This window comes from Amblyomma americanum, chromosome 6, assembly GCF_052857255.1.
Source record: "Amblyomma americanum isolate KBUSLIRL-KWMA chromosome 6, ASM5285725v1, whole genome shotgun sequence".
In the NCBI taxonomy this organism is placed as follows: domain Eukaryota; kingdom Metazoa; phylum Arthropoda; class Arachnida; order Ixodida; family Ixodidae; genus Amblyomma; species Amblyomma americanum.
Genome location: NC_135502.1, coordinates 28,018,359 through 28,081,795, shown reverse-complemented (window position 1 = coordinate 28,081,795; position 63,437 = coordinate 28,018,359). Strand labels below are relative to the sequence as shown.

The 63,437-nt window shown below is 44.7% G+C and overlaps 4 protein-coding genes across 4 annotated transcripts; 1 reads left to right on the top strand and 3 right to left on the bottom strand.

Annotated features, from left to right (window-relative positions):
- Positions 1-5,884: 5,884 nt before the first annotated feature.
- IntS10 (integrator complex subunit 10) lies at positions 5,885-36,942 on the bottom strand. Its single transcript, XM_077668856.1, has 20 exons — positions 36,780-36,942; positions 36,168-36,235; positions 35,655-35,758; positions 35,048-35,104; positions 33,307-33,389; positions 32,652-32,733; positions 32,363-32,510; positions 29,011-29,293; positions 27,895-27,973; positions 26,383-26,449; positions 23,301-23,334; positions 21,061-21,187; positions 19,178-19,260; positions 18,607-18,675; positions 17,390-17,443; positions 15,689-15,794; positions 11,214-11,293; positions 9,400-9,565; positions 8,846-8,942; positions 5,885-8,140 (listed from the first exon to the last, which is right to left on the bottom strand). Exons 1-20 carry the CDS (start codon positions 36,927-36,929, stop codon positions 7,987-7,989), a joined length of 2,091 nt encoding a protein of 696 aa, XP_077524982.1. The 5' UTR covers positions 36,930-36,942; the 3' UTR covers positions 5,885-7,986.
- A 147-nt stretch (positions 36,943-37,089) lies between these two features.
- On the top strand, positions 37,090-51,981 carry LOC144136486 (protein BTG1-like). The gene is made up of 4 exons (XM_077668853.1): positions 37,090-37,183; positions 37,571-38,072; positions 45,257-45,380; positions 49,525-51,981. Exons 2-4 carry the CDS (start codon positions 37,762-37,764, stop codon positions 49,756-49,758), a joined length of 669 nt encoding a protein of 222 aa, XP_077524979.1. The 5' UTR covers positions 37,090-37,183; positions 37,571-37,761; the 3' UTR covers positions 49,759-51,981.
- LOC144136487 (uncharacterized) lies at positions 40,331-41,037 on the bottom strand. Its single transcript, XM_077668854.1, has one exon. The coding sequence runs from the start codon at positions 40,902-40,904 to the stop codon at positions 40,359-40,361; it is 546 nt and encodes a 181-aa protein (XP_077524980.1). The 5' UTR covers positions 40,905-41,037; the 3' UTR covers positions 40,331-40,358.
- Positions 51,982-52,054: 73 nt separating the features above from the next.
- Pcd (pterin-4a-carbinolamine dehydratase) lies at positions 52,055-56,478 on the bottom strand. Its single transcript, XM_077668855.1, has 3 exons — positions 56,309-56,478; positions 53,822-53,953; positions 52,055-52,357 (listed from the first exon to the last, which is right to left on the bottom strand). The coding sequence occupies exons 1-3, from the start codon at positions 56,387-56,389 to the stop codon at positions 52,175-52,177; spliced, it is 396 nt and encodes a 131-aa protein (XP_077524981.1). The 5' UTR covers positions 56,390-56,478; the 3' UTR covers positions 52,055-52,174.
- Positions 56,479-63,437: the final 6,959 nt, after the last annotated feature.

Below are 63,437 nucleotides of genomic sequence, written 5' to 3'. Positions count from 1 at the left end.
CGGCTGTACCACAAAACGCAAGCAAAAAAAAAAAGAAGATAAACAGAGTAAGGTCGGAAGGTATGCTAGATGACGGACACTGTGTTCATGCAGCTCGCGTACAACGAAACTTGAAAAAAAACTTTCAACAAAGTTCCACGAGCACGTTGTGGACATACCATGCCTTTCGCCGGACTGTGATGCATCTTTTAGTGCTTAGGCGCAGGGACCGTATCATCGGCTTCTCCAAGATTTCATTCGATCGGCCAACCTCATTTCATTGATATAACCAACCACTCATTGTTTCATTCACATAACTCATTCCTTTTTTATGCCTTGAAGCAATAAAGAACGGTGAAGAAAAAAAAGCACCTGTCCGGTTTATTTTCATTATATAATGATATAATGAAAAATAAACCGAAGATAGGTGCTTTTTTTCTTGATATATGATGGGCAAATGGGTCGATACAAGAGAATGAAGCTTTCTTTTGCAAGGAACGCTGTAGTTTTCTTGAGAGAAAAATCGTATATCAAGAGGTAAAAAACGTCGCTTTTGAGATTTCGCAAGATCGCAAATTTAGATCTCTGCAGAAAGAAAACAAAAAATTGTGGAACCTGGAGATTTTTGTAGCAAATATATGCCAACTCTTTTAAGGGCGGCAGTGCAAAAATATTTTTGGCTCTTATAATTTGGCAGAATAGAAACCGCTAACATAGTTAAAAAATTATACGAGCTAAGAAGGGCACTTCTGAGGACAATAATGGGACAAGAAGTTATAATTGAGGACGAATTTTTTTTTTCTGTATTTGTCGGTGCTTCCTACAACTATCATAGGAATTTCGTGCTTCTAAACTGGTACTTTTTTAAAACGTTAGGTGTTGAAATATTCTGGAATTCAAAAATTTTGAAAAATTTCCAACTCTGACTCGAATTAAAAACAAACTTGGAGGCCTTCTTAACCACATCCTTAAAGAAGTATATTTCACAGCATTTAGGTTGCCTGTTAGATGTCTACCGGTTGGAACCGATTCCATTGACCTTCATGCATGAGCACCTTCTGGAATGTTCGAGTAGTAGTAAAAACATCTTTATTGACTAGAAATGAAGTCTTTCATTGGATTGTCGTATAGAATATGCTTATCCGACCCACTAATCCACCGTAATCCACTTTCTGGGGTAGGCCAGCGTGCCACCGTGGGCACGTTGTGGTGGCATATGGCGTCACACGGGCACGTGACCTCTCTCGACCAATGAATTTAATTCCCTCCTGCCACGGTGGGCGGATGCTCACAATCTCGTGGGCCCGTTGCCACTTGCCAGCTTGAGCAGGTTGCGAAAGCGTCACAAGGTCACGTGATCTCTCTCGACCAATCAGGAAATTTCGTGACAAAAGCGGGAATCCGTCTCGAAGAGGAAACTGCCGCTACCGCGTGCGTGGAATTCAGCACATTCGGTGTCCTGTCCAGGGCAGGGTGGTAACCGAGAATGTTTAAAAAGTGAATCTGAGTTAGTTACTTTAAAGCATATCATCTTTCGGAGCTCATCTACAGAGCATTCGACCACCCAGAGCAGCGGGCATCCAGGCATCCTAATGGTGACTTCCAATCGCAGAGTTGGAGCACTTCTGGAGCAACGTTTCCTGCTCTTTTCGGGGCAAATTCCAAACGCAGATCTGAGGCACGGATCGCGTCTTCCAATCGTTGACAGGGAGCGGTTGCCGCGCCGAGATTGCTCCGTGGAGCAGTCGGGACTGCTCCGCCGAAATCGGCGGATCCGGCCGGAAGTTTGTGTGACGTTCTTTTTCAGCGGCGCTAGCGGCGCCCTACATGCGCTGGCCAGAGCAAGTGTACTCCAATCGCAATTTCAGGTCGCGCGCTCTGCGCCGGATTCAGGCGCTCTGTCACAGAGCGTGCAGACCGCTCTGGGCCTGCGATTGGAATTCACCATAAGATGAAAGCCAAAAAGGGCACGTGCTTTCGCAAGGACTACTGGGAGTCTTTGGCCGACGGCGCAGCCAATAGTAATGCTGGGCGCAACGGCTCCGTCTGCTGCATTGCTTGCTGCGCAATCGCACCGAGACGGCGGCCAAGTGGAGTGGGGTGAGGGGGATCTTCATGTCTCGCTTCAACGTGACGTAATGGCCTCTCCTGAATTATATCCATCTTTCGTGTTCACGGAAAACATTACAAGAATCGCTGCCGGCGAGAGTCAGCGAGAACTGGCGCCTCGTGCATGAGCCTTTGCCGCCGATTTTCTCCAGCTGTAGGCGGCAGCGTGCCGTGAAGCGCGGAGGTGCAGTACAGTCCACGGGTCTCTAGCATTTCGCCTCCATCGAAATGCGACCGCCGCAGCCGGGATCGAATCCGCGTCTCTCGGGTCAGCAGCCGAACACCATAACCACTGAGCCACCGCGGCGGCCGTGCCTGAAGTCCCATATCAAAATACATGGTATGGTTTCACTGACAGCTGGCTTTTTTTTTCATATTTGTGCATGAAAGAAGCCTACTCTGATTTGTATCATGGTGTGCTGGCCATTCTATTCTCCTTTCCAACAGTGTAGTGATCTTTCCGGGTTTATTAATGCGAAAGCAGTATAGGCAATGTCGGCATCCGGAAGTGTCCGCGAAACGTGGCAGCAAGAGTGGTGTGGTATAGTCAGTGATTAAACAATATCCAGTCAGTCATAACACCAGTCATTAATAATGCCCCTAATTATCACAATTAATGATACTAATTAATACCCCTATTTAGAAACTATTTATTAAGTGTAACTAACGGAGATATTTAATAATTCTAATTAATAGGACTAATTAGTGAGACCACGTAACGTCATAGGTGTGACGGCATCCCATAGACGTCATGCCTATAACCAATTAGAGTAAAGCAAAAAACGGGAGCCCTGGATGTCGGTGTCTGAGGAGTAGGATGTATATGCAGGTTTTCAAATAGTTTTAGAACATTCCATATGACGTCATATGGAAAGAGCTACAAAGGCTGACTAGGAGCCACCAACGTTGCGGCAAACACTAATGCTTTCGCATTTCTCCCATGCAGTCTCCGCAGTGCACGCCAAGTTTTTTCTCTGCTCGGCAAATGGGGCCCCAGACTAGGGGCACCACCTAGGGGGACTCTACCTCCTGTCGACAGAAATGTTTTAACACGATAGCGTTAAAAGCCCCGTTGTCCAGAAAATCCGGTGTCGGCGTCGCCGCTGTGAGTGAAAAATCATGACCATGACTCTGGCAGGTGGGCCACCTATGCCACGTGACCTTGCTACGTCATCACAACCTGCCCACCGAATAGTGAGCAAACTGCCCACCGTGGCAGGTGGTAGGTAATGATTGGTCGCTCGATAAGAGCAACCTGCAGCCGCACAAGGCCCACCGCTGGGAGCACCTGCCATCGAAGGGCAGTGGTGCATTGCTTAATCGCTGCACCACTGTGCCAGGAGGGGGGTGAGGACTTCCAGGGATCTATTAATGTAGAGAATAACCTTCTGCACACCCCCTCCAGCTTTTTTACTACTACTCACCAAAACCATTGTTTAGGCACGCGTTGCACCATCCGCCATTCTCAGTCAATCGTTTCTCTCGCGCTGTGAATCTTTAAATCTGCTAATAATTAGCCAGAAAATTATTTCACATGCTTCTTGTAGGCGCAGCTGTACAAACGTGGCTGTGCAATAGAGTTAGGTTAAAAGCGTGTCTGGTAGGCAAATGTCCCAAAGCCACAAACATCTTTGCCCACCATCCAACTTACGGTGGCTTCACTCACGGTCCTCTCGGGAAAGCAGCATTCAGCCATCTAGTGGATATCAGTGGGGCTTGCCTTTCTCAAGCTCTCACAGGGCTCACACAAGAAGCAATTGTCGGTCATGTAACACAGATGATGAATAGGTTTGCGAAGGCATATTGGTCAATGTAAATCACTACGAGCACAAAACGACCTCTGCATATGTTCTCTCTATAATAGTTGTTTTTATTTAGCTGTATTGCGCATGGCACTAGTTTCCCTAAAGAAAAAAAAATATGGCTAGTGGTTTAGCATCGCTAAGCACGAAATATTGAGCGAAAGCACTGTTTTTTGCAGACGCACACCACCGCCACGTAGCTCACAGCGCGACTGATGTGTCCACTGACCCAGGGAGCCAGTTATGCGTCATTCCTCAGAATCAACGGAGTGTAAACCTTCCGCTAGAAGTGATTTTGCGCCAAAAGAAGCTATACGTGAACCACTTGCTTCACAGAATACCGTGTGGTTTAACGCCGACGCCGCTCGACTCACACAGAGGGCTTCAAAACGTGGTTTCGGAATTCTCGGCGTCAGTGCGCGGCTTACGAAACTGCACAATTACAGTGTTTACAGCAAGAGCAGCAAATTCGCCCTTTCTCATGCCATCACTTCAAGCTGCTCTAATGAGGCAACCTTAGCCGGCTGCACAGTAATTCAGCGTATCACCAATAAAGTGGTTGAGAAAAGCTGAAAGTGAAACTTTATCTAGTGCAGTTAATTCGATGAAAACTGCAAACAGACTTGCCTGTAGCAGTGAATAAGTGTCGCACACAGGGATTTGCACCTCTCCGAAAAGCTAGTAGTCAGTGTGCACTGGCCTCCCAACACGCCGGTCTCCCTGAAGAGGAATTGTGTCTTGCGAGCGATCTCGAGCAACTCATGCTGCGGTCTACGCACAGAGCTGCACAGGGCGACGATTTCGGCGTGGTTCTTCAATCCTGTTAAGCTGAAGGGTTTGGCCGGTACAAACCGCTTGCTTTCGACAAAGCAGCGCGACTTCACACTACAACGTATAGAAATCGAAGCACAGCACCAAGCGAAAATACCACCACGCCGTGGAGTCGGATAAAACGGCCATCTTGGTTATGTTGGTCAGTGTTACCAGACGTCATAACCAGACGTGTAAAATTTTCCTGAGTGCAAGACCCGTGTGCATCTTCAGAGGGCTTATCTTTTTCGAACTCCTTGAGCTGATAGTAATATCACATTCCTTAGCGTCTCCTATCTCTGCCATAACTAATAATTTTTCAAAATACCGAATGAAACCAGAACAAAACAGTGAAAAACAAAACCGAAACTAAGTTTGTGGCCACGCCACGGATGATCAGAATTAACGAGGGGAAAATTTCAGGGTGCCAATGTTTCAGCAAGCGCACTTGCCTTCGTCTGGGCAAAGTGTTCACCACTGGCGGGGCTTAAATAAAGCCTGCACTTCGAAGAGGAGGGCCTGGCACCACGAGGCTTTCCCCTACCTTGTTCACTTTGCGATTATCAAGAACCATCTGCCCATCCTGTCTCTACCATGGACGATGATGCCACAAACATTAGTAAAAAATATGCACGTACGCGCATTAATTGGCTGAAGTAGTGACTGAAAAAGATGGTTTATGGGGTTTTAACGTCCCACAGCGACTCAGGCTATGAGAGACGCCGTAGTGAAGGGCTCCGGAAATTTCGACCACCTGGGGTTCTTTAACGTGCACTGACATCGCACAGTATACGGGCCTCTACAATTTCGCCTTCATCGAAATTCGACTGCCGCGGCCGGGATCGAACCCGCGTCTTTCGGGCCAGCAGCCGAGCGCCATAACCACTCAGCCACCGCGGTGGCCTGACTGAAAAAGAGCCCTCCACAAAATGAGGGAGGCGACCTCGAAATACAATGCTTGAAAATTTGCTACTAAATTGTACATTGTACAATCCCCTTCCCTTCCGCATCTATTAAATAGACCTGTCACGCCTATGGGAATATGGCAACACCAAAAACAGCCAGAGCTACCCTTAATCGTTAACCAAACTGTCGACCCACTTGGCGGTACAGATGCAAGCACCAAGTTGCTGAGCACATTGTGCATAATTTCCTTCGGAAATAGCCGAGCAATTAACAGTATATCTCTTTGGAGAAGAACAACTTTATTTACACCATCAGACAGGAAACATGTCCAAACTGCATGCACTTTTACACTGCACGTCGAGTTCCGTCACATTACTGAGGGCTGCAGAATGTGTTCAGAAAGAGTTTCGCTCTCTTGAAGTCCCCTAATTACAATGGTGCTGGGTAGACTGTTTCACAGTCTAAAAACAAAGTTTTTAGTGTGTTCCTGACTCCAATGTTGTGTTCCGTTAATACCCCTCACTAATGACAGTTGCCTTCTCTCAACCAGAAAGTTGCATAATTTGGTTTCAGTAGACCTTAGGTCCAATGTTCCCCTTCTTCTGTGAAAAATTTCTGAGTAGTAAGCCCTTGCCCTAAACGATGCAGCCGCAAGCCATAATGCAAAAATGGCACATATGTCAAAATAAATGGTGATACTGCAGGAGGTGCAATGTACTGTTCATTATTTTATTTTTCTTCTCAGGTGTCCGCTATGATTACTGTGTAACACCTCGTAATTTCTGCTGGCCTGGGTGAAACATGTTGTGCATCAGCTGTACGATTCTCTTCATACTTATGGGGCCATTCCCACATGCGTTATCATGTTCTAGAATAATAATCTTTCATGACTAATTAATAATAAGTTTTTAAGTTGTAATGATAATAAATGCAAATAAATACGAAACAGTTGTGTAGCAGCAAGCTACAGTGAGTTGCTGCTGCTAGCATTATAATTTATAGTGGAGTACAAAATGAGCTAGCCAGCAAGATGATGACTGTGTGTCGGTTTTTGCTTTACTTTTCCATGCACCTGACACAAAGAAAGACCAGACGTCACACAATGAAATGTTCCCCATTTGAGCCTTCTGCTTCAAAAAAAAAAGTACTAGCCTATAAGAGCTCTAAACCAGTAGTAAAATTTCTTGAAAACTTAAGCCATCCATTATTTCACTCTTGAAAAGCCTGTGCACCAAGGCTTGGCATCTAGCTTTGCGCAGCCTGTTTTCACTACAAGCAAGGGAAAAGCATAAGGCATAGCACTGAAAACACTTCAAACTACTGTGCTTCCATACGGAAATGGTGGGGAGTACCAAAGCATGAAAGGAACATTCACTTGGACAGCCCAGCATAAACTGGAAAGCGGGAGTGTTCTTCCCTCATTTCCCAAATGGAATTGGCTTTTTTTTTTTTCACGGCACCATGCTCAAGCATGCTACAAATATCTGCACAATAATTACAAGAATGCAGCAGCACACTCAACACAGTAGTGCACTAATGACAAACTAGACAAATCTAGTGTGGAATGACGCTACGCTTCCTCCCTCCATAGCTTTCTAACTCTGGTTGTAAACATAAAATGACCCTATGCAGGTCCTACAATATGGTTATTACCTGGCATTTCTCCCTCACATATACCCCAGCCAATGGGGTGCATATATAAAGGGAAATCAGTGCAAAAATGTTTGCCCTCTTATGATTGTACAGGGGCAAACATATGTGGTCCAACTCTCATCTGCTGCCCTTTGCAGTCTAGCACACTCAACAGGGAGGGAGCAACAGTGGAGCCTTGCAGGCTGCAGTGTTGCTAGGTGAACAAGCCTTTTTAGCATCAGTTTCGCCTTCGTCAGATGGCATCTAAAAGCATTAATGCCTATTATAGTGCCTCATAAAGGCACAGCTGACAGCTACAACAACCAACAAGGCATGTTCAGAAGGAATCTGCAGCCTGAAATTGATAGTGACATTTGGAACACTTTCAAATCAGTGACTGTGATTTCCCACCATTCGCTTGTGTTGTTAGCTATCTTGATTTCTTTAATTTTCCTTCTTTGCAATCACAATGCATATTTGTGCCTGGCCAATACAAATACACTCGCACGTCAACACTACCATCTGCAGCCTTTGAGGGTGGTCTGGCCCATTGGAAAAGAGTTGTAAACATAGCACAAGTGCACAATAGAATAAAAGCTGAGAAAGGTGAAGTGTTGTTGCCTCTCTTGTCTTTCGTACATTGTGCACAGTAGCACTGTGATTACAATTTTCCAATAAACTACCCCCAAAGAACACTGCAAAACAGTTGGTTTGGCCAGACAATCGAAATATGCCAGGCCAAGGGCACTCAGAGTTGCTGCTCGAGCAGCTCCCTCTCCTGCTTGAAAAAGGTGACCAGCAGCTGCTCAAGGTCGTCGTCACATCGTGCCACCTGCTTCTCCATGGCCAGCCTAAGGTCCTCTTTGGCCCCCTTGTTCACGCCTCGCGTCACTGCCCGCTGCCTGCACCAAGCAGCGCCACACATCAGGTTCAGCCGAGCATGCCACATTTCGTGTCCATCTGCTACACACAATTCTCTTTCATAATTGCTCAGCGAAAGATGAGTTTCTTTTCCAGTAACCGGAGCCATCATTTACGTTACTCAGCGCCGCAATGTCCTCATCCTTTCTGTCAAATGAGTGCATTTTTTTTTTACTTTAGGCTAAAGTAAAGTGGCAGTGCTGCCCATAATTGACAGCCAGCCCTAAAGACGCATAATCAATTGTTCATGACGCCCATTACCAATTACATCTTAGAATAACAACCTGTACTGTAATAATATTACAAGCAGTTTTCTGCGGATATCATTCATTTGAACTAAACCTTCCTTTGGGTCCTCAGTGTACTGAAATGAAAAAAATAAAAAAAAAACCCTGTACACCCTCAGCCAGAAAAACACACAAAACCACACGTTCGCCATAACCATGTCTCCTTCCATGAGCAGACATCATTTTGGAGAGCCACCAGTGCAATGCCATAAGACACTTAGCTGCTGCATAATTAGCAAAAATTAGTTAATTAGTGAATTAGTTAGCAAAAAGCATGTACTCTGCAAATAACACGTGTGCTTCTGTTTTGCATTTAGAACGGTTTGAAAGCAAATTTTCCAATTTTCAAACCAATTTCCAATTCCCGATTTTCAAACTGTAAGCAGCAAACAACCTCACCTCCCAACCTGAGTGGTGGAGGTCGGCAACAGGTCCAGTGTGACTCCACCCCCATTGCTTGTGGTGATGTACATGAATTCCTCCAGCATGTCAGCATCTGCAAGTGCTCTGCTAAGGAAAATGCCTATCAAGACACCGATACAAACTACCTAGTCTTATTTTAGCCCCAGACAAAAACACGGCACTGTCTGACAGTATGCCCATAGAACATGTGCAATGATACAATTTCAAGGGTGCAGTTAGAACGGGTCCTGGCACCAGCATTTCCAACACCCTTCTCATGCTTTTATTGGTGTTTATATCACTGACTAAGTAGCATGACTACATCTAAAATAACTACATCTGACTTAACATACAGAACTAGTTTTGTTTTTGACTGCTGGCAGGATAAAGTATAGTGCTCAGTTTCAATAACAAACTAAAAGTGGTAGACCTCTATGGCAATCTGTCTCAAATGAAAACCCCCAGCCATACAAATATTGCTGCAATGTCTAAACCTCAAAGCAATCTGCTAAATTCAGCTTGGCTTTGGCTCGCAAAAAAAAAAAGGGTACTGATGAGGTAATTGAAGAAGAGTCCATAGCAGAAGCTGCCTTGCTTCTTGATGATGTCAAGCAGCTTGCGGAAGAGTGGCTCTTCTTCAGGCCAGTCGTACTGAGTCATCACAATCAAGTGACCCAGGGCAAGGTCGTCTCGGCTGAACTGCATCAGCACTTTGTCCTGCAAAAAGACAGCAGACGTTGCAAACCTAATGTTGCACTGGCAACCTGAACTGCACTGCAAACACTATAACAACTTGAGCACATTAGTTCAGTAACTGAGGAACCCAGGGAAGCAGGGGTAAAAATACTGTCACGTGGCAGTGACAGCTTCCAGGGACAAGACAAGCAGACTAACGTGGCATAGAAACATACTATTCACTGGGCTGACTTGTGCCCACAACCAACTAAACATCTCAGCAGCGGCAACAGCACAAGCCTGCTTGGCAGCTGTCAAAGAACAGAATCGCCACCACATTCTGCTGCGCTCAGTTTAAAGCTGACAAAGAAGTTTTAAGATAAAGCGTGTAAAGCACCTAAAATAATTAATCAGGGATAGCATTCAAACATTCCAGCAAACATTCCAGATATATCTTGTTGCATCTCGCATCATGAACAAAGTGATAAAGTCATGTGACGGTGGTTTTGAGCACAAACACACAAATATTACAAAGCATTGTGGCAATAATATACTACGACGACAAAAGGACTGATTATGGAATCACTTGCGGCAGTGAACTGGGCTTATTTTACAGATATACACAGAAAAATAATTGGAGAAATAATGTAGCAGTTTATTTTGCTAGCTCATTCATGCACTGTGCTACATTGCAACAATAGACATTTAAACATCTCCTTGGCCCCTGGAGAGACATAACTCAATTTATATACCTGGATTAAATAAAGAAACGTGGCTTCATTTGGTCTGTCATTCAGCCATTAAAAGCACAGTCTTCATTAAGGAGCAAGAACTTAAAAAATTGAGGAATGTCTTCAAGGACCTAAGCAGAACTGTGGACCCAATTTCAGCACCAGTGCGCCAGTTTTTATCAAGGAATAATTACTCAAAAGGCATCCATCTGAGCACACAGCCATATGGCTACATAATAAAGGTATGCAGCTTTCTTAGAATCTCAGAAGTTGACCAGAACTGCCCCAAACAAGGATGGATTTTTCTTCAAGTGTGCATATCAACATAGCAGATCAACATAAAGTTACATAGATTTCCTATGGTTAAGCTCAGGTCAATAAGTAATTGCTCTTCAGATTGCAATTTGTGCTATCTTGAGGCGTTCCCCTAAACACAATGTACTTTAATTGCTATGCATCAGTTTTATCAGCACACTGCGCCTGACATGCTCCATGACAGCTGCTGAACCTCACTTCCTCATGTTATAACAGAAACACAACAGCGAGATGTCTGGCTGGTTTGCCTCGCATGACATACAGAAGAAATGTATCCCAATACGAATAAACAATGCACATGAGAGACATACCACTCAAAGTGCAGAGTAAATCTACTGAAAATATGGGGTGAGCTAACTTTCAGTGAGAAATCAAACTAAAAAGGAAGTTAATGGAAAATGATGCAACCAGTCTCTTGGAATTTCAAGCTGCACTAAAAGCAAAAGTAAAGACCAGCAGCAAATACACGCTCACTTTAAGGAGCACTGTACCTTCGGGAGCACGCAGTTATTTTGTCTGCTTGGCTTGGAGCACTTTTTTATGCGCACTTAAGCAAATCGACAAGCTTCTCTTTGTTGATGCATCGACATTGTAACTGAATTAGAAATAAAACAAGGACGACAAACCTCACAGTGCATAGTTACCTTAAAACATGTGATCAGAGTCTTCATGCAGAAGCACAGCACCTCTGTCCTGTCGTAGCAGGCAAAGACAAGTTTCCGCTCTGAAATAAAATTGAAACGACAGCACCACTCAACAAGAACAAATGCAACTAGTAAAAGGCAGGACTCTGGACAGTGAGTTCACAGGCCTTGAGCCCTCCTGCAGACCAAAGGAGCGAGTGACAACTGTCACTTAAAGGAGGACGCACCTTTGAAATTGTGTAAGGTGGCAAAAAGATAGTTTTCTTTTTAATTATTGTATCTGCTCACATGCCTCATTTTCTATGTTCTCCCAAGTTTCATTGCTCAAATCCACCAGGAAGTACTCTAAAAAAAATGTTTAGTGCACTGTGGTGGTACTGCATATCAGGGAAATGCTTGAAAAATCGTCTTTTTCTCTGTTCCGGTTCTCTTATTAGGTGCGCACCTTGTGCGGCAGAATTGCACTCACAGAGCTCCGTTCTGTGCGATGACATTCTTGCTTTTCCGTTTTTATGAATTGTAGACTTTTGATGCAAGATCTAGTTTACAGTTTAGACATGTCTATGCCAGAAGAATGGTGAGTTGGGCGAGTTGGATGTAGTTCATTTTGGCGGTAAATTCAACGCGGAGGGACGAAGGACACTGGAAAGGGTTTTGTCCCCCTTCCAGTGTCCTTCGTCCCTCCGCACTGAATTTACCGCCAATATGTCTATGCCAACTGCTTTGTAAAAAATGAAAGGAAAAAATTTCTGCCATGAGCAAAAACAAATCCAAGAATGCTACCATGTGCAACATGCATCCAGAAATGCAGTGAAGTTGAACCAGTCTTTTATCGCATTTTGTCTAGTCTGTAGGCATTTCACAAGGTGCTGAAAAGAAAAAATTACTGTCAGAAAGTTCTCCAGATATAATTCTGAGGTTCTGTGCACTTAAGTGCGTTACTAACATGCAGAAAAAGCTTTGTCAAAATCCATCGCAAAATAAGAAAGTTGATGTTGAAAGCTACGTCCCCCCTTACCTGGTTAAATCACCCTACGCATTCATTCGATTCTAATGCAGTCTTTTTCTCATAAAAGTCAAGCCGCCAAAGATTACAACAGGATAAAAACCGAAAGCACGTTACAACCAGCTACAGTGTCATTGCTGAGCTACTTCATTAGGCCCACTACTTCGTTGTGGTGTTCGCTGTTTTTGCTCCCCATCATTAATCACTAGCCTATTGGATAGCCTTACTACTGCTCTAGAATGAAGACAGTTTTGGCATCTATGGAGGCCCATAGCTAAGACGGCACAGAACACAACATATTGTGGTGCACTGACAGCGAAGAACTGTCAAGTAGCAACAAGGAAGGAGATATGAATGCCAATTCGGGCTTCTGCGCAAATTATGTTTTTTCCATTTTTGTGAACATAAAATCGGGTGCACATTAGAATTGAGGGCCCATTATAATAGAGTAATTACAGTATATGAAGTTCAGTTATAAAGATTCACTTCAAATATCTAGAAAATTAAGTCTATTTGCTTCAATAATATTACGACGGTGTTCTGCACATGTGCACAAAAGCAGCTGTTGTATGATACTGTGATAGAGACTAAACCTCACTGGACTTGTCTTTGTTTCTGGAAAAGTGCTCTACCAGTTAAAGTTTAATAATCCCTACAGCCATGGTACAGTCAACTAGAATAGACAGTACAGAGGGCAGGGGTCACCGCATGTCCTCAGCGGTGCCGCCAGTTGTGGCCCGCTTCAAGAGGGCGATCGTAGCGCCGCTAGAAACGGGTGGATTACCAAGCGTTCGAATGGTCGCATTTTTTTGCCCAAAGCAGTGTCAAAATACTGGCTGTGCAGCCGAAAAGAAATATTTCGTTGTTTTATACACAAGGCATGTGATGAAATGCAAGTCACCAATTCTGCTTGCAGATGAACTCAGAATGTGATAGCAAGGCATTCAAGAGTGAGTGACAGCAGAGCAGTCGCTTTGTTTGCCACTGGTGGATACGAGCACCCCATGGGCAGTCTCTCCTGTGCCTTACACTATCTCTTCTAGTACACTGTAGCCATGGATAACTGTAGTCAGTGGACATCACCAAAGATGAAAACGGTGCCATATGATGCTTTCTGCATGGCATAGACTTTAAAACAAGCATTCAAAAATGCACAGATGAGCTTCAAGACAATGTGAATTCCTTCTCAGCATTATGTTTTGTGTGCTAGTAAAGGTTTCTCAGCTGCTTCCACACACTGTAGATGCCACTGCCAGTGCTAGGAGCCTGCATCAGTTGACAAGAAGTTGAGTTCACAAGACTGTTTGCACACACGATAACTGCATAAATGGGCAGGGCCCATGTGCTGGCCAATTACAATAACTAGAAAGTCACAAACGGCTCGTACACATTAAGAGCTATATGAATTTGGCTGCTGGTGCGCTGACAGTTTCAGTAAGACAGTGTGTCACCTTGTTGCAACAGTTCCCAGCCGAACGTGCTCATGGCCAGATTGCAGTCACATGTGTTAGTATGGTGGACTCTGTTAACTTTTTTGGATAAGCTTGTGAGTGATAGTGAAATTCTTCTTGAACATCATCAACAACAAAATGAGCAAGCAGCAGTTTTCACTGTGTTGCCGTACGGCTTGAAAGTTCTTCCAACAGGCGGTACAAACCCTATTTTCTTTCCTTCTTGGTACACTCCTACAGTCTTTCCAAGCCCTCCTGCATTCCAGTGTTACAGCTCTTTCTTTACAGCTTTACAGTATGACTAGAGCCCACTTAATACAAACAGACTGCGTCCTTTGGTGTGAGCTCCATACTTCATATAAAATATTTTACAGCAGCTTGTTTAAACACAAGTAGGAGCTGTGATGAACATGTCAGCAATTTCACCTCACCACAAATATCTGAAGGTCATTGCCTGAAGTTGAAATTTACAAGCTTCTTCTTCATGACAAATATGCATCTTCACTGGATCCTAGTTTGATGCCACATAAAAAATGTTGTTTTCAGAAGCTAAAAATAAAGGATAAAACATCCAAATTCGATTTCCATGCAAACAGAAGAGCTGAAATCGGCGGTGAAAATAAACTAGTGAAAAAAAAAAAAGCAACACTCAAATTTTTTGTGTTTAGGAAGTTATGACATTTGCTATCGCTGAATTACGTTAAAGGGGAATGACTACTGGCTTCCACAAACTTTCACTTCCATGACGTTGTGCATGTGACAGCACTCACAATATTGCATTTACTCATGTAACCAACACACTCACACAGCGAATGCACCAATTAATTAACAAAAGGGACAATTTTTGTCAATACTGTGCCTTGCATAATAAATGTACCCCCCTAAATTAAAAAATTTTTTGGGGAGAAAAAGAGAATTCACTATGCGAGTAAATATGAAATGTTAGACAAGAGTTCCATATGACGCAATACAACCAAATACAACTGTTTAATACAGCCAATACTGGATATATTGAACCTGGTTATATCAAATTACTGTTTATATAGACCAGTTAAAACATCTTGAAAATCTCATGCAAAAGTATAGCACTACTGTTTGCATCTATTGAGCACCTGTTCAGTGGAACACTGGACATATCAAACAACTGTGTGCTGTGCCCCTGCATGTAGCACTTCTCCTAATGACCTTCCCATGATCACTTTCCGCACACCGATTCGTGTCAGCAGCGCAGCCTCTGACATCTATAGGCAGCACTAGGCATGTGAATAGACTGTAAAACTGTGTGACGAGGTGAATGTGGGGTATGTTTCCGTTCTGACGTTCTGTGTACCGGCTGTCGTGCGGTGAAGCCAACCCAGTTGACAGAAGGCTTGCTGTGGCTCTCGCGAGGCTTGCTTTGCTGCTGAAGTCACTGCAGAAATCAACTCCACCTTAATATGAATGATGTTGATAGTGTGGCGCAAGGGCATCTGCGGCCAAAGAGCGCCAAGGCACAAGGTATGTTTCGTTCTTCTAAAGGTGGCATCAAAGGCCCATTTCCCAAGTATTTCACCCCTGATTAAGCTGAGCACCAGGCCAGGGGAAGCTTGTACCCGTTGTATCAACGGTGGGTGCCTGGCGGCACTGACAATCGAACTCCGCAATTTGAATGAGATATTGTTTGTGTTTATAATGTACTGGCAACAGTACAAGATGATAGGTGACAGCAGTTCCAAAGCACTGTCCATAACAGCTCTGATGCGCACGTTAGGCCTAGAAACATCAGCAAGTGGCATGCTTCCAGTCATAGCCAAAGGTTACATTCCAGTGTGCCAGCGATGATACATCATCGCAGGAATCACGCTGATAGCGTAGGTGCACTGTATTCATGCTTTTAGGACTTACACAAGGTTATCTACTGCCATGCTGCGATTACCTTCGAGTTCAATATATCCTGGGTTCCACTGCATGCGTAACACAAGTAAAGTGCACACAAATGTGCCTAACACAACTGAAGAAAACCAGCAAAATGTACTGACCAGGTTTCCGGTGAAGTGTCTCTGGCGTGTGGTATGGAGTAGCAGATGCAGGCACAGATGTTTCAGGTAATGAACACACCACATCCAGAAGCTTAGAGCAAGCCGCCTGTAGAACAGCGACAATAACCAAGGGCTGTAAGTTACAAGCTAACTTCATACACCACGAGGAATGGTGCATGACAAGGTTTTCATACAATATTTTATAGGAATGCCTCATTAAAGAACATTTGAACTGGCACTGACATTGCTTTGTTACAGTGAGTTTCACTGTTTCATTATACTCCCATAAATCTGCACACCATAAAATACCAACTGCCCCCCCCCCCCCCCCCCCCCACCCCAACCCTCCCAGCTATTTGTCTATATTTTGAATTTTCCTAAAAAACCGAGCAAGCGCTCATGCGATTACATCCCATATGTGGGAGAAGTTCAAAAACACATCAAAGGCACATCAAGAAACCATTGTTTGGTATCTCTGCAACACTTATCAGGGAAGGAGGGAGGGGGGGGGGGGGGGGGGAGGGAGCATTCGACGTTTTCAGTAACGAAGGTTAGCCATGCTTTAATCATCCGGTTTTTCTAGTCTTTTAATAAATTGCTCCAACATTTATTCTTTCTCTGGCATTATGCGAAACCAAGCACCCCACTCCTTTTCCGTAGCCACCACTCTGAATTTAATGATCCGTCATCGTACTAAGCAAGGGGCCACTCCACCATGTGCCCATTCTGGATTTTCATGCCTGGACCTAAAAGTGCCCATCCTCCAATATTTCGTGATTATCTTCAAATTTTAGCAGGGCAATTGCTTGGTATTTTACAGTAATGTCATGCTGCCTCTTCGGTATGCCAAATTTATAGACGGGTATCAAACCAGTGGTCTTGGACAGTTGAGCTATGAAGGACCAGAACCAGAGTTCATGTAGAAATCCTCAGGGCTGCTACTGCCAACAAGAACCAGTACACTTTTTCAATGCGCTTAGGTCACTGCACTCCGCTTGTTTCTCGCCCAGGATGCTCATCCTTATCAAGTTTGAGTTATGTATAAATGACGAATATACTCAATTATGCATGGCAGGATTTATGCAAGCAGCCTGCATGTATATAGATATATATATATACACCGGGTGTCCCAGCTAACTTAAGCCAAGGGTTAAAAAATAAATTATTAGAGGCAGGCGAGTGAAATCAGTTGCATAATGGTGACAGCCATCTTGCGCATCACAGGCAATTTTTTGTTTCGCAAATAATTAATACTTGAATAACTTTAATTATCTAAATTAATAAATATTGACTTCAGACCACAAATTGCATTTCAAGAGTTGTCGAGCACCTTCTGAAACCCCCATTCCATCATTTACGATAAGGAAATTCTCAAGTGCGTCTTTTTTTCCCCAGCGCCAAAAAAAGCCCGCAAAATACAAAATAAACTATGTGACTAACGCACTTGTGCACCACTATCGTGCTGCTCTCAAGCGTGGTTTGAGCAAACGAAATCGCCTGCAGCCTTGACTCGACGACCCCGCAGCAGCAGCAGGCCGATATGTTGGCGGTGGTTTCTCGGCCGCATCAGCCAGTGGCACACATGACGGTGCGAGTTGCCGCCGCCAACATATCGGCCCGCCGCTGCTCTGGGTCCCGTCGAGTCAAGGCTTAAGCTTGGTCATAAGATACTCATTCCAGATTATGCCTTGTGTTACTTACTGAAGGCTCTCCAAAGGAATGGAAACAGCTAGCCAGTTGAAGGTTGACCTTGTTCTAGGACAAAGGAAAAAAATAAAAGACTACAATTATCAACCATATCTACGATGCACAGCACAGTTAAAGTATGCCAATAACACTCCACAGTTCTACAATGATACAGTAGAATGTCGATGATACGAATTCCTCGGGAGCACACAGATTATTCGTATGATGCAAAACAAGCTAACTTGAATACGAAAATGAATAAAATACAATCTTATTTATTTGGCAAGATTATTTTTGGCTGAACAAGTTCATATGGTTTGTTTTGGCCACTTTCCCCCAATGCCACCAAGAAAATGCAACAAACTGCCCAAAACCATGCATTCCTCGGGACTATGTTCCGCTGCCCAAAAATAATGCAGAGCATCAAGAGCACTAGGACGAGCTCTTTCACTGAGTTTGCCTGCTTCCTCTTTGGGTCTTTGTCGACATTGTTCTGAATTTACAGCTTGTTCTTAAAATGAAGGGCCTTCCGAGACTTCAGTGAGATATAAAGACGCGAACCACAGTGTAAATGCTTGCAGCACGATCACCACTCACTTGTGTAGTGCAGCGAAGTCTGCCACCTGCAACCGAAGCAGGAACCGCTAAGCACTGAAGAGTTCGATACATTTGTTTTTTAGCGTGAAAGCGCTACTTCACTAGCAAAGCTGAAAAATCCAAGGTATGTGGTAAGCCTCAACCTGTGACAGAGCGCCAGTGGTGAAGGCAAGCTCAGATAAAAAAAGGAAGGCCCCGAGCAAGACTAGTAAACGTTCATTCAAGACAACAAACTGGAAAGAACAAAGGAATGCGGTATTTTTAGGTGAAGAATTAGCAGGCAAACTCTGCTTTACACCAAGTGCAATGAAAAGCCACCAAAGCCATTAAACTGCTGGCAGAATATTCATCTTCCTGTTCTGCACAAACTTATTCTTTGCACTGATTTATGTGCTTGATATTCAAATGACAGACAAAAGTCACAGGTCTCTTTAGCAAGAAATATTCTTCATAAGGCAGTCTTACACTGAAAAACCAGTCAGCAAAGTGGGCATGCTGAGTTTAAAAGAGCTATTTGAGAGCTTTGGCCAAATCAAAGAAGCAATAGCAAGGTAGGAATAGAGCATGCAAAGAAGCCAGCAAGCTGCAAGGCATGAAAAATCAGTTTGAAAGCTATCCCCAAGTGCATACTTTACCTTTGTTGCTGGATCGTTTGTAGCCTCAGCTATTTTGTACAGCTTTGCAACAGCTTCCTTAGGCTGGTCCTGATAAAAAAAAGAAGAATGAAATAGAGGTAACAAAACATGACATAGTGGTCTCTTCACTAATAAAATAATGTATGTATTAAGAAGAACTATCTACCTTCCCCAGTGACTTCTTGTTACGAGTAAGGAGTAACCAAAACAACATATATATACAACTAGATAAAGAACAGTGCCTGCACAAAATGCAGAAAATCATCCACAAAACTGTAAGCCACTGATTACGAAAATGTACAGCTTACATTTGACCCATATTCACATAGTGTCACGAAACATTCCAGCTCCTTTGTCAATTAACGTGATAGTTTAAGAAGATGCACCAGACACCAAACCTGAACCTGCACCACCTGATAGTATGAGCATGTTTTCCATCAAGACAGTGAGACATGCAAGCAAAAAAATTAACACAAGATGCTTGAAAATGTAAAGAAGCCAAACGATCTCATATCTGACACCATCTGCCAGATCCCATCACAGAACATGTCGGACAGCACATGACACCTACCTGATAAATCAGTGATTCTATAAGAAAGGACTGGAACCAGGGCCACTCCTCCATGTGAATGTGCTGTGACAGCCGGGCCAGTTCTGGAAAAGGCAGTTCTCTGTTTCAAAAGAAACTCTCGGACAGTAAAAATAATTACAAACATCACTGAAGAGCTCCCAGAAAAAAATTTGTTCTGATAAGCTACCATGCACTGAGGCTGCCATCATCATCTTCACGGTCACAGTTTACTTCATCTGCTGTCAAATGAGATTATGATGATGATAAATTGTTATGGCACAGGGGCAGATTTAGCAAAAGGGTGCCATGGCACAAGGTGTTTTCATCCAACAAAGTGGAGTGAAAGATCCATTTCTCGAGCATTTCACTCCAAAGAAGCCAAGCACTGGGTCAGGGGCAATTGTGCCTATTGGAAACTGGTGGGTACTCGGTGGCACTCGGGAACGAATCCTGCACCTCCTGTATGTGAGATGAATGCTCAAAACTACTAATGTGGCCGTTAACTATCTAGGGCAACCACAGCCAAAGTCTAAGCATGAACGCGGTGTCATCATCTTTTGTGACCCCAGTGTTAATTAAGAGGCAACAATTCAGAAACATGAGCAAAACAATTAAGCGCAGAAAAATCTTCTCACGTGGTAACAATGCTATGATGATGGCTTTTGGGCATTGCTGCTTTATGTTATGCGCCACCTAATCCTGCGCCCGCTCTTCCTTTTTTCACTCCCCTACTCCTCACAGCTCTTTCATTGGCTTCCCTTTTCCAAAGGCTGCCTTCTTTCTGCATTCACAGCCACTCTCGCTTCAGCTCGTGCATGCTATACGCTTTGCCCCTAATGCCTAAGATTGCCGAAAAGCTGACTTCTCACAGCTCAAGAGCCTAGTGACAGCTATTTCAAAGAGCAGCGAAAAATAAAATCGCATTACATTTGTATATTTACAACAATTCATAGGTTTGTTGCAAGCATGATGGTTACTGTGGTCATGCCCCGGAATATTTCTCAGCACTGACCTAACTCCCGCCAACCTCCTCCCAAGTCCATAAGGCCAGCCACAGTTAACAGCGATACATGATCAAACACAAGTAGAAAAAGAGATGTGATGAACTGCCATTAAAAAAATAAACAGCAACTAATTCAATGACAGGTGACTAATTCAATGACAGGTACACTCAACAGCTGACTGATCAAAATTCTTTCAAGTCAGACTGGACTACATAATTAAAGCAGATACTCCAGCTTCTCACAGCACCAAGGCAGGGCGAAAGGTAAAGTGACCTGGCAATACCTGAAGGAAACAGGCATACTTAAAGTCTGCCATGATGCACTAGGCTGCAGTGTACTAGACAGAACTGAAAGAAAAAAATTTGGAGGATTGGACAGTGTGTTGCAGCGTTGCCAAGAAGTGCATGGAACGCCATCCCCCATTCCTTGCATGGGGGCTGGACGTGACACGTGGCCATTGGACAATTTAAGGAAAGGACGCTGTCTCACATATCTCCATGGACACCAGAACCCAGCCATAAGGGAAGCAAAATGAAATGAAAATTGGTTTTAAGGAAAGGAAATGACGCCTACCTCACAATTCTTGCAGGACACCATACCACATAAGGGAAGGAAAATCCCTTCCCTTAGCAAGAAGCGGCTGTGAGGAAGCTTTGCGTCAACACCACTGCGGACTCTGCAGGGATACACTTGCTCACTGTCAAAGCAGGTGGCTCTGCCTCCTTCCCCTGGACAGGGCAACATGAGGCCTGATGCGCGGTTCAGGTGTCCACCGAGATGCGCCATTTTTCACTCATGGCCAACGCCGCCGCCGACACCGGCTTTTCTGGGACACGAGCTCCTTAACGCTATCGCGTTAAAAAGAACCGGACTGCTTACCTTTCTTTAGAAACTGCAGAATAGACCAGCAACGAATGGCTGTGAGGAAGCTTTGGGTCAACACCACTGCCGACTCTGCAGGGATACACTTGCTCACTGTCAAAGCAGGTGGCTCTGCCTCCTTCCCCTGGACAGGGCAACAAGAGGCCTGATTTCGAGGACAGATTTACATTGTTTCTCTTGAATGGCACATGGAACATTGGTGGCTTGACACCTTAGCATGGTGCATTGCGTACTTACAGCCCTCCATTTAATGTGCGAGAAACCGGCTTTACAAAAACAAAGCTTGCCGGTGCTAAAGGTGCCAACTGTAGTGCTAAAGGTGCCAACAGCATCATGTGTTTTCAGTTTATTGCTGGTGATTACTTCCTTTACTACTATTACTGCCCAAGGAGCAGCTGCACTTCAGAACAGTTCAAACAATTGCTTGAAGACAGCCCCAGAGCACAAATAAAGACAGGACAACATATTGTGAACCTGACCAATATATGGCATTCGTCCATTATAATCTGAAGTCCACAGCAGGTGGACTGAACCTAACATAGAGGTTTCACTAAGGGCGCATTTTTACGTGATATACATGAGCCACCATTCCTTTAGTAAAGTTCTGGCACTGGTCGGCATGTTTTCATGTCGCTGCCTGTTTTCGCCTCAGCTATATCAACGAGCAGCACGCACGTCGTAAGAGCTACAGGGCAACCAAAACCAGAATCCTGAGGTATGCAGGTCTTTTCAACCATCATTGAGAAACGCTTTGACAGCAGGCTACCATGCAATATACTGTATTTTCCTGACTATAATCCGCGGACTATACATGTTTAAAGCTGATATTTTGTGTGGTGCAGACTATACATTAAATTTTTAAGATAATTTGTCTTACACAAAGCCTAGCGTTGCTGTCGAAGTAAAAACAAAACAGGCCACGACTGCGGCTGTGACATTTTCCTGCACTAAATCACAGAGTGAAATCTGTCCCGATACGATATCAGCTTTGATGTGCAAGCAAATGCTGCTGGCAGTACTTAGAGTGGCTGCTTTTCAGTGCTTGGAATTGCAAGCACGTACGAAAAACTTTGATGAATAACGCCGGAGGCATCGCAGTCCTTCTTGAAGAACGGTGGCAATAGCAATGAAAAGACAAAAAGCCTTCCCGGCAGCAATCCACCATTCAAGGTCTATGTGTAAATAATACTTCATGCATAAATAATACCTTATGCCACCAGGCATGCTGCCGCAGTAAAAAAAGAAATTCGAGCTCAGTGAAGTGGAGTGTGCACAAGCAGTCAAGTCGAACCGAGCAGGAGAGAAAGAATTTGGCATCGATGAAAAAAAGTGTACGGACGTCGGCTGCTGCCCTACAGCACCTAAAGAAAATCTTGGTTGCTTCCCCTAAAACATCAGGCGGACAATTTAAAAAACTTATTTTCAGTTAAAATTTCTCCGCGCTGTCTATACGCGGGGCGCAGACTAAGCAAAACCTCTTTATTTTAGGCCAAAGTTTGTCCCTACAAACTACAGACAGGGTGTGGACTATAGTCCGGAAAATACAGTACCTAATGTGTGTCCAGAGATTTAAAGTTCTTTTTAATTTCAGTGCAAATGTCGACTTGTTGCAAAATTGTCATATGTAAATTATGCAGGGTATGTTGCTGGGCTAGTTGGTAGTTGTCGAACATCATGGAATCGCAGCGCTTGGCAGACAAGGGCACAGATAGGACACACACACACTTGAGCTGATGTGTGTGTGTGTCCTCTCTTGTGTCCTTGTCTGCCAGCGCTGCGATTCCATGATATGCAAATTAGACACTTTGGTGTCTGTGGCTTCTTTTTTAACGAAACAGCATCTTTGCTAAGTGGAACCCAGTGACAGAATTTGGCAAGGGCACACTAAAGCTATGTGTTAATTGCTGTGGCAGTGAGTTCTTGCATGCTAAGTAAATTCCACATCATCTAGAGTTAAGCATAACTAAGCATGAGCTAAACTTCGGGCATTATAGTAGGCCCTGGAAACATTTCTGACTCAGAGTGAAATTCATAACGAGTCAAAATTCACAACTTGCTGAAATGCAACACCATTTTTATACTGGTGAAAATTATGCCTGGTTTGGATGTCGTAGCTGCAACCTCTGCTGATTCAGTTTCAGTTTCAAGCTGCTTCAAATGGACACCTGTGATACCTAGAATAGCAAAACTGTCTGCTCTTAGCAATTTTAAATACTAAGTTTAAAAGATGCACTTGCCTCAGCCTCAACTTTCCTCTTCTTGTGCTTGGGCCTAAAAGGAGAAGAAAAAAATGAAAAGAAATAACAGGAAATGGAATTTGTGAGTACTCAATGCTTTTGGGCAAAGGCAGGTTGAAAATCCCCAGGTGGTCCAAATTATTCCGGAGACCTCCACTATGGCACCTTTCTTCCTTTCTCATCTCAGCCTCTCCTTTATCCCTTTCTTTTACCACACAGCCCAACCCCTGATACGATACCTGAGATAGATGATACCTGAGATAGACACTGCGGCATTTCCTTTCTGCAAAAACCAATTTTCCAATATGTGTACACAAGCTAAAAAGGTATTGGGAGTTACTCCTTCTCTAGTGAAGTTATTCATGTTACTCTCTATGAGATGAGACCGCAAGGATGTTTCAGAAAGGCGGGACAGGCCCATCTCATCATCATTAAGCCTGACTATGCCCACTGAAGGGCAAAAGGCCTCTCTCATGTCTCTCCAATTAACTCTGCCCTTTGCCAGCTGTGCTCACCATATCCCCACAAACTTCTTAATCTCATCCGCCCGCCTAACTTTCTGATGCCCCCTGCTACGCTTGAGTTCTCTTGGGATCAACTCCGTTAACCTTAAGGACCAGCGGTTGTCTTGCCTTCGCATTACATGCCCTGCCTAAGCCCATTTCTTCCTCTTGATTTTGAGGACTACTATGTCATTAACCCATGTTTGTTCCCTACCCACTGTGTCTGCTTCCGGTCTCTTAACATAACACATATCATTTTTCCTTCCATGGCTCACTGCGTTGTCCTTAAGCTGAACCCTTTTCGTTAGCCTTCACGTTTCTGAACCATAGGTGAGTGCCGGTAAGATACAGCTGTTGTTTACTTTCCCTTGAGGGATATTGGTAAACTGCCATTCATGACTTGTGACAACCTGCCATATATGCTCCACCCCATTCTTATTCGTTATTTTCCTCTCATGATCCGGATCAGTGGCCACTGCCTGCCCTAAGCAGACGTATTCCCTTACCACTTCCAGCACCTCGCTACCAAATGAGAACCCCTGTTCCCTTGCCAGACTGTTGAACACTACTTTTTGCCCTAAGTAGACGTATTCCCTTACCACTTCCAGCACCTCGTTGCCAATTGCGAACTACTGTTGCCTTGCTAGACTGTTGAACACTACTTTGGTTTTATGCATGTTAATTTTAAGACCTACAGTTCTGCTCTGCCTGTCTAACTCATTGACTATGCTTTGCAGTTCACCTCCTGAGTGACTCAGCAAGGCAATGTCAACAGCGAATCGCAAATTACTTAGGTATTTTCCATTAACTTTTATCTCCAACTTCTCCCCATCCCGTCCCAGGTCCCTCTATGCAGTCATAAAAGGTGCTGTCATTATTTTTTTCCGAAATGTCACCATCTCCCAGCTCTAAACAGCTCCCTATCCTTGAAGTTTAGGAAGTAAGGAAAAGATCCAGGAGGAAGCTAAACCATGCCTATTAAATCATAGCAGTACATGTGCATGCATTGCTCATCAAGCACTCAACAGGTACTAATTTAAACACCAGCAAATTCTCTAAAGAATCTCTGCTTAACACAGTTTAACTAAACTCTGTTAAACTTTATTCGTGCTTTCTTTTAGATCTGAGTACGCCCCATCTGAACATTGCACAGGGCTTGGTCAACATTATTTGCCTTGAACAGACTTTGCTACTGCAGTTCTTTAATAGGACTCGGCTCTTAGATAGCTGTCCTTCTATGACTCCATCATTTGTCACTTGGCTCTTTCAGCCGATAGGGATAATAGAAATAATAAAAAAATTGCTGGTGGTATAGCTCTGGTTAATCCTGGTCGAAAGCGAAAAGCTGCAGCTCCCTGGTTACGTTTGTGGTCAAGCGACTGGCGGTTTCCATAGATAGCCATACTGACACACACACAATAGTAGGCATTTTTTTTATTTGTTAAACATCTTGCTTTCTTGGAAACTACAATAAAGGCCCTCACACAAGACAGTATATATTTAATAAAGCTTCACTGATATTTACAATTGTATCACTGCTCATTGTATGGGGAGATATGGAACCAAATCCCACTCCAAACGACACCCAACCCTGCAGAAAATTTCAGAAAGCCAAATTGAAAAAGAAATTGGTTTTTAGGGGAAAGGAAATGGCACAATGTGAGACAGGCATCATTTCCTTTTCCTAAAAACAACTTTCATTTTCTTTGGCTTACTGTGTTCAGGTGGTTCAGGTGTCCACCCAGATATGTGAAACAGGCACAATTTCCTTTTCCTTTCCTTAAACAGCACCTGTGAGACAGGGGTCCTTTCCTTTCCTTAAAACCAACTTTATTTTACTGCTGGCCGATTTTTGCTTCAATAAAAAACATCTCGAAAATTTTCTTCTTAGCTTAAGTTAAAGCTGTGTACTCATTTACTGCATCACACACTGCATTTACACTCTGAAGTCTGTGCAGTTAAAAGGAGGGACAATCATGCACAGTTTGAATCAGACTTAGAGGGAAAACAGCAAGGTGTGGCTGCTGTGCTTCCCAAAGCCCCGCCGCCAAGATCTGGCAATGGTCAACACCAGGCATATGCACAGAGCAGCCGGCCCTACTTACTACGCATGCGCCTTTGCCACCCATTCACACCGGCTGTTGGCGGTGTAGTGAAGCACGCCAGTCATGTGTTGCCTTGCCGTGTTCCTTCTAAGTATGACGTACACTGTACATGGCTAACTTTTTACAAATCTTTGTTTTCTTAATTCTTCAGCAGACATTTTATACATGCTGGACATCCAGTTGATGCACGAGGATGCTGAACTGGGCGAGTTGGTGTGGATGCATGTTTGGAAATTCAGCGCGAAGACAAGAACGAAAGCAAGAGCAGAGTTGTGAAACAGCACTAGTGTGTGCGCGTGCGTGCATGTGTGCGTGCGCATGTATGTGCGTGTGTGTGTGCGCCCGTGCACGCGCGCTCTTGCATTTGTCCTTGTCTTCTCCGCGCTGCATCTCCAAACATGCATCATCCAGGTGGTGCCATACTTGAAGAAGACATTTATGATTCAAGTTTTAACAACGTGAAAGACCACTTACGGTTCCACTGCTGGGTTCGCCCACCTTGGCCCTTCTAAAAGAATGCACTGAATATCATTCGTAGCACCTAAGGAGGAGACGGGAAGGTAGATGAACATCAGAAAAAAAAAAGTTTACTTGCAGTGAATGCAGGACACTCATTACAGACTAAGGCTAGGACTTGTATCTTGATACACTCGTTATGTGACGAAAAAAAAAAGGAGAAAGAGTTACCCTGTCTTTTAAGAGTATCACATGAAACAACAAAATGTTTCACTCTTATTAGCTTAGTGTCACTCCCTGTCAAAAAAAAAAAAAAAATGCAGGTGGTATCCTAGCCAATTCAAACCAGTCACTATAATCCATTTTCGGTACAACCTTGACAGCTCCCTATAGTCAAGCAGATTTTTAGACGCGCTGCACAATTTACTCCGATTACAATAATGGCAGCTACAGCTGGTATAGGACAAGGTTAACTGGAGGAATGCAATTTGATTTGATTTGATGGGGTTTAACGCTCCAAAGCCACTCAGGCTATAAGGGACACCGCAGGGAAAGACTCCGAATAATTTCGACCACCTGGGATTCTTGAACTTTGCTTCCATCGAAATGTGACCACTGCAGCTGGGATTGAACCTCCGTTTTTTGGGTCAGCAGCCAAGCGCTATAACCACTGAGCCACCCCGACAGCTTTGGAAAGATATGGAAGTGGCCTTTGTGCTGCAGTGAATGTAGTTAGGCTGATGGTGATGATGACAATAACGCAACTCCTTGGATCGTGCTCAATGCTCCCTCCAAGCCTCACATGCTTGACACTCATTCAAGAATCAGGCTAGTGCTCTTATCCCAATGCAGAATCATCCTAAGAAGAGGCAAACAACCACAGCAAACGGAGGCCATGAAAAAACGTACACTTTTTGCCATTCCGCTGGAGGAAGAAGTGGCAATGATACCAGTACCATGAACCCTACGAGAGTGCGCACCCTAAATTCCACTTGAATCACATTGTTCACATGACCGTATTTGACACATTCATGTGGCTCAGGCCCACTTCAGTACAATCAATGAGTAGCAGGTGAATGTGGTATAATTTATGGTTAGAGCATACTATAACAGTAATAGTGATGCAATTCACCTTGCACAATGTTCCATATTCAACTAATGCTTGAAAAGAAAATTTCACGACCACATTAGTTTAATTTCTGTACTCACAGAACGCCCAGTTTTGCTATGTAATTATACACTAAAGATTTTAGGATTGCCCAGTAAACGCCTAAAAGACAATGCACAAATTCACACAAGCAGCTAAAGACAAGACAAAAAGTGCTCCAACATCACTGTTCACATTCCTGGCAGGACAAGTGAAAAATAATGGCATTCACAAGACCCTTTTCTCCAAAAGTAATTTCATCTGTTTATTTTGTTTTCTCACACAACCAACAAGCATTCATGAGGTGCTTTGAAATGCAACGGCAATATTATCCACGGATGCACCCGTGTGAAAGTAAGCTAATGAGCAAAGATGATCAGTACCTGGGAACCATGAAGGGTTGATGTGTTTCCCATAGTTGTACAGAGCGTGCAGGAATATCACGATAGTGCAGTAAAAAACCTGAGAGAGAGAGAGAAAAGAAAAGACCACAGTGAGTTCTAACACATTACTAAACAAAATGACGCCCTCGTTTCGTTATGGTTCTGTGCTGCAAAAGAGAGAAGCAAACACAAATGAGAACAGAGATGTGCTCAGGATCTCCATTCTCTGTAATTTGGTCAGAAGGCTTCACATACAGATGTAGTTTACACATCCAAACCAGCTTTGCTCTTTCTCAAATCAGGGGCACTGAATTCCAAAGGCACACCTAACTCCCACATTTGCAAGAAGTAATACCATATGCCTCGTGTTTAACTGCTGTGAGAAGCATTCACATACATCACCCAACTTTTGTGTGTGTGTCTGATGAAAGCAAAGCACACACTACATTTAAAGGGACATTAAAGAAAAACACTAATGGAAGCAAGTGGTTTTACTAAGCTTGTCGATTACTATTAGAAAACTCTACGAGTATTTTATCTGTGCAAAAGGTGATGCGGGTGCTGAAAAAATTGCAAATTAAATCTCCCGATTTCTTCCCATTTAAGCCCACATGGAACGTGGGGAAAGCCACCCAAATTTAATTATGTAGGATACGATGAATTTTCGGTGAACCAGAGAATATGGAGCAAAACAAAACTGCTTGATCGGTCGATCAGATCATTTTTTGTTACATATATCAACAGATGGTGCCAATACATTGCACACCACCCTTTATGCTCTGCCCCATCCTCTCAAGACATTGCGTCTTCACAGTTTGGATAAAGCAGGAAGGAACCCAAGACCTCACGCTTCTAAAGAAGCTGCACACAAGTGCTTCACGCAGATCGGGTTGGCAAAGTGAAGGCAGCTACACCATTAACCCACCTTATTGAATCTGTCGGGCTCTTGCATGCTTGCCGCTGATAAAAGTAATATTATGCAGCGATCTTCAAACTTGCTTTTGGATGTCAAATTCTCTCTTATTTTAGCCTTTTATCCCCCTTACCAGAAAAGGGCAAATGGCCAGAAGCTGCTCTGAGTAACCCATTTGAGCAGGGAATCTTCTTGCACCTGACCTGCTTGTGCTGTGCTGCCAGGAGTTCTTCGGGGTCGACAGCTGCACCTGCTGAGAGGTCAGTCGGTGCTGGGGGAGCTGGCCGAGCCAGCAGCAGGGCGCGAATGCGCTGCCAGTGGGCCTCCTGGAGCAATGACAGCGGCTCCTGGAGCAGCTCCGACAGCTCCCAGCGCAGGCGCCGCCCAGCACACGCGACAAACGAGCACAGCTGTCGCCATAGTCCCGCCTCTGAAGCACCACCTGCGCCACCATCAGTGCTGCTGCCTGCTCCGCCACCTTCGAGACTGCATTCAATGGCAAGGCAACACAAAGAACAGTAATGTATAAATGGAACAGCTCACATGCAGCTGCCTTGAGACTTTTCAGTCGGTACATGTTCTGCATACGCGAGGCTTTGCTCGTCATGACATGGCTAGCAAGCTGGAAACCAACACATACTACTGCCTCCCAGTGAAAAGTAATACAGACATCATTTCCTTTCCTTTTTTTTTTTTAACAGTGTACTCACAAGTGTCCTCTCCTGCTGTACAAAACAGCTAGCCAGTTGTGGTGAATTTATTTTCATTGACATAACAAAAGCCAGCCTCGCACAACAAGAGTAAGTGCATGCTGGCGGATTGAAATGCCAGAAAAGGCTGAAAGTAATGTTTTTTACCGCGCCTTTCAAGGACCTTGTGAGCACCCCCATGCAACTAACGTTTCTCATATGCGTGCATAGGGTATACGCTAAAGAAAGCACCTAATTATCACAGAAGAAATATAACTAGAAAGGAATGAAAAGTGAATAGTAGCCTGGTTGAGAAGCCAGCACCTGTGAGCTGTGCTTGAGAGGCCAACCACTTGTCAATTGCGGTGAAGAAAAAGGAGAGTGCGAAGAGGATGAAAGAGACCAGTGGCATAAAGTTTACTGCTAGAGGTGGTTATGGGGAAGCGAAAAGCAGCCTTATAGAGGCTGTGGAGAGCGGTGGTGAGAGTGTTCAGCTGGGTCTGGGTGAAGAAGACATATGGTACGAAGTAAAGAAATTAGCTAGGAGCCAGCGTACGAGCCAGTAGACATGCGTGCAGCTTCCCGCAGGTCGGAAGACCACCTCACGACTTGACAAAGTAGGTGAGTGACAGAGTGACAGGTCGAAACAGCCGCATGGAGAGCCTGGACGTTCATGGCGGCATACAGAGTCATGCCAAGAACACAGCACTGAGAAACTTTGGGGACTGCGGAACCGGCCAGGGTAAGAGAGATCAGTGCATTGTGAACTCGTTGATAGGCAGAATGGCTTAGGAGTAGTAGTTCAGACTTGTCGGGCGCGGGGGAGAAAGGCCCGCCTGGTCAAGAAAAGAGATGAAATCCAGGCCCTGCTGAAGGGTGTCCTGCATCCTTGTCAAATCTAAAAACTGGTATGCAGTTGTGCTTGTAATTCAGTGTCCACAAAGCACAACCATACAGCTTCCTCAAGTCTTCCTAATTTGGCAAATTTTCTAATTAGCAAATAATGGTTTGAGCGACTGGAGGTTCACTACCAAGCTAGGAAATGCTGTGTCAAATGAGCAAACCCCGACGACTAAACAGATGGCAGCAAAAGGCTGAATCGATCAACAGCCTTAAGAAAGAACAGCACAATTTTCATGAATACACTCTCAAAATGAGGGAGGTGCACAACAAGAACTAAGTCATAGGTAAGGGCTGGACTTATCGGTTTTTATTTTTTGAAAATTCAGTGGACATTTTTTGGTGTTTATTTCGGAATGCAAGTTTTTTTTTTTTTTCATTGAATCTTATTTTTGAAGAATGAATGACTGCCTTTTATCAATGATTTAATATGGCAATCCTGTGTGGCCAAAAATCACTTATAGCCTATCTCAGCGTCTTTTCAGCATGATTAGTTTATTTACCAACAATTAACGAGTGAATGATAGTACTTGGAGCTGTGCTTTTAGGACGAATTGCTATCATTAAAAAAAAGTAAAGCAAGTTAAATGAAATAGCCGGCCCAGAAAAAAAACACAAGTGAAATTTTACTGCTAAGAACTAGACTGACATGTCACTGATGGGTTTATGTTCTGGGTTGAGCAAAAATACAGGCATGGCTTGGTCTGTGCGTTGATGGCAGCACGTTGATGACATGACACTGCCGCTCAATCGTCCCAGCAGCAAAAACATGATACTTTTTCATCATGTCCATGCACGATTTCGTGTCAGAGCGAAACATGCAGCTGATAAACCTACTCAATCGACTAAGTGCTCTAAGTGGGTGATGGTAGCGAACAAACAGTGCTTAGCTAGCAGGCAGTGAGCAGATGGTGCTTCCTGGTATGCAGAGGCATGTAAGCTAGCAAAGCAATGCCTCAAATCACACAACTGCACACAAATCACCTAACAATACCACCTTCGCGTCACACCTGTGTCTTCCATAGTTATGTAATTTTCCGGAGTTCACTGAACTTAACTCGTACCCAACAGCCAGCTAGGTAAGCCCTGCATTAGTTAATTTTCAGAAGTTCACTGAACGTGACTCGTACTCGACAGCCAGCTAGATATTGAAGCGGGTAGACGACATTGTGCAATTGAACGAGTGGACGGAGACGAAGACGACAATGAAGTTCTGGCTGTGTTCTTGGTGCCGTTCGCAGCTGTTGCTTTCGCTTGCGTAAATAACTGTAAATATATTCTTTCCCGCAACAATATGGCTTGCATGCCCAGAATACTTTCCTTTTTTGGTTAAATCCGAATTTCAAAAATTGAATTCACTGTAATTTTATTGTGTTTTTAGTTTAAAACAAAAGTCCAACACCTAGTCACAAGCAACATATTTGTCCTGTTTGTGTGACTACACTAATTACCTACATGAGTGTAGTATTTCCTGTGGTTTACCTGTACGAAAAAAACAGACCCATGAAAGGACATGAGATACAGGAGACAAAGTTTGGGGATCATGTGAGCACTAACCGAACTGCACTGTTGCATCACCTGGTGGCCAGCACTTCAGTACTAAGACCACACTTGACCACTATAAGCCCTGTGGTGTGCTGCTAGGAGAAGTAAAGGAAGAATGCTGCTAGGCTGAATGCAGAGACTAGCAAGAAACTTCACAACAGGTGTGAGACATGTCACAAGGCATGCGAGCTTCATGACTTACTATTTGAATGCATAAAACCAACATCACTGCTTGCATTAGTCAAGAAGCAAAAGGTCATCGCATGGACACAGCAGGACAAACATCCCTACAAACATGAAATGAATGCATAAAGGGCAATCCTGACAGTAAGGCATCAGACCATCAGGTGATACGGCAGTGGAATTGGTGGATGCTTACTTGATACACAAGCCTTTGTCCCCTACGGTACCTCCTCCTCACCTTGACTTCGTGAAGAGGTCAAGCTTGTTCCTGTTTGGTGCATAGATGAACATGGTGTAGAATTCAATACATTTGTGTATGAGCCGGTATGTTTGCTTGACTGGAAGCTCCACGCCCAACTTGAGGACAAGTGGAGCCACATCACACACTGCAAAGAGGATGCCAGATCAGAACACTCATTTGACAGCTAGCAACTATGCTGCACAAATATGTACCATCAACAAATGGCACCACGTACCATTACTATAGTTTTGCCACTTTCTTTTTCCTGTGCAAACAAAATTCTTACCAAGCAGCTTCCTAAAGTGGTTCAATGGTGTCGGGCAGTGGCTGTGCTTCTCGGCCATCTGCAATGTGTCAATCAGCTTCACCTGCATGAGGAAATTGCAGCACAAATTCCAGTGAGCTCAACTAGCTGCAGGTCCGAATGATACAATCACAAAAAGCCTTTGCTTTTTGTATAAACGTGATGTTACAGCAAACATGCTTGATAAAGCATACGTGTGCTCAATAATTGTATGTAAACTATACCGTGAAGTGCTTGATATCAAAGCAGCGCAAAATTACAAAACCTCAAGTTTTTTACTTGAGACGGCACTGGCCTCAAACAAGTAGCATAGCCTAAATCCTGTAACCTTTCTTTCTTTTCATCTTTTTCACTCACTCACTCACTCATTCATTCTTTTCATCTTTTTCACTCACTCACTCACTCATTCATTCATTGCTTTCAAAAAGGAGAAGTGGCAATATTTTTGTAGCAAAGATGCACAAAAGCACTGAAGACACCTGCTGGTACATTTAAAAATAAAAGGGAATCAGAGGTTTCAACTGTGGTAACAACTGTGGTAATGTGGTAAAAGAGAGAGAGTAAACAACTTTTCAAAGTGATATCCCATTAAACTAGCACAGGAACCATATACATGTACATACATATGCATACTCACACCATGCTCCACCACCTTCTCCGGAAACTTTCGCAAGAGGAGCAGCATAAGCCTGCAGTGCTCAGCTGTATCCATGCAATGTTCTGCAATGCACAATGAAACAGATAAGCGTATGGCACAGGCATGACTTCAAATGGTTTTCATCATGTATTCTACTGTCCTATATTTTACACATTGCATCAAGCTAAGGTCACATTGTTTGGATCCAAAAGGCAGCTAAGCCAACTCCTACTGAACTAGCCGCTGCAGTTGCTCAGTGGTTATGGTGCTTGGATACTGACGTGAAAGACGTGGATTTGATCCCAACCACAGCGGTTGCATTTCGATGGAGGCGAAATTCTACAGGCCCATGCACTGTATGATGTCAGTGCATGTTAAAGAATCCCACGTGGTCGAAATTATCCGGAGCCCTCCACTATGGCATCCCTCATAGCCTGGGTTGCTTTGGGACTTTAGAACTCATTAACCTAGACCTACCTACCCCATTGAGCTATTTGACACCAGAGCAAAACTGAAATGTTAAAATTGTATTTCCCAGAAAAACAGCCATAATCAGAAAAACAAGAAGCAGGTGCATTCCCAAAAAGCACATAAGCTGTTTTCATTTCAAACTTGATTACGTTTGCAATACACCTAAGGCGTCTAGAGCAGCTTGCATCACTGTCTTCTTGCACATCTGCTATGCGGAACATATCATAAACTATGTAATATACCCCCTCTACTATGGCTATCAGTTTCACAAATATACATGTCCAAAAAGACTATATGGTTCATCCATGCATATGTTCACAGTATGCCTCACTAAGCACATAAACATTTTATCAAACCACCACCTTCTTCAGTTTAACAATAAACGTAAATGCAGACAGCTATGATGTGCTGGTTCTAAACAATGACTGAGATTTGATTACATGAAAATTAAAAACATGCCACAGTAGCTCAACAGTAAAGAATCTGTCTTGCTGAAGATAACCACAGTTCAAAAACACAGCAGTGAATTTTTAAAGAGGCGAAATTAAAAACGCTTTAAATGCTGAAACTTTTACACAAGTTAAAAGGGCTGCCGTAATCAAAATTTTACAGCCTCTCATATCATGATGTCTTATAACTCACGACGCAGCTTTTGGACTTTAGAAGCTCCACTTTAAACGAAAATAAAACTGGGCAAGCCAAATGCATGTTTTATTGCTTTCAAGATCCTTGTCTTTCCAACCAGTTTCAATGCCTATGTATAAGGCATCTTGAACAGCATTATCATCATTTACTCTTTCCCAAAATGCAATGCTTTGCAGCACGAACATGGGCTTTTTATTTTTTTCATCATAAGTGAGATCTGCAGAGAGAAAGTATGTCATTTTCCTGCTTGCCAGGTGGAAGGTTTTCTGAAAGCTGTCTAGCAGTTTTTAGAATACTCAGTGTTCTTTCTTCCCAAAAATTACAAAAACTTTCTGCCAGCAGGTTGATACATTCACACAGTTCCACTCTTCCAATATCCAGACGGCAATTATTTAACCTCCATCACTGTAGGTTAAATAATTTCTTTTTATGATATGAAGCTTTAATTTCCACAAGGTATTTCTTAAGGCAACCTCCTCACCTTGTGAGAGGAAGAGAGAGAGATCATTAATACAAGACCGTGTACAGTATTAGGAGCCCAAGCCTGCTATGATGCTCTTGACCAAATCTCTGGTAGGTGCACAGGAGCAGGGGTAGAGGAGTGAGCCGCAGAGTCCGCACTTACCCGCTATAGAAAGTAAGATGTCATGCTGTGAGGCTGTTGGAAGGTGATTAAACATATCTGCAAGAAAGTTGAAAACAGGTTTTTCGTCTCATCCAACGACCAACCTGTTTAAAAGGGGGCTTGGAGCATTACTGCTGGCTTTTCAGAACATTTCTTTCAAGGTCTTGCAAACCTTCACTGCCTATGTTGAATCAGTATGGCCTTGTTATATTACGCACTATCAAATGCCACAAAATTCTGGTTTCTTTGCACAAGCCGAGGCCTCTGTCGAAAGAAAAGTTATAAAAGCTGTAGCACGACAATGCATGATCAACTAAACACCGAGAGCACTGCATGTACGGTGTACAAATTGACGTTGCACCTTTTAGAGTGCCAATAATGCTTAGCATGCTATAAACATGCTAATAACAAAAATGCGATAAAAATAAATGGGACCTTTGATAATGAGAGTTTTGCGAACACTAATGCAACTGCCGAGTTGGTCACTGTTTTACATTGCTGTAGCAAGCCACCACTTGGGCAAACTATGTCTTAAAAGAATATTTTTAGGCAATTATAAGAACAAAGATTAGAACTCCGCACAGAGAGATCCAACCAAAGATGATACCTCTCAGAAATGTGGCTTCAGCATCAAGTGTATCAGCTCGAAGAGCATTGGCAATTTTGTACACTTCATCCCAAAGGCGGTGCTCTGAAGGAAACTTTCGGAACCTAAAAAACGGAAAAACGAAATGTGAAGTCACTTAACGAGAAAAAGCACCTGCCATAGTTCACTCATGTCAAGTATTTTGGCAACTTAGAATAAAATCGTAATCTTAAATTGATGTAGCAGTGTACTTCCTGTTGACATGCAAGAGAAAGCATATATACTTCCAAATAGTTTTACATTGTTGTCTGTTAAAATTCCTGTACTCGCTTTACAATTACGACCGGTTTCTGGGTGACAAAATGTACAGAGAGTCAATGTATATTTTGAACCGGCTAAACAATGGTAACTAGAGTAATTTCAAGTCAACACATACGGCAGTGGACATACTATATATACGTACAAGTTCTGCCACCGCAGTACTGCACGTTATGAGTTACTGATACGAAATTAAGCGAAAGAAATAAAACGCACATTTCCTCCAAGTAACTCGATGCCTCTTTAATATTTCCGCTGTCTGCAGCCAGGCAATAAGCTTCGTACTGCAAAAAAAAAATAGCAAAAGAAATCATCAAAATGCGCCACAACTGAAACTTGACGCAAAACATCTGGTTTATTTTCAAGCTTCTGCAAGAACCCATTTGATGATATGCTACATGCATTGCACGCTTAAAGTAGCCAAGATTTAACATATCACGGTGAAAGGCAGCTCAGAAAATGCTTACCAGCCATTATTACAATTTTTAGAAACACGAAGAAAGCGACTAAGGGATACAGCTGTCAAGACACTGGCCCCCAACCGATGAGAAGGCGGACTACTACGCGATTCTGAGACGCACGAATCGCATCACTTCTGCTGCGCAAAGATTTTGCCAGTTTTCTTTCCGTTGACATGGTGAAGAACCGCAAATGAACTGACTAGAGTTACTCTAGAACTGACGATTCGTGCAGCTCATAAAATCAAGAGCACATGCTTTTAGAAGACTGTTTGCACGACATCAAAAACTTTGTATTGACAGGAGCACTCGCTGTTTCAAGAGAACATCAAGAACACCAAGTTGAAAGGCAAAAGACAGTCCTGCTCGCCTGTATGCCAAAATTTTCTGGAAAAAGTGTTTTCGCAGTAAGCATCCAAGACTTTGTGAAGTATGGATCAGATTTTTGGCACCCCCGTGCCATAGAAATAAGATATTCCTCGTCTGTTTCGCTTTCTTTCATCGCGTTGCCGGGCGCCATATCATGGAAGTACGAGACTGACGAAGGCGTTGGTTGGTTGATGCTAAAGCTGAAGACAAAAAGCATACTGCTGTTGTTTTGGCGCTCTAATAAAATATTTTAGATGAAAATGTTAAATTTACGTTGATAAATTAATGTACACGTTAGCTATAAAGGTGCTAAGGCAGTAAACGCAGTAAGTACGTCAACTTCGGCTCACTAAGGTGGTTTGTAACTGCGTAAGAAAGTCGATGAGAGAGTGCGTCTCTCCGTTGGTAAGTCCCGTTGTCAAGTTTGTTTCACCTTAAATTTACGCATTTCGAAACATTGTTTTCTAATTTACTAGCTTATAAGCGCAAATGTAACAACTGAAAAGTAAATCTGCAAGGTAATATCGTCGGATTTGCCGAGAAGGAAATTGAAACTCACTGTGACGCTTAGCTTTGTTAGCGAAACGGCCGCAAAGCGTCGATCTAGATCAGACAGCGTTTCGAGTATTTCAGTGTGGTTTGTAGACCGAGCGGGTTGTTGAGCGCCGCAGCCGTATCGGATGTTTCCATCCTAGAGTTTGTTTGTTGAGTTTAGTACTGCTTTACTGCCTTCCTGCTGCGGGTTAATCGCCTGTCGTCGGCGGGTCCTTTCTCTCTCCCCCCTTTACGCAGCACCCCGAGCGTTCGGAAAGTTGCGCTTGAAGTACCGTCACCGTTGTTGAGTGAGGGCTGCCCATCGCCTGCGCACGCATCGAGGTCGTGCGCGCGCTCGTCGGATTCCCCCGCAGGAGGCTGCCTGCACTGCCCGTGTTAAATGTCTTTTGCGTCGTCGTCTCAGGGTGGAAGAAGTCGGTCAGCGTGCGATGAAGGACGAAATCGACGCAGCGGTCGCCTTTCTGGTGCGAGTCATTGCTAGGAATTCGAGCCTGGACCGGACGCAGCTGGACGCGTTGGGAGAGCGGCTGAAGTTGGTCCTGGCGGAGCGGTTCCGTGACCACTGGTTCCCCGAGAGGCCGTCCCGAGGACAGGCGTACCGATGCATTCGCATCAACGAGACTGAACCCCGTGAGCCCGTGCTGGAGCAGGTGTCGCGCCGCTGTGGCCTCGGCTACGACGACCTCTGCCTGCCAGCCGAACTAACCATGTGGGTGGACCCTGAAGAAGTGGGCTGCAGGTAAGCGACGCGTCGTGGTAATATGCTGCCAAAGCATCCGTAGCATCTTTTCGTGCGAAGCCATCGTTTGTGTGCTGGGACCTGTCGGTGAGCCTGCAACAAGGAAAAACAAGTTCATGGCGTTTGCATTCTATCCTTCCACTTTTCTGCACATTGAAATCGTTCCTCCTTTTAGCACTTCTTTCATGCTGTAGTTAGTTGAGGCCAGTTATTAGTCATCATAAGTTAATCCTATTGTTAGTTTGATAAAGTTGAGAGGCAACAATCTTGATACGCAAAGAACAAGTAGAACTGAAAAATAAAATTGCAAGCATGCAACACTGCCACTCTGCAGATGATGTGGACAGGCAGTAGATGGCCTGGCATGACTTGTTTTGTGTCATGTTCCTGGACAGACGTTGAGGAAGAGTACTTTACCCCTGGTATATCCCTAGCCTACTCAGTCCCCACAGGCAGTGGTAAACTAGCTTTACCTTGAGGCTCACACCACCCATTAGTCACAAGACCAAAAGACTTGGCATTTCTTTGTGAATTCGGACCTCATAGGCACACGTTGAGGGCCTAGCTATCATGGTGTTTTTGTGAGCACTACCAACCTTGGTGAATCAGCTCTGCTAGCACACAAAAAAGTTGTGCATTTTCATGTCTCTTAGCCTTACCTCAGAACATAAAGAGGTGGCTCACTTACTTATGCCCACTCACGCTCACATCCACTCACTCACTTTCGCTCGCTCACATCCATGTCGACTCACATTCACTCACTGTAAAGTTTGCAATGTGTGTTTGCGTATGGACAGCACCCTTTTAAAGTTTCCTCTTTTTCCTTGTTTGCTGACAGCAGATGGGATGAGGGACTTACTGCCGTGGCCAACTAAGCTCGTGGGTTAAGTGGCCTTTGCCCCAGTCCCCTCCCCTAATGTAGTGTGATGGGTGTGGATACCGTACACCGATGTAGTGTGAGCCACCCAGGGCTTTGTCGGATTCTTCAGCCAATATTAGTTTGTCTGGTTGAAAATAGGGGTCACATGCCTGTTGTCTTCCATGACCCGAACCCATTTACGCATGTTTGCTCCCACTCTTGCTGCCAAGGTGTCTTTTACTGGTGGAACTCTGGAAGTTCTGTGTGCATGGGGCGGGCATGGATTAAAGGGCACTGCGAAACGGCCACTTTGCGAGACGTTTTTGCAGTAATGGGATGGTGTCCTAAGTATCAATGATGAGTTTGCTTTGACAATGACCTCTCTGTGAGTCTGCACGAACACATTGGACATAAATGGTGATGGAATGCTTTCGGCTGCGTGGGAAATAAAAATTTTTACAAAGACCGAATGCATGCCTCCTTGGAAGGGGAAATGGTTGGAATGGGTCTTTTTTTTTTAACTGCAGATTTCTCCTGTGGAGAAGGGATGCAAGGTGGAGTGGCCATTATAAATCTCTTTGCATTATAAATCTGATGCTTGAGACTCCTTTCCTCAGGACTACTAGGTTAAAGCTGTCAATGGTACCGTTGTAGTGCTGTCTTTACTGAACCAGAATGATTGTTTAATAAGCATTTGTTATTGTTTTTTGTTTCTTTACTGCACCTTCCAAATTTTCAAGCCTAAATAGGCAGTAAACATCCTGTAAAACAAAATTCACAGCATTAATTTGTATAATTCTAGTAATTTTGTATTAGTTAGGTACCGGGCAAAAATAAATGTTTCTAGCACGTGCAGTTCCTTAAAAAAAAAAAAAGAGTGAAATGTTGCAAAAGGTAACATCTTTGAAGTGCCTTTTAAGTAAAAAAAAATAATTTAAAATCACCCTAAAAATGCACATTGATATATTATTTGATGTAGACATCTTCACAATGATGCTTTTCTTGTTCATTTGCTACCTTGCTTTCAGGGCCTCTTTTGCGGTTGCTTGTGTAGCCTTTTCCGCAAAGTAAAGTCATTGTCATCAGCCTCAGTCATTGCACTTGGCGAAACACCAGTATCATGTTAATGTCCACTTGGGCAGTGATGTAGTCTTTAAAATAACCACAGCATTCATCCCGGATATTTTCAGTGTCTAAATTCTAATGAGCTCATCCTTTCCAGCATGCTCTCAAACAAAATTGACTCATTTTCGTTTTCTTTCTTCCCGTGGAGGCATTTCTTTTTCTTCCACAACCAGTGTATACAGTAAACGCTCATTAATTCGAATTCCACGGGGCCGCCAGGCCAGTTCGAATTAACCAAAATTCGAACTAATGAAAGTGAGCAAAAATGGACGCGTTTGATGCCCGCAGGGCACGAAAAACATTTATTTAGCAAAACAATCTGTTATCATCTTCTGCTTCTTCTCTCTGAGGGCTACCGTAGTCACTCGGTCTTCTAGCGCGCGAATGCGACGCAGGGAGTCTTCTTCCCCCTCTTCAAAGCTGAAGAAAAGGCGCGCGACATTCAGCGCTCCCATAACTTCTGCCGCGGACGGACACACGGGCTCTTGCTCCTCGTCGTCGTCCTCGTCTTCTCCCTCTTCTGGGACAGATTGCTCCCCAACAATTTCAGCGACAATGTCCTCATCACATCGGGCACCGCACACTGCTGCATCGCTGTCTACTTCAATGTAATCATCAAAACTAATGTCCTGCAGCACAGCACGCACAGCCACAGGCAGAGGCTCTGGACTCCCATCGTCGCCACTTTCTTCCATACTTCTGGCAGCAAAGCCACAGTGGTGGAAGCAGTTTGCAATTGTGGATGGCGTGACCTGCTCCCATGCACACACCAACACGTGCATTGCTGTGAGCAGTGTGATGGGGCTGGTCTTCTGGTTTCCAGTGCACAAAATCTTGCGCTCGATCATGTGGCGCCTATAGAAACATTTAATGTTTCTGATCACCCCCTGATCTATTGTCTACAAGGCCACAGTCGTGTTGGCGGTCAAAAATACTAGCCTTGTGGCTTTCAGCTAGGCGTCGACTTTGTGTGCCGAGCAGTTATCCACAATGAGGAGAACTTGACGCTTCTCTAGCTCCATCCTCCGATCGAATTTCAGGAGCCATTTTTTAAACAATTTGCCCGTCATCCACGCCTTGTTGTTGGCGGCGTAATCTGTCAGCAGTGTCCTAATGTTCTTGAAACACCGAGGCTTCTGTGCCTTTCTGAGAACAAAAAGAGGGACCTTCTCCGTCCCGGTCATATTAGCGGCGACCAGAACAGTAATCCGCTCTTTGCTTCGCTTGCCGCCAGCGCTGCTGTCCCCTTTAAATGTTACTGTTCTGTCGGTCTGGAGCTTATAAAACAAAGCCGTCTCATCAGCATTGAATATATGTTGTGCCGAGTAGCTTTCTAAGTACTGCTGCAGAGCACCGCTTTGCCATGTGGCACAAGTTTCTGCGTCCACTTCTTTGGCTTCTCCGGACAACACCCGGAAGACTAGATTATGTCTGTCTCGAAAGCGGTGAAACCATCCTTCGGAGGCGACAAAATCTTCCACATTCATGCGCAGGGTGAAATCAACCGCCTTCGCCATGATAATTGGGCCGCTCAGTGGAATGTCTGCGCTTCTTATTTCCTTCACCCACGTGATCACAGCGGTCTCAGTTTCCGGATACTTGGCTAATCGGAGCCTTTTTCTGTTGCTGGCGAAATCTTCGGCTTCGTAGGCATCCTCGATGGCCTTCCTATTTCGGATATAGGTCGACAACGTGCTTGGTGGAATCCCGTGCTTTTTCGCGATTTCCACTTTGCTGGCCTTCCGTTCGTCCACCTCGGATAAAATCGCCACTTTCTCCTTCACCGTCTTGGTGCAGTATTTCCCACGCGAACACATCTCGTGGACACAAGCTCACAGCAAGCGGCGTTCAAAACGAGAGCTAAAACACTAAAACGCCGTTCCTCGAAGCAGTCGCGGCAGGAAAGACTGGTTAGTATTTGTTCCAGCACCCTAGCGGCGCCCCGATGGTTGTGCCATCTATCGTTCTGCCGTGAAAGCTTCCAACGATAGTTTTCAACAGCGGCGCTTGGTGGCGCGCAGTTCGAATTATGGGTGGCGGCGCGAATTTTTGAGTGAATTAACGAGCTGTTACGCGCATAGACTTCTATGCACTGCGGACCGGACCACGATGACTATTTCGAATTATCCAAAATTTCGAATTAACGAGTTGTGAATTAAAGAGCTTTCACTGTAGCTGTGGTAAGCAAGTCACCTTTAACTCATCTTTTTGCGCTGCGAATAACAAGAGTTTTGAAGAATAATTATTTGCGGAAGGCTCTAACCACCATATAAATGCTGTGCCTTGTGTCGGGCAGCATTGCCAGAATTGAACAGCATATGATGGTCAGCAAGGCTGATTAGTACAGAATCAATGTGTCCACAACAATCTCTTTAATGTTAATTTTTCCATTAACTGTCAAACTCGAGGCTCAGAGTCGAAAACAAATCGATATTGCTCTTGAAATGGCTCTGAAGCTGCACACAACACTAAACAATGCTATTTATGCAAGTCGCACTCTGTTGAGAGCTAAATTTGGCTGAGAACAATATGCTAGGAAGCTTTTTGTTGTTGCTAGATGAGCACTAATAATCCCTCCAAGCTTAGAGAAACTCAGTGCACCTTTTTATTTTATTTTTTTTAAACAGGAAAGCTGCACATTGCTCATAGGTGCAAAATTGGACATGGTTGGTCCCCACCCATGTTTCTAAAAATGTTATTTTTTTGTGTTAAAAAGTTGTTTGATGCAGGTGAGGCCTTGGACCTTGTTCAGGAAAAAGGCGAAAACTTCATATCATGAAAAAGCAAAAAAAGAAATATATATATATATATATATATATATATATATATATATATATATATATATATATATATATATATATATATATATATATACATTCTTCAAAATGTTAGCCTACTCTGTTCTGTTTGTTAAGACGTATTTAAGAGCAGTGATGGCTTTGTAAAGCCGGAGCACATATGCATGACAGATCTGTGGACATGCTTGCCGTGCAGTACATTGTTGGTGCTGCACTTAATCCCTGACTCAAGGACACTTGAGAACCAGACCACGTGTTCTCGCTTGAGGCCTGTGCTTGTGGAGAGAGCGTAGACATCTGCGTGAGTATAGGAAGTGCTAGCTTTGCACCTCATTACTGACCTGCAGTCTGTCACGTCGTTGGTCGATAAACATTTCTTGTGGAAGAACACGTGCGCAATGAACTTGTCAGCCATTTTGCAAGGAATGACCTGTAAAAACAGTGGCGAGGAGGCTATGCGCATGGCCAGAACCTTGTTGGAAAAAGTCCCGCTCCAGAACTAAATTTAAAAAAAATTTAACATCCGGTTCAAAGGATTCCTCATGCGGTCCAGATACCACTACAAAAAAAAATTGAAATCTGAGCATTCGAAGGAAAGTTCCTGTACTTTCAGTATTGAGAATACAAAGATTGGACAAAATTAGTTTACTTTTCACTTGCCCAGCACTGTTGGGTGCTGCACTCATGCAACGGAAGCTCACATGCAGTGCTGCCTTGCCAGGGCAGCCCACAGCTGCATATTTTGACTGCAACGCCGCTCCATGTACGCGTCATAGGCAGAGCAGGTGCGCCTGGAGGGTGGGACCACAACAGGGGAAGCTCCCTAATCTCCCCTTCCCCTTTGCCAGCGTGCAGTTGCTTTCACATTGGTATAAGGTTGCCAGGTTACCCTCATAGCTGTCTCCTCTTCTTTTCTCACCACATTTCTGGCTACGGCATTTACTGACTTTTTTTTGATGCGTTAGCATTAAGTGCCCCGTTCACCAAAAAATCCGGTGCCAACATTGTCAGCGTTGACGTCAGTGTTGTGAGCGAAAAATTATGGGCATAGCTCCGGCAAGTGGTCCCCAGAGAGTAGCCTAGGAGGCAGGTGGGCCACCTAGGTCATGTGTCCTTGCAGCGTCATCACAACCTGCCCACCGTGGCAGGTGGTTATGAAAGGTATGATTGGTCGATTGGGAATAGCTACCTGGGCCGCACAAGGCGCACCGCTGGGAGCACCTGCCATCGCATGGCAGTGGCGCATCGCGTAACCGCTGCACCACTGCACCAGGAGGGTTATGACAACTCCCAGGGATCCATGAATTTAAAGTAGAGAATGACCTGCTGCATATGTGGGAACTAAATGGAAATTGGGAGGGGGGTGTTGGATTGGGCTCTGTTATAGGGCAGAAATGGCTTGAAATATTATGGAATGTGTATATTGTGGCGCATATGTATTTTGATGCATTCTTAGGTGCTGAAGTTGCAGCTGTGCCATGAGGCAAGCTATAGTGGTGGGCTTTTGATTGTTTTTGACCATTCTGGGCTTTTTAACGTGGATGTTGTTTTCATTATACTGCCCAAACCTAGATTATTTCTTCACTGAAAAAAAAAAAAAAAGCGGGTAGGAAGGGACGTTTTGTGAGCATGAACTTCCTCTGTAAGTATACACCTTTTATCAAAATTAAGGAGCCACTTTTGCACCATCCGCGTAGGTCCTAAGCTTTGATGGAGCGAGAATGAGAGTTCATATCTTCAAGAGATGTGGAATGCTCACAACCGCAAGGAGCCACGCAGCATAGCCCAGAAAGAAATCGCCTGGAGTCTATACTTTTGACAAAGTGTGTACAATGGAAGTGCTTCATTACACAGCACTGTCCCCATTGTTGACATCACTGAACGTCATTATACTGTCTTACTTGGTTATTGCTTATTTATTACTAATGCTCACTTGGAAAAGGGTGCTGTGCTCGAGCACTCACGAAAACGACCCTGGGGCAATGCTGTAGTGAGTGTGACATAGAAGATACTGCCACTCGCTAAATGTTCAGTGAAAGTTGTTAAGCACCATTTCATTGTTGCTCATGATTTATAGTCAGATTAATGGAGCTGCTTCATAAACTTGCATGCGTGGCCAACCGCGCTATAGCCATAGATATGTTTGCCTGGAAACTTTTTCAATGGGTGGTGTGTGTCCTTAGTTTCTTATTCGTGCCTATTTAAGGCCTCACCTGCACATGTATTGGTTCAAAATGCTGTCCCACTTCCAAAAGCGTGCACATCCAGGCCATGGGTCATTGGGGTACCAGGAAGTACAGGTTTTTTTTTTTTTTAGCATTGTGCTTTGCCTATTGTTTTGGTGGTGAGGCATAGTTGGCAGTGGTGCTCAAGCTGCTTGGGACCTTTCTGTTTTTCCCCAGGTTTGGAGAACGTCGGGGGGTATACTATGTACTAGCATCATTCAAGGGTGGCAGAAAGGAGAACTTTGTGGACCAAATCAACATTGACGAGCTGGAGCAGCGCACTATTGACAGGCCAAAGCAGGTATGTGTACTTTGTTGCCTCAGTGTTCAGAGGAACCATTCCTAGGGAAAAAATTGCTGAAGTCAAATGCAGAAAAGAAAAGGCAAATGAATATTGTGGTTTATACGCTTCAATATGTGGGATTGGGCTTCAGGTGCTTCGTCTTCCATGATCCGTTCTGGCAGTTGACAGCTACGGCCCATCCTTTTTTGGGTAAAATAAGTCTTTTCTAATTTTTACCATCCTGAGCAAGGTTGATAAAAATATCAGTATTACATAGCCAGTGGTTCGACTTCTTGGTTTTTGTGTATTTATTCAGAATTTAGTGAACTTTCCTCAACGTTTATTTCACATTGCAGTTTTTTTTGGGAAGGGGGGGGGGGTGCAAGTACATATTATTTCTATGGAAGGATTACTGGTTTTTTCAGTACCTCTCTTTGTTGAAAATCATATGTAGTTTTCATTGGCTTGTTTGTTAGCTAGAGCAATTTCTGTACTTGTAGTTAAAGCACGCGCAGTTGTATAAATTTAGAATAGTGGTTGCAGTATCAAATGCTACTGCCGTAAAACTAGCGGCTTGGAAGTTAAGGAGGAACGGGACAGCTATATCTAATTTCATTATTTAATCATGAAAAGTAACTAAATTTGGCACAGGTATGCAACGTTTTATACTGGTTTCAGAACTGCATTTCAATTTAAGCTATCTGGTATAGTTGCTGAGTAACATTTCACGCTTTCGTTAAGTCACCCCTGGGGTGTTAATTATTAACCAGAAAGTGCACAAGTTTTTTATGTCAACATGTTCATAAAGCCCTGTTCTGTGCAATAAAGCTGTTATACAGTCAAACCTCGCTATAACGATACTGTTTATACCGAAATAATGCATATAACGAAGGAATAACAATTCCCTTTGAAAGCTCGGTTAACACAGACTGCAATGAAGCGATGGCTATAACAAAGTAATTGCATGGCCCCTTAAACTTTGTTACAATGAGGTTCAACTGCAGTTCTTTTTCTAGATGACCAGTACTGATTGAAATAAAATTTTACTCCAGCATCCATATTTACATGAAGATGTCTCTTACAAAACTAACTTTAAAAAAATGTTGCATAGCTACATAGATCTAGAGCTTTATTGCACTCCTCAGGATCTAGGGATTCATACACAAAAAAACAGAATCATTCTACTGTCATTCATTACGAATCAAAGGGATCAGTGATGGCAGTCGCAGAAAAAGCAATAAATTTCAGTTGAAGTCCAGCGTTCATGTTGTCTTCTCCCTTTGTCCTTGTCTCTTGCGCTGGTACCATGTTCCTTAAAAATGCAAGCAACCAACTAAACTAGCCCAGCTGTCTACTCTTAGCTAAGAAACCACAATTGCACTACTTAATGCAATGATCCCATTGTCTCACCATACTCCTGGGTGCCGCACTTTTGTTGTTTTCCTGTTGTGAAGTGCTGTAACTTGTACTCAATTGGCAGAAAGTTATAGTGTTTTCATGGACAAAAGTTTGCAAGATGCGGATTCACAGAAAAAAAAAAATTATTTCTGTGTTGCTTCGTTAGCTAGTCGGCTGTTATTCGTTCCAGGGATGAAGCACACATATCGTCATGCTTCTATGCTTTTCACCGACACGCTTTGCCTCCGCACACAAAGCTGAATTCTTTTCTGCGGGCCTTTGTCCTGCAAACTTTTTTCTGGCTGCACATCTGAGTGATGCTGACCTTTTTCATTTAAAACCAAATTTCAAGAAACAAATTCAGCGTCTATTCTTTTTCTCCAAGATTAGACTGAAAACTTCCAATGCCTATAAATAACTATGTACTATTTCACAGCACTGGGAAAATTGCAGCATTACAGCGCGTTTTTGACATTGCTGTTTTATAGTATGGTACCGTCAGCCTCTAGTAAAATGCAGACAGAATAACAGAAACTCAGACACAAGAATGCAAAAGTATTAGATGCTGGAGGAGAAATACAGCTGGGGTCCATTAACACTTCCACACAGTGGTCTGACTCTATAGAAGGGAAAGTCATGTGTTCTATTGTTCAGTCTCTTGTGACTAAAATCTTCTTGTTTTGCTGCTCCAGTTTCAATTGCCATGTTTGCATTTAATTTGACGCTGACAGTGCATTGAAAAAGCCTTCCTTTACCCAACTTTATTTTCTTGAGTCTGTAACATTTTCGCAACTGTTTGCTTTTCTGGATTCTGTTACATTTTATCAACTGATCCTGTTGTAGTGGCTGTTGGCAGCTGCATCTTTGAAAGCAACCTCTTTATCATTATTAATTTCTGTATAACAGCTGAATTCATTAACAGCTTCATTCAGAAACTATGTAGGCAAATAGAACACATTTTATTGCAGTTAATTTGAGCATTTGGCTGTGAAAGATGCTTTTTAGTGGCTTCTCCAAGTCATTCCGTCTCTTTCTTGTTTTTTTTTTTTTCCATTTTAAAACGTGGTCTGAACTGGCAAGAACATAGCAATACTGTGATCTTTGCGCAGGAGTGCACACTTCCGTGCGCACCCTGTTCTGATGTTCATCACCCTGCCGGGTGGGGATAGTTATTGCTGTCGGGTCGCTCAGAAGGAACTGAGGTGATACTTTATACCCTGTCACATGAGCACTTTCAAATGAGCTCGGCTATTGAGCCGAGAGCTTTTGGGATTCTCAATCGCGATCGAACGCATAGGAGTTGGCCACTGCTGCATGACAAACTATATCGCCATTGAGGGATTCATCATCTCACATCAAGGTGGTGTGGCCAATCAGCCCTCAAGTTTAACCTGAAAAGGGTAAACGAAATGTTTATTTATTACACTGGTATTCATATCTAGAAATTAATATCTTTGTTTTAGACAAGCTGTAGTAGCACTCATGCACTTTTGAGGCAGTTGGTGTCTATTGCTTTTGTTCCACTGGCAACAATGGTATTTTGCTGGTTGCAGTGTTTTTCGGCCCGGCCGCTGCCACCGCTTAGAGGCCTTCAACATCTGATGGACTCGATAAACTATCGACTCAGTGGCCATTAAGCTGCCCGTGAAGCAGCATTCAATTGGCCAGTCTATCGATAGACTATCGGTTCGAAGGCCTTTGAAATATCTGTGTGACAGGGGTATCGTATAATGGCTACTACCTTTTACCACAGCTGCCTGAAACAGCTATCTCAAACTTTTTGAAGTACACGTCATATGCATGAAAATAATTTTCGGCACGGTTTAGTTACTTGGTTCATATTTTTTGGATGGCAACACTTTTCTATAAAGACGGAAAAATAATGCACACTGCATACAATGTAGTCCTGTAATGTCAGAGTTTCAAGTCATTATGCAATGAGAGCTCATTCATTTTGACTCACTTAATTTGAGCTAAGGCTCCGATCCTCCAAATACCAAATGCTAATAAAAATGAACCCCATAATTTGGACTCTGCATAGGTAAAATTTTCAGTTCTCATTTCAGTTCAAGTCATCAAGAGTGGACTCTGCATTTGTTTCTGCAAAGAGGAATATGGAACCTGTTTGCCGTAAATGAGGATTTCGAGTTCAAAAACACTTTTAGCGCTTGCACAGTGTTGATGACAAACAAAGGGTCTTTGGTGAACTACACTGAAGGAGGAAGTAAGCTATTGTAAGCAGCCAGATGTTTGATGTCTCGCGCTTGGCTAAACAAGGATTGTTAGTTGCACGAGTTGGTTGAAATGCATTTCCAAGCAGTGCAAGAATGTGCAAGACATTGAAAGCCAAAAAGAAGTGCATGTCTTTTCATATCGTCTTGCATCTTTTTTTTTTTTTTTGCCCACCATGTTTGAAACTACTAGGCTATTTACTGATTTCGGACGTTCTCTGCCTCCCATTTGAGTTTTGCATTTGTGGTCTTGTGTGTGCCCTGTTAGATACTAAATATCCCTTCCTCGTTATCAGGCTACCATTCTTCAGTCGAAGCCATTGTACTGCATTTACTTTTCAAGGTTGGTTTCAAGGCTGCTGCTGTTGGCATTGCCAAAAGAGAATTTTGTGCTGCCTGCATCTTCTATGGATATTCTTATTCTTTTTTAGAAATGATTGAAATTGCTCAACCCTTCTATTGGCGTGGCGTATTCAAAGCGAAAAATTTATTCAAGGATTGTTTGCTTTCTTGTCATTCGCTTTCATGTGCAGTTGCTGCAGGAGATGGGGTCAGGGCGGAAGCGCGGTGTGGGCAGTGGTGGCGCCAGGGGCTCGCCCTGGGGTGCCGCGCCCCTCAAGGGGCCAGTGGCAACCTTCAGCCCACCACAGTTCCTGTCGCGCGGCGGCACTCTATGGAACCTGTCGGCTGGCCTTCCTCCCAGCACTGCTCCAGGCCAGAAGCCTGACAAGTACCACTGGGTCAACAAAGCACTCGTCAAGGCTTGACAACCCTGTTCCCTCCATCTTTAAATGCCACGTGCAGTTTTTAGAGCTCATTTTTGAGCCTCCTTTTGGGCTCTTGGCTCCGGTCACAGCACTGCAGTTTACCTGTGGCCAACAGGGAACACACTAGTTCCCATCTTCTCATTTTACTTCCCCTCTAGTTGCTTGGGACAGTGGAGAAAGCTGCTTCATTATAACTGCAAACTTTTGGCTGCCTTTTTTTGTTATTTAAGCTCAAACTAAAATTAAACAGGCCATTCATTAAGCTTTTGTTCTACTCAGTGGCATTGTCATGGTCCGATAGTCTTGACGAGGAATAGTAGTATTTCTCTCTTGTTCCTTTGCTCGTGGTAAGGCTGTCACGTACAGATAATGGGTAGTTCTGCTTGGACCATCACAGTGCCACCATGTGCTTTTGAAATTGGCATCAGTACTTACTTGCTCTTGCCTGGTGTGTGTACTGACACATTGCAACGCAGCTTTGTTTTATTGCAGACACTTAAACGTACGGTGCAGTCTCAACCTTTGTTATGCATTTTTGAAACGCTTGTTTCGTTCACTTAGCAGCTTGCATGTGCATTCCTTGAAGGTAATTAGCCAAGGAGCTGGTGTACTTAATTTGCAGTTTGATGGTTGTTCGCTTTTCTAGTGTGAAATGACTTGACCAGTGTACAGGATTTGGCAGAAACATTGCAAGAGTGATGCTGACCAATGCTGCCCAGTCAGAACCTAGGCCTGGATGCGGTAGTGATTGGCCCCTAGCCGCATGTTCCCCTTTGCATGCTTCAGTCGGCAGCTTTGGCTAGGGATATGCACCTCCAGTAGAAGCTGTTGACTGGAAGAAAGCTAAGAATTACGGTGCTGTAATCTTCCAACCATATGGACATTGTTCTAAAAGAACTTCTTGTTGCATGTGCAAGCTTTTAAGAGTGCGGTTCCCAGTGATGATTTTGGCTTTGAGCTGCAGTTCATAGAGACTATAGGGGGACAATCTGAAAAGTCCTTTGCAACATTTTACTTGTGCCTGGTGCTTTACCTGATCAAATGTTTTTATGCTCGTGAGATGTGTTTGTTTTGAACCCGGTTCATGTGGTGATGAGGAGTACAAAAAGCGCACAATGCAACTAAACCACATGCATTCAGCACCCACCTGAGACATGCAGATGCAACTTAATGACTTTGCAATGCAACCTTGAGATTTGAGAGCTCTCGACGACGATTTTAGCCTACCTCTCCAGTGTGAATGTTTGGCAGCATCTTTGGCAGAAAGCACACCTGTGATGCAGCAGTCAAGTTGTGATTCTACAAAGTGCTCTTGAAGCTGCTTTTATTAATGCACTGTGAGCTGTCATTTCACACTTCTTTCTCCTATGTGCGGGACCCTAGCCATTGTCATCCCCCTCCCCACCACTATTACTCACATTTCTTTCCGTTTTTTTTTTTTTGTCGTGCCGACTTTTTGCACGATAGTCTTATACAGTGGTATGGACATCCCTGTGAACAATGAATACAGTATTTGATATCACTCTACAAAAAGCACAAGGTTTTCATGACGTCAGTTACTCCCTGCATTAGTTCTTTGGTGTGTGCCAGCCCACTGTTGCTAGTTGTTCATTTTATTGAAGCCATCTTGAGACTACACAATTGTTCTACAAGAACTACAGGCCATTTGTTTTCACGTCATCATTGTATAGTGCTTGCTATCAAACTAGTAATGACCTTTTGTGTGAGACAAGTGAGGTATGCAGCCAAGAAAATTTGAGCTCATTGCATGAAACATGTTCATTGGTATCACTATTTTTCTCCAGGCACTTTCATGTTTTCTCATGAACCCATGTTCTATTAGCTAGTGCAAAAGACAGCCTTCTTTAGAGTGCCGTTCGTTTCGTAGTGGCTAAATATGAGATTAAGAACTGCCTAGCCACACTTATAGTAATAGGCATGAAGTTGCCATTTCCATGGCAGTACTCGCACATCATCAAGCCTTGCAGCTGCAACAGTGGGCTCCAGATGCCATACAGGGAGCTGTTTTATGTTTTGTTAGTGTTGTTTTATTTAAGTTACTAGACCAAGTAATATATACATATATTGTAGTGTCCGTGACTATTCTCCTGCTGGATTATGTCGTGTTCCGGTGATGTCTATGAGGTTACTTAGCGGTGTGTACTGTGCACTGTTTGCTGGATACCCATCCCTTTTATTTGTATTAAAAGCTGTTAATGCTCACCTCTGCAGTATGTTTGAAAATGTGTGGCAAGCTGTGTGGGGCTTTATCTATATTAGAATTTGAACGAAGCAGTCCTGGTTGTCGTACTGTTTATTTTCATATTGAGGCAGCAATTGCATAAACAAGGTCTCTCCTCTTTGGGCAGCTTGTCAGAAGCATGGTTGTTCCACAAAACAGTTGTTTTGATGGGTGCTAAGCAGTTACACTCTTTGCTGCAGTTTCAATGAAATTTGCGAGCTTCACATCATTGGTAGAAAGGCCACCAACGTCATGAGTGCTGAGAGTTATTTGGACTTTGTTGTACACGTTGAACCATTCTGGGTGGTGGTCCATCTTTTCAGCTTGCATTGCTATGCGGGTCATGAAGCCGAACGACTGAAAAAGACATTGTGCAATACATGCACATTTGTTATTTTATAGCTGTCTGGCGCTTGCTTATCGTGAATCCTCAAGCTGAAACGGCACAGAAGATGCAAATGACAGATTGTAGAGACCACTGCAGTCTGCCATTTGCATCTCCTATGCCATTTTTGCTTGTAGACTCAAATAATGTAGCATCATGTAGCTCACTTACTGTGCTGCATAATACCACCGCACTGATCCTTATTTGTCTTAGCGCCATTCATGCACTTCGCAAGCACATCAACTTGTGATTACTACATTGCAGCTTAACAAAATCGGCAGATAATTACATCTGCACTCTGCATAGCAATGCAGAGTTGTCTACACAAAAATTACATTTCATCACAGTAAAGAAATTTCCATTATCTTCTGACAGTTGCTATCCATTAGGATTGGTTTATTGCTACATGCATACACTATTCAGGTTCTGCTGTGTCAATTTTTCTGATTTGTCATGCTTATTTCATGCAACGGCAGTGCTAAAGTAAGACTGAAAGCAGTGAACTTTTGCTGCACTAATTTTAAAAAGCAACTGCAATTACTTGTGGTATGTTGTGGTATGTGCACACGCCATACTTCATTGGGCACCAACAGGCTGCATGACCCATCCACCACATTTTTACTGCAAACTAAAACTTGGGCTTGATGGTTGCTCAGGTTGTGGATGATTGTGGCACCACCAGTGGGCCATGCAGCTGGCTAGCCCTGACACTCTGCAATTCTTGCACATTACGAACAGCCACTAGCCACGTTGCTTGAAGCCTGTGCCCTCTGCCTTGGAGGTCATTCATCACCAAAACTCTCCAGCGTTGCATGCATGATGGCCAAAAAAGGCCACAAACCACGCCTCGTCACTGCACAGCCACTAGGGAGGGCAAACTGCCATCCAAAATGCTTCCCCACTTTTTTGCTTAAAACCCTTCCCTCTGATATCCATGCCTAGGTAGCCCGAGTCAAGAACATGCTTGCAATGAGATGCAACAATGAACATTTGACTTCTTTGCAGCCGCCCTCACAAAGTCGCCCCTGAAGACAACAAACAAAGAGATATGCCTCTAAAACAGGTGACAGAGAGACAGTACATGAAGTGAGAGGGGTTAGAGAATACGGCACCCGACCTGATACTTCAAACTCATCTGCTGGGATTTGTGGATAGATACGAAGTGAGTACTAAGAAATAATCCCAAAAGCAGCAGTACGCCCGTCAGAAAGTTCACTCTCAACTTGTGCTACAGAGGAAAAAGTATGCGCAAACTAGTGAAAACTAGATGGAAGAAAAAAAAATCTTCACAATAAAGTGGTTCAGTTCTGGTTACAGTAATTCTCAAGCGATAATGCATAAAAGGTTGTTGCTAATTCCTTTTTATATTGTGTTACAAAATTGACTCAAAGTTTCAACCTTTTTTTCAAAACTACATTTACCATTTTACAGCTTACCTGGTTGAAGTTTTTGAACAAGAATTCCTTGTATATAGCATCACGGTCTTTGACTTTTGTCCAGCCGGCATCAAGGAGGGGTGTCAGGCTAGTCTTCCTCTCCTCTTCAGTAAGCTTTGCCCTCTTCGAAGCCTTCAGGGACAACACAGCCAAAAAAATGCTTAGAAGGTGTTATTTCAGCACCAGCGGTGCAGCTGCTGTCACCCTGTTCGCACAACTCGGCTCAGTAAAAAGCGCCGGGACCAGGGCGCGTGAGCGTGTCCAGAAAGACTTCTTTGGGGAATAAGGCTACTGATGGGAGCACTTGCAGGTGCAGCATGGTTATGACAGACACCGAAGTGGTGGCCTTGTGGTAGAGCATCTGCCTCGTATACAGGAGGTGCTGGGTTCGACCCTTAGTGCTGCTGGATACCCACTGATTCTCTAATGGGTAAGAGATTTCCCCTGGCCAGGTGCTCGGCTCATCTGGGGCAAAATGCTTGGAAAAGGGCCTTTGATCAACCTCGCCCCTCCCTCGATGGAAAACCTACCCGTGAGGGACAGAAATCCGCTTTGTGCGGTAAAGCCCATTGTGGCCGTTTTCTCATCAACAAAAAGGTGCGATCGAAGACCCATTTCCCAAGAGTTTCACTCCAGATAAGCCGAGCATCGGGCCAGGGGAAGTTTGTACCTATTGTATCGCCAGCGGGTACCCGGCAGCGCTGGGGATTGAACCCTGCACCTCCCACATGCGAGGCGGACGCTCAAACTTTGACTTGATTGAACCTGTGTGTTTAAACTGCAGCACATGCAAATGCTCCCATTGGTATTCAACCAAATAGCCCAAATGCAAACTTTACTTGAATGAAGCTAAACTAGTGAGCATGTTCTGGCATGTTGATATTCTTAGTTTGCGGTTGTAGCGCAAGTGAAAACTGTGGCCGGAAGAAACGAGGAGACATGTACCCACGCTAAACCGTCATCCTACAGCACACACCAGCGGCGAACGAAGCGGCAGGCTGTACCGTGCAAACTGACTTTGTGCACACCCAACGACCCGCCGCGGTGGCTCAGTGGTTAGGGCGCTCGACTACTGATGCGGAGTTCCCGGGTTCAAACCCGACCGCGGCGGCTGCGTTTTTATGGAGGAGAAACGCTAAGGCGCCCGTGTGCTGTGCGATGTGTGCACGTTAAAGATCCCCAGGTGGTCGAAATTATTCCGGAGCCCTCCACTACGGCACCTCCTTCTTCCTTTCTTCTTTCACTCCCTCCTTTATCTCTTCCCTAACGGCGCGGTTCAGGTGTCCAACCATATATGAGACAGATACTGCGCCATTTCCTTTCCCCAAAAGCCAATTATATAATATATACACCCAACGAAGCAGTTAAAGCCATGATCGACTAAGATCATCGACTATAAGCAGCTCAGCTTTGAAGGAGGAGAAATGCATGCGGTCCGCCATGTTACTGGGCGAGTGTAGCAGGCGCTGGCGTAGCAGACTGAGTCAAAAGTAGCACGTTAGCCATGGCTTCTTGCAGAATGGTTATTATGAGAAAAATAATTGGTGTCCCCGCTCACCGTCGAACGCAACTGATATTTTCCTGGTGATGCAAGGCACCGCGGCGCTCGAACATGACGCCAGAGATGTTGCGCTTATAACAGACAGCTTTATAAACAGGAAATATTTGCGCTGGAAAAATATTAAACCGCGATAATCGTCAGGCGCATCGATTAAAATGTCGAGCATAATTTGGGCGTGTACAAACGAGCCATAAAGCTATGGATATATAAGTACATCAGCGCCTTCTTTAAAAGAATCTGATCTCAAGGTCACCGGTTCGATCACGTCTGCAGCGGCCTATTTCTATTCGCGTGCTGTACAAAGTTATCGCAAGTTAAAAGTGGCCTAAATTAAACCGGAGCCCACCACTGCCGCATACCTCAGCCCGCGAATCGCTTCGTCGTTAAATATCCTCTCCCCCCCCCCCCCCCCCAAAAAAAAAAATACTAATTATGTAAGATAAGCTACCCAATTTCTGCACTGAGTCATTCACACTCGTGCAAGAGAGCTGTAAAATTTGAGACCTGAAAGACCCCTGGGTGTGCTTTTATTACTGTGCGAATCCCATATCAGTAAAACGGCCAGCAGTGCCGGCAAAGAATCGAGCACACTGCTGTGAAGAAGTATTCGGACTGTAAATATGCCGTTTAAGCATCAAACAGACTGCAGTCAAGACAATGTGTTTTAGGATGGTAAATGTGCAGTTCTCGTCGAGCTCTGAAACATCCTGTTTAACGTTTGCAAGTACTGTAAAACGTCCGCACACGGAGCCTAACTGCCGAAATGGCGCAGACGGAAAACGGCCGACCACTTGTTGATCCAGTTCCCCCTCAAATTTCGCGCAGTTTCGACTGCGCAAAGGAAATACAGATGCAGACGGCTAAATCGTGCCTTACGACGGTGCGAACAAAATATTTTTGGTCACCATCTCCGCGTTTCTACTTACCATTTTTGTGAGCGGACGAGCTGACCGTAGAGCGCCCAGACGAGATGTGGCCTGAAAAAGTATACAGCCTCTAGCAATCATTACAGATAAAAAGAGGATAAACGTGCCCCCCGGGTAAAAGAAAACCAAGGCCGGCCGGTCAGGCTACACGCGGCTACGCGGCTTTACGGATTGGCCGCGACTCGACCGAATCAACGTTGCCGGATCTTCGGTTTCATAACCACTGAAATTGGCGTACTCCACGTAGTTGACGCTGAGGCAGCGGTCGAATATCGAGCGTTAGCACACCTAACATGGGTCCGAATCCCTGCCGCTTTCTAGGCTCCAATTTAACTAGTAAGTTTATGCTGCACGAAACGCTAAAACGGTTGGCACACAAATTTTACACGAATGTCGGGACTATGTAGCCCAACTTTGACGCCTGCTAGACAGGAATATACACAGGGTGTTCCGTATATATATATCTCTCCGGGCTGTAAAAAAATTCTCCGCAAACTACTAGCTTATTAGTGCTCAACTACAGACCACAAGGTAGCTTAAGGCGGTCTGTTTTATTTTATATCTAAGTAGTTTAGCATTGAAACTTGCCTGGATTGTCGGGAAGCGGCAAATAACTGCAGTCGTCTGGGCGCAGAATTTTCGTCGAGGCGAGCAGAGCAGCAGATTTGACAGGCTGCGCCATCTGAGGTACTGCGAGACCTACCCCTGCTCCAAGCAATTTTTCCCCGCAGTCCTGGTAAGTTCCGATGTTAAATTATTTATCGAAAATCGCAGACCATCATAAGCAATCCTGTGGTCTGTGCTTGAGCCGAAATAAACCGGCAGATTGCGCAGGAGAATTTCTTACAATCCGAACAGATAAATACGAACACCCTGTATATACCAGATCTACATAGTTTGGAGTTGTGGCGCTCGGGCAGCACACTGCCGCCTGTTATTTTATTCCATTATGTAACCACCTCGGCTACCATATGGCAACGACTTGGAGGCCGCCATCTTGGATTCTATCCGCGGAATCCGCATAACTCGGAGGCTCGAAACGCGACCAGTAGAGCTAACGCTCTAAAAGCTCATTTTTCTTTTGCGGGCGCATGGAAAAGCACGCACCAATCCCGCAACATGACTTTTTCTCGGTTTTTCCCGAGGATGCCAATGCCAACAAATTCGAGGGTGCGGGCATAACAGATATAGAACTGTGAGGACTCCCCGCCCTACTTCATGTTTGGTGGGAAAACCCTTTGAGCATCCTTTGATATATATATATATGGTTTTGCTGTGGCGAGGCGCTAGAGACTCTTGTGCCATGCTGACCTTGGAGCAGGGGGTTTTCATAACTCAGACAGGCTTGATGGCGAAGTCACCGAGCCTCACTTATCCTACATACAGCTGAAACCTCAGGAAGATTATTTACTGCGAAAGTAGCGCCGGGTCACAGTGCGAAAATACCAGTGTCTGCAGCCTCGGAGAGTGGACCTCCACTCTCCTCTTATGAGAAAAGTCGCAGAGCAGCAACAATTTCCCAGTGTGGGCACCCGAAAATTGGGTTTTGGGAAAAGGAGCAGCAACTGTCTCACTTATCGGTGGGCACCTCAACCGCGCCGTGAAAAACTCCATGAAGTGCACAAATCTAAAAAAAACGTGTCGAAAGGAACAGCAAGTAACTACTTAAAATGCAAAAAATAATTATATGTCTAGCTAAGGACTGTATTATGTAGGATAAAATTAAAAAAAACAGCAGTTGGTAACACTGGGCCACGGCGTCTTCTATGATTCCACTAATTAATCACAACAGTGAACGGTATCAAAGCCAGGTAACAAAATTCTAGAGCTTCTTGTTTAGGTAACAAGAAAAGTTTAATGAACTACTTTTTGTCGTGGAGGTATTCTGTGCAGCGGCCTTGAATGTCGGCGGAGCTTTGCTGCAGACTGAAAGGGTCACGTCACTGACCAGGATATGAACGTTTAAAACAAACAAGCCCAGTGCTTCGATTAGGTAACGGAGTAATTGCAAAGAGTAAAGCGGTGCCCGCGCCTAAAAGCAGCAAATATACAAATGAAAGCTCTCTCACGCTTCCTTTCGGAGCGCCAAACAAAACCTCCTCATCTACGCTGGCCCGTCTAACCTTGGATACGATGTGTCATAGTCATTCAATGCACCGTAGTCCTTTATTGCTACCATAGCATTGAAGGACTATGGATATACAAACGGAAACGGTATCCATGTCCGTCCATAGAGGACTATGGTCCGTCTCTGACGAATGAAGGGTGGATCTATACCACTCATTTTGTTAGCCGCTCGTTGAGCGTTTTTCTCTCGCCCCTTCCGTTTTCGCGCACGCAGAGTTCCTGCTCCACCAGACTACCTCCAAACGCGGAGGAGGAAAGGGAATTTGGCTTGCGGAGGCTAGGCCATGCTCCGAGCGGGAACGGAAGGAGAGGAGCACGGCGATATCGATTGATTCCGGTGGCTGTAGCTGCGCAAAAAATGTTTGCTGCCGCACGTTCCGGTGGTGAAAGCATTTATTTGAAAGTTGCAGAGAGGTTGCGTGGGGAGCAATCCCTAGTGGGCCGCTCCCCTTACAGTACTAGGTGGAGTCCCTTATTCAGGGACCCCGTTGGTCTGGGCCGCCACTCGAGCTCGCTGAACTAGGGCTTGTTGGGCCGGTAGGTCCAGGCAGCTGAGCAGGGCCGCCTCCCAGTCCTCTCGGGTAGGGGCGGAAGAGGATTGTGTTGACATGCCTGGACCATGTGGAAAGTGTCAGGAACCTCCCCACAGAAAGAGCAGAGGCCAGAGAAAGAAGTGTCGAAATGTTTGAGCACTGCCGGGCACAGTAGAGTGTTAGTAAAAAGTCTAAGCAGTATTCTCTCGTCCGCTTTCCCTAGCCCCTTGAGAGCAGCCGGGTACTGACGGTGCGAGTCCCGGTAATAAGCGGAGATATCTTTGAATGTTAACAGAGGATACGAGTCCTGGCCCAGATCGGTAGGGTCTACGTCGGGGGCCCGGTTAGTGAGTGCGCGGGCGACCGAGTTGGCGGCCTCATTCCCTGGAGTCCAAATGAAAACTCCGGTCGTGGGGTCCTGATCCCGAGCTGCTCTCCGAAGTATCCGTTGCGCTGTTGGCGTTATCCAGCCCAGTTCATAATTCTGGCAAGCCCCTCGCGAGTCGGATATGATGAATTTAGATTCAGCGTGGGAGGAGGCGCGTTCCGGAGGCTATGCCTCTCAGTCACCGGGGTAGAAAATAATTTTGACCGGAGGGTGGTCAGTGGCCCTTTAAATCTGAGCCATATGCAGGCAACCATGGCGCCCAAGATTGCGGTCGCGCCCGCACGAGCGAGGCAATCCTGTAGACCGGCAAATTCGAGAATGACCCCCACCCCAAGGCGTGGCAGAGGGGACTGTTGTCGGCGCCCTTCGACACGCCTAAGTGGGATGCGCTGACCCTTATACCCGCCGAGATGGCCCAGTGGTTAGAACGCTCAGCTACCGAGCCGGAGTATCCGGGTTCGAACCGGACCTCAGCGGCCGCGTTTCGATAGAGGCGAAACGCAACAGGCGCCCATGTGCTGTGCAATCTCAGTGCGCGTTAGATCCGCAGGTGGCCGAAATTTTTCCGGCGCCTTCCACTACGGCATTTCTCTTTTGGAAATTCGAAAGTAGCCAATGCCTTAATCAGCTCTCAGGGGCGGCGGTGTAGGCACAATAATTAGCAACTCAAAGATTGCGATCCAAAACTACAAGGAAGGCCTAATTTGCTCTGCAGCCACAGGACTTGACAGCCAAAGCGTAATCCAAGTAGAAATTATTTGGGTCCCTGCACACGGGGGAGATACCAGAAACATGAAGGCGAACTGATATGTCCGAGCTCTAGCAAACCGGGATGGATCGGGGAGTGTCCCAGAGTTCCCCGTCAACGAAACTTCCATACAGGGAAATGACCAACCACCTCCGAGAGGCGCGGAAACTTTACCCTGCACCTCACCCGGATCCGCAAGAAACAGGCCAGAAGCCTACGTAAAGCCCAAACTGGGACAGTCACAACCCCCATTGTTCGGTCTAAAATTACAACAAAAAAACATCGATCCCAAATGCTTACATTGCGGAAACAGCAACAGAACACAACCTATGGGACTGTAATGAAAGTCCAGCTTGCGGACTGGGTTGGAAAGGTTGTCCTCCGTTAGAGGGCCACCCTATTCCAAGCAAAGCATGGCCGGTCTACAGGAAACCGCGCGCGTTCTCCTTGAGACCGGCCGTGACTGGAGAACAGCCGCCCGGATCTATTAGCACATTCTCCAACATTACCTATCGCCCCGCAGAACATACTCACCACCTCACAAATATTTCCATCGAGAGGTAGGTTTCTAATGCCAACTCTAGACTCGCTTTATCCCACTTTCCGACGATACAATTTTTCAGAAAATTCGGCTGTTTTTAGGCTAGTTGCATGGTGCAAGCGCTAAAAGCAGCGATTATTGGTACAAATATTCTCAAAGCACAAGAGGTTATAGATGCGAAACAGGCCAAATTTTGTTGACCTCATTCGTGCAAGCGTTATTTGCAGTTTACTGCAATAGATTTAAGCTTTAGATATTGTCATCTGCCATGCCTGTGCGCTTGTGTTCCCAGCACGCAATCTTGAGAATGCGCACTCAACATGAGCGCTGGGGACGCTTGGGTTAATACGGGCCAGTCGCACGCTAGCAGTTCCTAAAACAACGGATGGCCAACGATAGCACCTACCGGCGACCATGTGGAACACTCACTTATATAAGTTCACATTGCTTGAATTCACATGGTGGTGAAAAGAATTTATATATACAGAGGTGCTCGGGGAGACCGCCCCTAGTGGGTCTCGCCCCTTCCAATACAAGGCGGAGACACTCATTCCGGGACCCCGTTGGTCCTGACCGCTGCGCAGGTCCGCCGAACCAGGGCCTGTTGGGCCGATAGTTCCTTGCAGCCGAGCTGAGCCACCTCACAGTCCTCTCGGGTAGGGGAAGTGGCAGCTCGTTCTTCACATAGGGGTAAATTATTTGGGCACGGAAATAGAAACTGACATCCAAGATGTGTTCCGCTGGATGGTTTTGGAACAATTTGCCGTTGGGCACTTATACTGTAAAAGATGCTAGGGGCTTAATCCTCAGGTCTTCGCCTATGTTTGTTAGGCTGTCCACTTCTCTAGCAAGACGGAAAGTTGCGTCCGCGCCAAATTATCTTCGTACACGAAGGTCTTTAACTCAAGCGTCGTGATAACCTCGTGCAACAGGCCAGATACTTAATATGCTGTCATTTTTCACTAGTTCTTGTCAAGACTCGGGAGTTGAGAAGCGCTTTGGCCTTCTTGGTATGGCCTTAAGACTTTTGTCCCAGACTGTAGAACTTCGTTGGGCACAATCTTAGCTTCGCGACACGTGTGATGTCTGAACTAATTCTCATGGTGTGCACCCTTGCAATGCAGGAAGGAGCGTTGGTGGAAACTCGTTCGTGCAACCTCAAAATGTAGCGTACTAGCGCTGAAACAAACGCAGGTTCATCGTAACGAGGTCTCGTGCTGGATGCGACGCTTCGATGAGATGACGGCTGGAGAGTCCGAACACGCCAGAATCAGGCTAGTCAGTCGTATAACCGAAGTTTCGCGTTTTTTATAGCCTGTTGATATTCCGATTCCTGTGGTAAAAGCTGATTGCGAGGCCAAATGCTAATGGCACAAGGACAGGAAGTCTGTCGTGCGTGCCCGTTGAGTCGCCTCCATGCACCAACTAGCTTAGGTGGACGCCATGTACCGCAGAACAGCACTGGTGGGGAGGGGGCGCCAAACTGGCAACGGTAGCCCTATTTGTACGTTTCCCGATTTTAATGTCTATGTACAGACAATGCTACGACAGGTGCACTGAATTGCATCTGTCGAAGGATGCGAGCTACCTGTAGACACTAGTATGAGGGCCGCGGCAGCGTGCAGTTGTTCCACTTCGGCCGAACTCGTACTACTGGCGACAATTTTCCGGGACGCGAATTCTAGAAAAAAAAAAAAAAAAAACCCTTAGTGTAGCTCTACCTCGCTACCCAGTCGCCCGATATTGTGAAGAGCATTTAAGCGTCTAATGCCTACGTACAATATCAGGCGACTGGGTAGCAAGGTGTAGCTACAATAAACGTTTCTCCTAGCAACTAGCGTCCCGGAAACTTTTGTCCCCAGTAGTACGTGACGAGCTGTTTGTGAATGAATGTGTACTTTCCGGTGTGGCTTTCATACCACGGGATGACCAAACTGCTACGTGGTGCAGGCTCATTTCGACGCCGTGACGCTGGTGTAGCCAGAGCAGGTAGGGACTCCAATATGTACTTGGTGGGTACTTTTTTGGCCACTGCAATATGTAGCGATATCGCACAGCACACGGCGGTCATTTGCACTCCGCCTCCATCGAAATGCAGCACAGATCAGATCCCGCTTCACAATGTCATGCTGCTATCTAGCGGCTGAGCCAGTGCACTGCAGCCGACCGCTACAATCGCCTAGCCATCTTCGCGAGCGAATGTAATGGCGACCATTGGGCTGTGCTCCGACATCATGCGTACGCCACATGTACTGCTTCGATCTCTCGTAAACTTGTAGTGGGCTCCTGCACAACCGGAATGCGTACACCCTTTCAGGGACTATAGTTATAGCTGTAGCTCTTCGATCGCGCGCACTTCTCGCAATGCCAATGACACTGCGCAACAGTCCGCACCCTTCATGTTCTCATTTTCTAAGGGAGCTCACACAAATCACTTATTTTACCAAGGCATCGGTAGATTATTACGCTCGCACCTAAGTACCCGTAACGGGCTATCAACCGACAGAAACTGTACCACAGGAAGATACCTACCATTCCGCACGGCGGCGCCATTCTCGAGCCCACTTCATGATACTAACCTTTCCCGTTCCACCGACGGCAGCCGTGGGGTCATGACCGGAGTCCGGTAAGAACGAAGTTTAGCCAGGCAGCGCAATGAAGCAGTCAGAAAACCAGCGATTGACAGTACAGTGTGCCGGTATGCACGCTTTATTTCACTCGAATGGACGCAGCAGGTCGCTTGGGACCTCCGTTCATCGCAGGGTCCTGCTTCTTCACAGGAACCTAGGTAA

Coding starts and splice junctions, on each gene's coding strand:
- IntS10 (XM_077668856.1), bottom strand. CDS start 36,929: ATGGCGCCCGGCAACGCGATGAAAGAAAGCGAAACAGACGAGGAATAT. Junction 36,236..36,779: donor CAGAAAATTTTGGCATACAG/GCGAGCAGGACT, acceptor TTTTTTTTGCAG/TACGAAGCTTATTGCCTGGC. Junction 18,676..19,177: donor TAGAATCACTGATTTATCAG/GTAGGTGTCATG, acceptor TTTTTTTATCAG/GACCAGCCTAAGGAAGCTGT.
- LOC144136486 (XM_077668853.1), top strand. CDS start 37,762: ATGAAGGACGAAATCGACGCAGCGGTCGCCTTTCTGGTGCGAGTCATT. Junction 38,073..45,256: donor CCTGAAGAAGTGGGCTGCAG/GTAAGCGACGCG, acceptor GTTTTTCCCCAG/GTTTGGAGAACGTCGGGGGG. Junction 45,381..49,524: donor CTATTGACAGGCCAAAGCAG/GTATGTGTACTT, acceptor TTTCATGTGCAG/TTGCTGCAGGAGATGGGGTC.
- LOC144136487 (XM_077668854.1), bottom strand. CDS start 40,904: ATGATCGAGCGCAAGATTTTGTGCACTGGAAACCAGAAGACCAGCCCC.
- Pcd (XM_077668855.1), bottom strand. CDS start 56,389: ATGATTGCTAGAGGCTGTATACTTTTTCAGGCCACATCTCGTCTGGGC. Junction 53,954..56,308: donor CTCGTCCGCTCACAAAAATG/GTAAGTAGAAAC, acceptor TTGTCCCTGAAG/GCTTCGAAGAGGGCAAAGCT. Junction 52,358..53,821: donor TGTTCAAAAACTTCAACCAG/GTAAGCTGTAAA, acceptor TGTCTTTTTCAG/TCGTTCGGCTTCATGACCCG.